Below are 72,089 nucleotides of genomic sequence, written 5' to 3'. Positions count from 1 at the left end.
ACTGCACAGCAAGGCCCTCCGGCTGACCCAGAGTTCACCGCTCACTGACCGCATCTCCTCACCCTGTCCCCCATCCCACTGCTTCCCCACTGGGCCGTGACCTGGCCCGGCTGACTCAGTGTGGTGAGAGTTCAGGCTCCATGCCTCCTGCTCCTCCCTTACAGTAAAGTCTGAGTCCTGAGCCTTGCTGAGTTGAGTCCTTAACTCTTACTCAGCAGTTGGCGGAGTGCTTGATATGTGGCCATGGAGGGCCAGCAGCTCGCGCAGGGCCTTCAGGGGCCAGAGCCACCTCTAGCCTCCCTGTTTCCTTCTGGCCCAAAGCTGGCACTCAGCAACAGTCAGCCAACGTCCCTTCTCCACATCGTCTCTGCTGCCTCAGAAACGTAGGGGCCAAAGAGCTAGTGCAATGGGTAGGGCACTTGCCTTATCCATGGCCAAGTGAGGCCCTAGCCCCGGCATACCCTATGGTCCCCTGGGCCCACCAGGAGTAATTCCTGAGTGTAGAGCCTTGGGTAACCCCTGGCGCCTCTGGGTGTGCCCCAACCCCAAAATAAGGGAAGATGCTGGGGGAATTGAGTCCCAGCCATACGCATAAGTAGAAATGGTCCCACCAGCTGTGGGAGGGGTCGTTAAAGGGTGCAGCATGAGCACACAATTCAAGGTTCCTTCTGCACGCGCGTCTTGACCTCCAGAGCACGGGGCAGTGGTGACCTGAGCAAGACCCCTCCTCTTGGTGATGTTTTCTTGGGTGCCCCAGGAGATGCGCTGGGCTTGAAGAGGGAGGGCTGGGCTCAGCCTTACAGAGAGCCCGTTCCTTGCCAGTGCCAAGGCTCCCTGCTGGCACCTCGTGGCCCCCCAGCTGGAACGTGCCGCTGCCAATTCCGTGCCCAAATGGGCGTGCGGGTGTGTGTATGTGTATACAGACACGCACTGAGGCTCTTCCCAACACAAATATATATTTAAGATTTACTGTTCTGGAAAACCCAGTGAATAATGTAAATGATGAAAGCCCGCGTCTGGCAGGAAATATTGTTCAGGCGGCCTCATTGAAATGCAGCCCCGCACGCGCGCTGGGTAATACACACTCCGTATGAATTATGGATTCTGGGCCTTATCTCTCACACGACACATGAATGTTTGATAAAGATTGTTTCCAATATTATATTTTGTCAAAATGCTCATCTAAAATTCAGGCCAAAATGCTTCCCAGTAATTATTCGCTGACTTCTCAGGGAGAAGTGAGGGGGGTGGGGTGCACCCCCAGCAGGGTGCTGAGTGCATGAGTGTGGCCACACTTGTGCGCGTGTGTGTGTGCACTTGGGAACATGTGTGCACACACATGCATGACCATGTGTACACGTGGTCTTTCGTACCCTGGACTTTTGTGCTAAGGGGGAACCTGACAGAGCGGCGCTGAGGGCCTTCACCCTCCTGCCCACCCACGGCACAGAGCAGTCGCGACAGGGTTCCCTCTGCCTGTGAGATTCTTTCAGACTCGGGTCTGGCTCCTTGGCCACATGGCTCGGGTCCAGCTCCCCAGCTTCCGCCACCCCCTCCAGCTCCTCCCTCGGGGCTTCTTCTCCGCCTACCTCAGACGGCAGATCCCCAGCGCCCAACCCACCAGCAACCCTCCCCGGCCGACTTCAGCATCCTCTTGGCTCCTTTGTCTTTTGCGCTTCTGTAATTCCAGCCACGGCTGTCGGTGCTCGGGAGTCAGGGGGCCAAGGATGGACGGAGCCCAGGCATTCAGAGAGGGGCTCCAACCCTTTAAGCTGCAGGCGCAGTCCCATCAGGACCCCTCTTCACACTCAGGGACCACCACAGTCAGGTGATGACATCATGCAAGTGCACGCATGCCCCACTCAAAGGCCAGCCCCACCTCCTCCAGGAAGTCCTCCCACCTGCACGCAGCCTCCATCCATGCCACTCTCCACTCATTCCTGCTTTTGCACCATCCACGAGTGTCCCATGTCCTGGCTCCTGGACAAACTCCGACCCCCATCCTCTGTCCAGTCTCCCTGCCCCCATGTGAAGGGGGCTGCTCTGCCCTCTGTGGTCTCAGGGCCACCCCCTCTGTCTCTCCACAGATGCCGGGAGGGGGACCCCCAGGGAAGCTTACTCACAGCGTGATTTTAGGAAGGGTGCTGACTAATTCTGCCACCAGGAGTGAGTCAGTAGGTGCTTGGTGACTCACAGCACAAAGGAAACGTAGGTTCTGGGGCCACTGGAGAATCCGGAAGCCAGACACGGGAAGAAGCTTCAACTTCTCAAAATGGGGGAAAACTCATTCACACCAGCACCTGTAGATCCCCCCCTCACCCCCAGGCAGCCACAGAAAGCCCAACTTCAGGTCCCTGAACCCACTGCCAGCCTCACTGTGCCCCAAACACCAATGCCTGTTTGTCCCCAAGCCCTGGAAAGCCTCCTGCCTCCCTGCCTCCTCCAAGCCCCTCTCCGCCCACAGCCGCAGCTGGCGCTCTACCCAGCCCCATCTCACCCGCTGAAACAGCCCTTCAGCTTGTTTGTTTAGGGGCTACACCCAGCTGCACTCGGGGTTCACTCTGGCAGAGCTCAGGAGACCGGAGGGGAGTTGGAGATCAAGTCCTGGTCTGCCACTCGAAAGGCCAGCATCTTGCCCACCACCCCATCTCTCTGGATCCCCCAAAATGGGTCCATTTCAGGCTAGAAACCAAACTTCCTTCTGTGGTCCAACATGAAGGAGGCATCTCCTTGAAAGCGAGCCATCAGCCTGGCGTGGGCACCCACGCAGGGAGAAGTCCTCAGGGGTCAGCGCGGCCAGCATGGAGCAGAGCTAAAGCCCAGCCGGACAGGCCGAGGAGCAGGCCTTGCCCTCTGTCCTCTCTGAAGCCCCAACTGTCCCCTGGCCCTTCATGCTCTCAGCTCCGTGTCTCCGCTCTGATGCCAGCTTTGCTGCCACCCCACACGGCTGGGCACAGGGAGTGAACGTGCACCGGCTCGGTGGATGGCCACAAACGGTGGCAGCCCCAGCACCCAGCGGAAAAGCCTCTTGCACAGGAGCCAACCAGGCTCCCCACGTGGCAGCCCGAGCAGGAGCCGGATCTGATGCATACTGCAGCCTCAGCGATGTGTGATGACAGCAGAGCCACCGCCCGCGGCACCGCTGCGCCCTCCGTCACACGGCTGATGGGCTCACACTCTGGGCCAGAGGATGCGGCAGGGAAAAGTCCTGTGAGAATCCCCAGGCAGGTTTGCCGTGCAGGCTGCGTCTCTCCAGCCTCCCGGTTTGGCTGCAAGGACGCGGCCTGCTGCCAGGCACATGCTGAGAGCGGGGCCCCGCAGAGGACTCCAGGGCCCAGCGTGCCAAGCTCCCCCTCTCTGGTGAGCGCATCAGAGGAACCGGGAGCAAGGACGGCGTGGGCTGGAGAGACTGGCCGGGCTGGGAGAAGCAGCTGCAAGTGGAGCCTCGCCAAGGAAGAGTCTAGAAGGGTGTTGGGCGAAGTGCTAAGTCCATCCGTAAGGACGGACGGGGCGGGGGCAGGAGAGGCAGCGTCTGCTTGGAAGGCCCAAGGGGCTGCGGGGTGTTGAGAACGTGCATTCCTGAGGTTCAGCGAGAGCAAATGAAAGGTTCCGGGACTGAGGTCGGGGACGGGGCTGTGACCCGAGGTTTCACCGTGGCAGGTGCCCAGAGTTCAGAGGTCACCATGAGCGAGGGTCAGGCCGAAGCCGAGGGGTCCTCCTCCTGACCCGCTGCTGTCCTAGCTCTGGGCAGCAGCTCCTGCCTTCTGACAGATTCCCTGAGGATCTGGCCCGACACTGTGCCTCCAGGACTCTAAGCTAGAGCAGAGACCTCGGGGCACAGAGCCAGGCCCCAGCTGTCAGGCCTGAGCACCAGCATCGAAGACAACGGCCCGTCCCGGACACTCAGGCGCTGGGCACTCGGCTCTGCTCAGCTCACCACGGCCGCGTCCAGCAGAAGCCCCAGATACACACAGCAGGCAAGACTGTCCTCACACAGACTCTCCCAGAGAACAGCGGCTGCAGCGCCCGGCCGGGCTCACGTCTAGAGGGTCACACGGAAACCAGGTTCCTGGGGCTTCAAGTTATGGGCTTCAGGGTGATTTCTTTCTTGGGCCACGCCCAGCAGTGCTCAAGGGGTTTTCCTGGCTCTGTGCTCAGGAATCACTCCTCTATGGGATGCCAGGAATCGAACCTGAGGAGGCTGCCAGTGTCCTGGCCACTGTACTTATTGTCCAGCCCTCGAGGCAATTTCTTATCTACAGTAAATGAGTGAATTATAACCTAATTGCACCGGCTGGACTGTGTTTGGCTGCAAGAAGAAAATACACTTTCAGAAAGGTGGAGGGCAGGGGGAGAAGAGACAGACAGAAGCTGCAGGGCCGGGTCAGGGAGTCGGGAACAGAGGTGGGGCTAAGGGATGGTGGAGCCAATTATCCAAGCTAGAGTCAACAGCACTGAAATCACGAGACCCAACAGTTGTTAAACCCAACTTTAACAACCGGACTTAGAAAGATGGCTGTCAGGAGGGCGGGCCTGAGGGGGTGGCGGGTGGCATGGGAGGGGACCCGGGAACACTGGCGAGGGAAGTTGGCCCTGGTGGTAGGATCGGTGCTGCAATGTTGGATGTCTACAACCCAACTATGAGTAACTTTGCAAATCACTGAGCTTTAATGAAGATAAAATAAAAGTTGAAAATAATAATAAATACAAAAAAAGAAAACCCATTTTCAGTTATTTCAAAAAATGAGATTTTCTTAGGCATGCATGTACACACACACACATACAGACAGACACACACACGTGAACAAGGGGAGAGGGGTACCACACAGTCAGTGCAAGAATCTCGACCTTCTCTCCGCCCACATCGGACACTTAAAGAGAGTGCAGCCACGTGGGCTTTCCCATTTCTCCGCGCCCGCACCCCCAGAATGACTGACGAAGAGGATGGAGCTGCTTGGGACACCGGCAGCCCACCAGCAACCTGCAGTATGTGACTTGAGAGTTTCCGCCAGGTCCCCCGTGCGGAAATCTCTCTCTCTCTCTCCTTCAACTTTTTCCCTGGACTTTAGACAGAAACCCAAAACCGCGCGGCCGCGGCACCTAATGTGATCTTAGTATCAGCAGTATGTAATGGTTCCTTCTTAATGGGTCGGACTTTTGTGGGTGATCCTAACAAGAATAGTAAGTATTTTGCTGAAATATTGAAGGCAATCAAAATGGTAGCCATCTCTCTAGACTGAACTAAGCTATATCCCCACGCTGGCTGAGAAGAAATATCCTTCTTTCTCGGGAAGAAACGTGGCGTGGTGTCAAACATAGTGTGATGTCCATTAAGCAAACAGACCTGGTGGCGTGGGAATGGGAAATAAGGGGAAAAATTAGGTACATGGACCAGCGGGACGCTGGTGGTATCTCGAGCCGGAGCCGATATCAGCGCAAGAGCTTTGGTTCCAGAAACTGCTTCCAGACACTCTACTAGACTATCAACTAAGCCAGAGCCCCACGCCGGCTGATGACGGGAAATAACCATCCTCTTCGGTTTTTTTTCCCTTTGTCAGACAGTGTGGCGATTACTAAACAGGCGTGAACTCGGTGGCGCGGGGCAAGGGGGAAAAAGAAAAGTTATGTAACAAACAGCAGGACTTAATATCTCTATATGCTTAGTAATGGAGAATTATCAAATGCCTCATTGGCAATAGGACTGTCTTTTTCTTTTTGGGGGGAAACCCCAGCAACGGTAGTGAGTTGTGTGTTGAAACATGGAATGTAATCGAGATAAGCGCAAATGAAGTGAAACTTATCACGTATAAGGGTGGGGACTAGGGAGGTGGGAGGGGGCGGCAGATAGACTGGGGGGGTTGGGGATGGAAGATGGGCACTGGTGAAGGGAGGGGTGTTTGAATATTGTATAACTGACATAATCCTGAGAACTTTGTAACCCTCCACTTGGTGATTCAATAAAAAAAAAAAATAAAAATAAAATAAATAAAGTAGGTAAAGGGAAAAAAAAAAAAAAGAATCTCGACCTTCTTCCTCAATACAATACAAGAGCTGGGCAGACCCAGTTCTGCTTGGATTCTAGTCAGGACGAGCCCTGTTAGCCCCTTTTCAATGGGAATCAAGGTTTCCCAGGACCATCACCAGAAGCCTGCAGCATAGGTGTGCTAGTTAGAACCTGGGTCATAACCACTCGCCGCCGCAAAAGAGGCACATCAGTGGGGAATGGGGTTCTCATGACTGACTTAGACCAGCTATGATCCATTTATAACGACATCCCAAACCAAATCAAGGTTCCATTAACCTGCAGAAATGGAGACCACATACTGACTAGGCAGGCAGCCAAGTCTGTTATCACTGAACTCTTCTTCTCTGATGACTTTATTGAGGGTTAATTAGCACTGTAGCACTGTCATCCCGTTGTTCATCAATTTGCTCAAGTGGGCACCAGTAACGTCTCCATTGTGAGACTTGTTGTCACTGTTTTTGGCATATCGAATACGCCATGGGTAGCTTGCCAGGCTCTACCGTTCGGGCGGCAAGCTACAGAGAGAGATGGAAGAATCAAACCTGGGTTGGCTGCGTGCAAGGCAAACACCCTACCCACTGTGCTATCTGATGGGCTGGAGCGATTGAGGGTCAGTTTGCATGTATTAAACTATATGCCACATTAATGTGTAGGATATGATATACTTTGACATAGATTCAACCTATGAACCCATCACCACAATCAAGATTGGGAGCATATCCATAACCCCAAAAGTTTCCTTATGTTCTTCTTAATTCTTCCCTCCAGCCCTCTCTCCTATCCCCAGGAAGCCAAAGATGAGCTTCCCACCACACACCTTCCATAAATGGACCTACCATTTGTCTATTTTCATCTGATTTCTTTCCCTTCACATATTTATTTGGAGATTCCTCCTTGGTCTGGGTATACCAATAGTCCATTCCTTTTGATGGTTAAGTCATATTTCTTTATATAAACAGACCACTCCTATTTCTCTATTTTCCTTCTGAAAAATATTTCTATTCTAAGATGTTACAAATAAAGTTGCTATAAGCATTTGTATATAACTATATGAACATATACTTTTTTGTTGAGGTTTCTAGAAGGATCTTTTCATCCTTTATTTTAATTGAAGTAACTGATTTATAATTTGGGTATATTATTTTACATATCTTCAAAATGTATGTTGTCAGCCATATCACTATGGCTTGCCTGACGTGGAGCCCCCCACGGTCTGCCAGGAGTGGTCTCTGAGTACTAAGTTGGGATTAAGCCCTCCCCCACCCATGTATGTCCCCAAACATGTCCACTATGCCAGTATTCCTCCATTCTGCCCTCCCCCGTCTTACTCCCCTCCTCCTCCTCCTCCCTTTGGTAATCCATTTTGGAGTCACAGTCCAAGAATTTGTTTTCTCTTGAGTTTGCTTATTCTTTGTTTTAGTCTTCTGTATAAATAGGAGATTGTACAGTTTGGTCTTTGTGTTTCTAGTCCCCTTCCATTCCGTTCATGTTCTCACAAAAGCCGAGGTCATTCTGTATAGCTGAGTATTAGTCCTTTGTATTTATATACAAAATATGTATCTGCTCACTCCTATCAGGCACTTTGGTTGTTCCCAAATCTTGACTATTGCACATAAGACTGCAGGAAATATTATATATCTTTGAATTAGCTTTTTTGTGTTCTTCAGATAGGTACCTAGGGATGAAATCACTGGATTATATGGCAGAACTACTTTCTATATTTCTAGACATCTCCATACTATACGGATAGGCTGAAGTAGTATACATTGCCACCAACAGTGAATAGGCTTCCTTTTACCCACATTTCTTTACTCTGCCAACAAATTTGTTGTTTGGGACTTTTTTCATATATACCATTCTCACTGGCATGAGCCAGTATATCATGCTCATGTTATATGTTTCCCTAATGATAAATGATAACGAACACTTTTTCCATGTGTTTGTTGGGTTATCTGAATATCTTCCTTGGTGACAAATCAGAGGAGATCTTGGTCCCATTTGTTGATGGGGCTGTTTATTTCTGGTTGAGTTGTATAAAATCTTTTTTGTTGTTGGGGGGATTTTGTTTGTTTTTTCTCTGCCACATGAAAGGCGAGTGTCTACTCCTGTATAAGATCTTTGTACACCTTGAATAGTAGCCTTTTGTTAGATATATAGTGTGCAAATATTTCCCCCACTCACCCAGCTGTCTTTTTGTTTTAATACTAGCAGTGCAGAGCTTTTTTTTGTTTGCTGTAATCCCATTTGTTTATTTATTTTTTGCTTGTTTTTCTTGCCACTAGAGTCAAATCCCTGAAGGTATCATAAAGCTAATATTGAAGGATACTTCCTAAGTTCTCTTCAATGCATTTTATGGCTTAGGGTCTAACATTCAAGCCCTTAATCTACTGTAAATTAACTTTTGTGAGATACCAATCAAGATATGTTCTTTCGCAGAGCTACCCACTTTTCCCAGCACCATGTATTAAACAGACTTCCCTTTTTCCAACTTATGCTCTTGGTTCCTTTGTCTTAAATTAACTATTCCCATTCTCCTTGAGGGTATATTCCTGGAATTTCCATCCTGAGTTCACTCTTCTGGGTGGTGTTTGTAGGCTAGTGCCTCACTGTTTTGATCACAGTTGCTCTGCAGTGTGATTTGAAGTCAGGCAGCGTAGTGTGCCATATCTTCATCCCCAGTAATCTCTGTTTCCAGTGTTGCTTTGGCTAGTCCAGCACTCCAGGGCTTGGCCATGTCCTTTACAGCCCAAGTGGGGCTCCAAAGCATGAGAGAAAAAGGGAAAATATTCATTCTGTGCAAGCCACGCTGACACACATGTGCTCATTAAGTCCTAGGAATAGGGTGTGATGGTCACTCCTTTCCCCCACCTGACAGTTGAGGGAGATTCTGAGCAAAACTCTGAGCAAGTCCTACTACAAGGTCCAAACAACTCCAAAACTGTTGTCCTTTCTCCTTTTCTGTTTGTGGCTTGTACCCATTCCATCTCCAGAGCTGACCTTCTGGAAGATGAAAAGCACAGATCCTTCAGTACAAGACATAATTGTGTTTAAAATCACCAGTCCTCCTCCTCTCCTGCAATCAGGCATCAAAACCAAACCAGGGTCGTGGTGAAGAATGACTTTACAAGGGGAATAACTCCTAGACCAACTCCCTGAGCAACAGAGAAGAAAGGTGAGCATAGGAGTGAAAGCAATTCCAAGTTGAAACACGACCCACAAATCTCCAGAGACCTGGAACAGCATAACATGTTCAAGGAAATTCAAATAATTCACTGACCAGAGCAATGGGGCATGTAAGATACTGAGAGGTGAAGCTTAAAGAGGTTGTCACGACTCACAGCATGGGGACCAGGGAAAGAGCCAATACAGTGAGCCTGGAGCCTAAAGGCCACAGGAAACCACTGAGGCAGCTAAGCCCAGGAGTGAGACTGACCGATGACCAACAACATTCCCCAGAGAGGAAATCATGGCTCTCCCCAGAAGTAGTCACTTCAGTGTCGAAGGGAACATGATAAAGTCCAGAACTGAGGTGAGGGCAGGAACTCTGGGAACAGCAGAATTTGGATCTGAACTGAAGAGAGTACAGGGAGGTCCCGGTATAAAAGCAGCTCAGAGAAGCCACTGCTTGTGTGGGTAAGGAGAGCCAAGAACATCGTCTGGGACAGGCAGTTTTGGGAGAATCGGAAGAAGAGAGATTTGCAAAGGACACTGGGAGGGAAGATGAGGCACCGCTGGGGAGGGGTCGGGAAGCAGGTGTCAGTGAGTTCCAGGAAGGTAGACCTACCACCACTAGCTTCTCACACGGAATTTGGGAACGGAATCACAGGCAAATTCCCCTCGCCTAGTCCCTGAAGAACATCACAGGCAGCCCCAACAGGAGCCACACGAAGGCCATGTGAAGACAAAAACTGCATTCACCAAAGAGTGAGTCCATAGTTTGGACTCAGGAAAGCACTCACTCCCAAGCAGACTCAGAAGATAGCATTATGGGAGCCAGAGAGCACAGAAAGTAGGGTTAGCCTTGCATGGGTCTGAGCCAGATCAATTTCCAACATGACATGTTCCCCCCAAGCTTCTCCGGTACAGCCTTTGAGGCCCCAGAGCACAGTTAGGTGTGGGTCTGTGGTCCCCAAAACCACCAGGCCCATGCAGTGCCTCACACTCAACTGTGCAGCCTGGTTGGCTGAGAATTGGTAGGAGTGGCCCCTGAGAACAATTGGGAGGAAGGAAGGAAGGAAGGAAGGAAGGAAGGAAGGAAGGAAGGAAGGAAGGAAGGAGGGAGGGAGGGAGGGAGGGAGGGAGGGAGGGAGGAAGGGAGAGAGAGAGGGAGGGGAGAGAGAGGGAGGGGAGAGAGAGGGAGGGGAGAGAGAGGGAGGGGAGAGAGAGGGAGGGGAGAGAGAGGGAGGGGAGAGAGAGGGAGGGGAGCGAGAGGGAGGAGAAGGAAGGCAGGCAAGCTACTACTCATCTCCTAGCTTGGGCACGTAAAATGCAGATGGGAGAAATTGGAGAATGTTTTTAAGATGTGGGAAAAGATGCAAAAAAGAAGAGAGGGTTTTTAAACCCAGGCCACAAGAAGGCTGCAGCATGGAGACATGGCCTAGAGACAAAGATAGCCACCTCTAAGTAAAGGGAGATGAAGAAGTGGACTCTGATGGGAAGTCCATTGGTATGGGTGCCACCAAAATTTAAGAAGTGAAATCTCTAAATCACTGGCTAAGTTAATCAAGACAAATAGTACAAAGACATATCTTTAGAAATGGGACCAGGAAAATTGCCACAGAGAGAGGAAATTAAAAGAATTATAACAAATTACTCAATTCAAAGCTTTGAAAATAAATAAATTTGAACTCACAAACAAAATGGGTGATTTTTCAGGAGACAGAAAGGGTGAAAAAGAACCCCAAAAAAGATAGGGCATCCAAACCATCCAATTACCAGAGCAGAAATTGAGAATGTTGTCAAAGAGTCACTCTTCATTAAAGCGTAAGACCGGACAGCCTCACAGTTTCAAGAAGCAGATAAGTTCTATGCTGCTTCTACTGCTTCAGAAAACAAGGAAGAGGGGAAGACTTTCAAATGAACCCAAGGAATTCCGTGTAATGGTGAAAATAAAGTCTAGGAGGGTGAAGCCCTTGTAGCTTAAACAAAAAAAAAGGTCTATATTTAAATGATATACAATGCAGGGACTGGAGTGATAGCACAGCGGAGAGGGCCCTTCTCTTATATACCTGAGTTCAATCCCCAGCACCCAACATGGTCCCCTGAGCACCACCAGGAGTGATCCCTGAGTGCAGAACCAGGAGTAAGCCCTGAGCATATCTGGGTGTGGCACAAAAACAAAGTTGATATACATGCAAAATCCTAATGAAAAATTAGCTTTAGAAAGACTACTTTAGCTCAGGGGTATGGTGCTCTAAGCAGGTCAACCTGTACCTGTGGGGCGAGTGCCTCAGCAGCCTGATGGTGCCTTCAGACTTCCAGATACGCCAGAATTGCTAGAATTGCTGCTGTGCCTTTGGCCAGATCCCAACAACTTAAGAAATTAAATGGTCAAAAGTTATATATGTGGGAGACACACCCACAAACCACCTCCAGCTCAGCTATATAAGCTCATTTTTTGGCCTTATTTCAGACACTCATAAATCTCAAAAGAGATCAAAAGACTCAGTTAGAGCCTGTAGCACATAGGAAGGCAGGAACCCATGACTGAGAGCTCCAGGCCTGCTTGGATGGAGACTGGGCCTCCTCCCCACAGGTCCCCAGTTTTCCAGTAGCTTGGCAGTCACACACACAAACTGCCCCCAGCACTATGTAGTCTCATCAACGGCCAAGACTCAGGGACTATAAACTAAAGCTCCCTGAAGAGAGCGCCACAGAATGCCCTGACCTGTCTTCACTGGGGCGCCCCAGAGGGGGGCAGGTGATAGTCCTCCCCGCCCCAAGGGACCCAGGTCCAGCAGCCAAAAAGCTCCACAACCCAACTGCTGCCACACTCAAGGTCACTCCCTACACGCTTGGGCCAGGCCTCATGCATGAATAAAGTCCTACGGAACCAGGTATTGCGGAACTTTGTGACCTTGGACTCTGGGCTCAACGGGACCAGGAGCAGAGATCCTCTGCCCACTTTCCCCAGTCTCCAGTGACCCAGGGGTCATGCCCATAAGCCACCTCCCACCTGCACCAGATAATCTTGCCATCGGCCACCATGCAGATCACACAGTTGCTTCTCCCGAAATAACATAAAGCCCCCATAACCATGCCACTGGACTCTGCGCCAGGCTGTTTCACACAGGACACGCCAGAGGGCGGCAGGTGAGAGCCTTCCCCACCCCAAGGAACCCAGTCCCGGGAGCCAAAAAACACCACAACCCAACCACCAACACGCTCAAGGCCATTCCCCACGCACTTGGGCTGAACCTTACATATGAGTAAATATATTCCTGGACCACGCAGCCACTTTTGCGGTTGCACAACACATCATAAAACACTCCCTACCCATTCTCCATGATTACCACACCACATTTGATGGGGTTCAGATCACTTGTATCACTTGTCATCCTGTTGTTCACCAATTTGTTCGAGCAGGCTCCAGTAACATCTTCATTCATCCATGTCAGGTGCTAGTGTAGCCCATTGGCATCTGCTCGCTCCAGGAACAGGAAGAGCCTCAAACTGTTCATTCAGGGTCTTGATGAAGAAGTCTGACTGTCTCGTAGGTGGGCGGCCATGTGGTCTTCTGACGTCCCTTGGAATCCAGTCGGTAGCAGCTCTAGTCCAGCGGTCATCTCTGAATCTCATTACATGTCCGGCCCATCTAATTTTTGACGCGTTGGCAAACGAGACAGCATCCCTGACTCTTGATCGTCAATGGAGGTTGGGACTTCAGATTCCTTCTCTCACTTGAGTGAAACATGATACTGCAAGCATAGCTCTTTCCATTTCTCTTTTTTTTTTTTTTTTTTGCTTTTTGGGTCATACCCGGCAATGCACAAGGGTCACTCCTGGCTCCGCACTCAGGAATCAGCCCCAGCGGTACTCAGGGGACCATATGGGATGCTGGGAATTGAACCTGGGTCGGCCGCGTGCAAGGCAAATGCTCTACCCACTGTGCTATCACTCTAGCCCTTGATTCCTCTTTGGGATACCCAAATAGCATTCTCATCCTGTTTTTGTAGGGCCCAGGTTTCTGAGGCATATGTTAGTGCAGGAAGAACGGTGGAGTCAAAAAGATGTGCCCGGAGCGGAGGTTCTTTGTCCTCTTAACTATTTCTTCGATGCTCTTGAAGGTGTCCCATGCTGCTCTCTTTTTCCTGCGCAGTTCAGGTGCCAGGTCATTTGTCACGTTGAGTTCTCGACCTAGGCACACATAACTGCTACATTTAGAGATGCTCATTCCGTTGAGGGCAAATGGAACATCAGGAACTAGTCCGTTACTCATGAACATTGTCTTGGTGAGATTCAGCTGCAGTCCGACCTTTCTACATGCACGGTAGAAGTCAGTCAGCATTCGTGCCACTTGGCTGATATTTGGTGTTATTAGAATAATGTCATCAGAGAAGCAGAGGTGGTGTAGTTGCCAACCATCTATCTTCACATTCCTTCCCATTCCAGTCGTCGCATGATGTTCTCGAGGGTGACACTGAAGAGTTTCAATGAAATGGTGTTGCCCTGTTGAACCCCTCTCTTTACATCAATGATCACTTCCTTGTAGAATGGTGAGATCCTGGTGGTGAATCCATAATACAGCTCATGGAGGATTCTGATGTACTGAGTTTGAATACCCTGTTTGGCTAGGGCTTCAATGACCGCTTCAGTCTCAACAGAAATAAAGGCCTTCTTTAAATCAATGAACATTAGACAGAGCAGCATCTTGAACTCTCGAAAAACCTCAATGAGCTTGGTCACCGTGTGGATATGGTTGATTGTACTGAATCCTTTTAGGAACCCAGCTTACTCGCAGGGTTGTCCTTTATCTAGGGTTCTGCCAATCCTATTCAGGATAACTCGAGTGAATAACTTGTAGATGACAGACAACAGGCAATCGGCCGATAGTTACTGATGTCGTGGATGTCTCCCATCTTAGTACAACAGAAGTCCTGCTAGTTTTCCACTGAGATGGAACCTTGCATTCAGACAGGTAGCATGTGAAGAGCTGAGCCAGTGTATTGACGAGTACTGGCGGCAGATTCTTCAGGTGTTTGGGTCTGACCTTGTCTGGACCGGGTGCTGTACTCATCTTTACCAACAAAATGGCGTGTCGTATTTCGGAAGGGAGAACGCTGAAAATGATATATCCATCCTGTGGAATTTGGTATGTGGGCAGGTGGATGTGGCTGTCAAAGAGATCTGAGTAGAAAACATGGATAACCTTTTCCATTGCCCTTCTGGAAGATGATCAGGATGTTGGAGGGCAGTCATCTTGGTCTTATAGTTGGCAAAGGACAGGCGGGTGTTGTGAATACTTTTCCCAGCTTCTGCTGCATTGGCCAACAATGCTGCTCTTCTCTCTTTGAGGTATTCCTTTATTGCTTCTCTGCACAGCTTTGTGAGCTTGGATGTTAACTTATGATTGCCTGAGGCTTGCGTCAGACCATGTTGGTGAATGAGCTCGAGAGTTTTCAAAGACAGGTGACTTTTTGTGGCTTTCTCTCTCTCTCTCTCTCTCTCTGCATTCCTCACACAATCATGGAGGTGCTGAACCAATCATTCGTATTCCTCATCAATGTTGTCAATGATGGCATCTTCCCATATTGCCGCAATAGTGCCAAAGAGCTCCCAGTTGGTGGTTGTTCTGGGAGTTCTCTTCTTAAACCTTGCAGCCCTTTCTCCCCTCTCCATGAAGTAGAATTTCACACGAAGGAGACGGTGGTCTGATCCCATTTGGAATTTTGGGACAACAGCGACATCGGTCAGGCAAAACCATTGATTGAATATGATGTGGTCAATTTCGTTGTGGAACTGTCCACTGGGAGACTCCCATGTTTAGATTCGGCCTTCTAGAACTGTGAGTTATCATGGACAGTCTTGGTCAACATGATGAACTCAGTCTCTCACCCTGTTCATTCCATTCTAGGCCGTGGGTCCCGATGTAGAGTTCTTCGGGTGATCTTCTAGGTCCTGTCTTGGCATTAAAATCACCGGCAATGATCTTGTAGAAGGTGTGGTCTTCTTTATAGAACTTCTCCAGCCCCTGTAAAACTTCTCAATTTCTTCTTCGTCGTAGTTGGATGTTGGTGCATAGACGATGAATATAGAAACTGCCGGCAACGAGCCACATATATTCAAACGTAAGCATCCGATTTGGGTTGTTAGGCATTTGAATAAATGGCCCATAGCCAAGTTTGTGTTGACAAGGACACCGATACCACTGACGCCTCTATTATCGCATGTTCCGAGGAACAGTTTATCTCCAGTATCCAAAACAGCATAATGTGTTCGATACCTTCTCATCTCGGTCAATCCAATGAATTCATACTTGATCCTTCTTGCTTACACCATCAGGTCCTCGATGGATGCTCCCAATGCCAGCCTACATGCATTAAAAGTGCAAACATTCATTTTAGTCCTTCTTCGTTTTGGCAGCCTAGTTCGGCCCTGAGATTTTATCAGCCTCTCCTTGTTTGTCCTTCTTAATGCTGCCATATTGGGGGCTATTCCAGGGTCAGGGGAATGAGACCCATTTTTGTTACTGTTTTTGGCATATTCAATATGCCACGGGTAGCTTGCCAGGCTCTGCCATGCAGGCGGGATACTCTCAGTAGCTTGCCAGGCTCTCTGAGAGGGATGGAGGCTTTTAGGGCGGCCTCTAATCGCCGTTATAGGTGTTCCGATGGTTCACACCATATTTGAACCCCATCAAATATGGTGCGGTAATGATGGAAAATGGGTAGGAAGTGTTTATGTGTCATGTGGCCGTGAAGAAGCTTCGAGGTCCGGAAAGCAACCTGGAGCATTCCGGCAGTGGAGGTCAGCCAATGAGGAATTTATCTGGCACCAGCAGGGTGGGTCTTATGGGCGTGACACCTGAGTGGGGTTCAGATAGTAGGCAACAAATCATAGAGGGAAATATATATATATATGCATATACACATATTTTCAGATATATATACCAAAGCTCACATCACCCAAACTTTAACAACATGGTAGTGATATCCTATAGAATGTCTTAATGGCTCCTGCCAAAATATAACAATTTTCACACTGTTTCCTATATAAACACTTTTTTATAAGCATGTTTAGCAGTTCTTCATAACAGACAATATGAAATATATTGTTTCAGTTGTGTTTTGAGACAGGAATTGGGGTTTGGGATGGAAACATCCCTAATTTGGTGGTGGGATGGTGTAATAGTGGTGGGACTGGTGTTTGAATATTGAGTGCAATCAAACATTGTGAACTAACTTATATCATGAATCACGAATCATGAAATCCCATTGATCGTCGAATTTCTCGAGCGGTCTCAGTAACCTCTCCACTCATTCTATCCCTGAGATTTTAGAAACCTTTCTCTACTTGACCTTCCCAACAATGCCACATTGGAAGCTCTTTCAGGGTCAGGGGAATGAGACCCAGCTTGTTACTGGCTTTCGCATATGAATACACCATGGGAAGGTTGCGAGGCTCTCTCATGTGGGCAGGAAACTCTTAGTAGCTTGCTAGTTTCTCCCAGAGGGAGAAGTAGGTTATAAGATATCTTCTGGGAGCTTGCTTTTAAGTCTCTGGATGTTGGCCATTGATAGGATTACACACACCTGGGTTCCTCTGCCAGTACCTTCATGCGTGAGGTTTGTCCGGACGTGTGGAGAGGGGCCTTGAGCCTCTAAAAAGTAATGTGGAGTTCATGCCCAATTCAATAAGCTTAATCAATGGCTGAATAAATAGCAGTGCTCCTACATTATAAAAAAAAATCTTTAGCATCCTATGACCATAGTAGGTTTATCCTAATCATGCAAGGATGGCTCTCTAAGTGGGAATTAGCTCACATAGTCCATAAAAAGAAAATCTCCATTAAAAACCATCCGACTTGGGGTCTGGGGTGATAGTACAGGAGGTCGGACACTTGCCTTGCACATGGTTGACCTGGGTTTTATCCCCAACATCCCATATGGTCTCCCAAAGCCTGTCAGCAATGATCCCTGTGCACAGAGCCAGGAGTAAGCCCTGAGCACTGTAGGGTGTGTCCCCAAAACAAAACAAAACCAAACAGAGGAGTGTGACTTCATCTATTAGGAAGAAAGCGGATAAAAATTCAACTTTGAGTCGAGGTGGTAGCAACTACTACCCCCCAATTGGTCAGCTTTCATTTTCAGCACTTGTTTGATACGGGTTTTTTGCTCACTAACTTGCTGTGACTTGTTTCCTGGTTTTTTGGGTTTTGTTCGGGATTCAAAAAAATCTTTATTGTAGAAATAAGCATATTATTTTTTTAAATATGGAGAGAAGATATTTTGGTGACTGAAAACATTGCCAGGTGTCAAATATAAATGTCAAAAGCCTTCTTGCTGTCCTGTCATTCATGTTATATTCATTTAATATTTGTGGTCACTATTGAAGGTTTCTCTCTTATTTGTGCAAACTCTAATTTCTACCAAGGTTCCATAAATTTTTTTTAGTGAGCACATCATTATAACTGTCTCAACTGTGATTAATTCACTTTTACCAGAAATATTTAAAAATTACAAATAAATTCAATCACCATGGGCTGGAGTGAAAGGAGAACCCTCTAAATAAATCGATCAATATGGGGTCCAGACAAAAAATAATTCAGCAGAAATGCCATTTTCACTAATGTTCATTGAGCACTATTCACAATAACCAGAATCTGGAAAAAATGTACTGGGTAAAGTAACTATGGTACATCTACACCGCAGAACACTACACAGCTATTAGGAAAATCAAAGTCACGAAATTTGCTTATCCATGGGTGGAGATGGAGAGTATCGTGCTGGGGAGCAGGACAGACATAAAGTGACTGCACTCAGGATATCTTTTAAAAAACATAATATGTTATAATATACTAAAAGACAGTAGATACAAGGGCCAGGAGCACTGGTCCACAGTAGGAAGCTTGCCACAAAGGGGAAGGGGAGGGCAGTTAGGACAGAGAAGGGACCACTATGATGGCAGTAATAGTTGGAAATGATCCCTCTGGACAAGAACTGGGTGCTGAAAGGAGGTAAAGTGATATGCATGATACCTTTCAGTACCTTTACTGCAAATCATTTGATGCCTGAAAAAAAAGGGAAATAAAAGAGAGGGGGAGAGAGAAAGAGAGGGGGGAGAGAAAGAGAGAGAGAGAGAGAGAGAGAGAGTCTTCCATAAAGGCGGGCTGTGGGGGGAGCCAAGGGGGTGGGCAGGAGGAAAACTAGGGACATTGGTGGTAGAATATGTGCATTGATGAAGGCATGGGTGTTGGAACATTGTATGACTAAAACGCAACCATGAACAACTTTGCAATTGTGTATCTCACAGTGATTTAATTGTTTTTGATTATATATGGGGGCCAGAGAGATAGCTCAATGGGTTGCATGCATGCTTTGTATATTAGCAGGTGGGTTCAATCTTCACCTCTGCATGGTCCCCCAGCACTGGACGGGGCTATCATCCCCAAGCACTAAGCTGAGTGTGACCCAAAAGACAAAAAGGGGTGGTAGAGGCAATATGAAACCTCTTGAACATAAAGTGAATAAATTGAAATGTAGATCCCTGACTCGGGCTAAGGCCAAACCTCGTGAGAGCAGGAGCCTCCAAGGAACGCCTCTGCTCAAAGGCTGCCTCGTGCCACGGAAGCCTCACCACGCCGCCCATTCGCCATAGGATTTGGCAGTTTTCGTCCTAAAGATAGATCTCTGCTCTGCCGCCTTGCTGACGCCAGCTGGGGCCTGTGACAGTTTGGCTGCTGGACCACAGGCAGGCAGGACAGACTGCCAATTCTGAGTGCTAGGGAAGGAATGAGTGTTTCTCTGCATCATCCTTGCATTTCCGGCATCACAGGGGGTGATGCCTTCATTTGCAAGCTGGACAAAAGGGATGAGAAAGACAAAGAGCAAAGCCCTGGCTTGGAGGTTCGCCCAGTCCAGCCCTGCCTGGGTGAGAATCCCTCCCCGGACCCAGACAGATGGTCAAGGGCACACAGCTGCCTTGAACAACGCTCTCGGAGCTTCTCTGCACCATTACGGTGGCCATCCATCCATCGTCTTCCAGCCCACCCAACATCATTACAAAACATGTTTTGACCTGCAGGCCTATGCAACTAAACTGGAGCCAGAATTAGGAAGGATAACACGGATGGAGAGTGTAAAAGTGATTTTTGATTGATGATCTGTCTGTATACTTTTAAAACACAGGAAGAAAAATCTTTTATTAAAAAAAACTGTTCAAATCAGGGGCTTGAGAGACAGTACAGTGGGTACGGCATTTGCCTTGCACACAGTCAAGCCTGGTTCGATTCCCAGCATCCCATGTGGTCTGAGCACCGCCAGCAGTAATTCCTGAGGGCAGAATCAGGAGTAACCCCTGAATGTTGCCAGGTGTGGCCCTAAAACAAAACAGAAAAGAGCCAAAAAACCTGTTCGAAACACTGAAAGGTTTTGGGACTGGAGTGATAGCACAGTGGGTACGGCGTTTGCCTTGCACACAGCCAACTGGATTCGATTCCCAGCATCCTGTATGGTCCCCCGAGCACTACCAGGAGTGATTTCTCAGTGCATGAGCCAGGAGTGACCCCTGTGTATCACCAGGTGTGACCCAAAAATTTTTCTTAAAAAACCACCTAAGGTTTTAAGTCTTGATATATATAGAAATAAATAGCTTAATGTCCCCAATTTTGTTTTGTGGAGGCCACACCCAGTGGTCCTCAGAGCTTGCTCCTGCTCTGTGCTCAGGATCATTTCTACAGGGCTAGGGGAGTGCCCATGATCAAACTGGCATCGGTCATGTACAAGGCAAGTTCCTTCCTCCCTGTCCTATCTCTCTGGCTGCATCCCAGTTTTCAGTAATAGTAAGAATACCTAGATTTATACTTAACCCAAAGTATGCTTAAGCTCTAGGGGGAAAACACAAACTACTAAAGGGCATCAAACACGTAATCAAGGGAGACGCGTGCTGTGCTCGGATGGGAAAGTCCTATGCAAAGATTCCTGTTCTCTCTGAGCCGCTGTCTATGTGAGCCAAAGTCGCAGGCAGCAGCCCCGCCTCTACCAGCTGAAGCCCCGGCAGGAGGCGCTGGTGAGGAAGGGCTCCAGGGGAAGCTGTGCCCTCCGCATCCCCTTGGCTGGACCAGGAGGCAGACACTAGGGTCCCAGGGGAGCTCCTGGGGTCACTGCCGCCTCTCCGCTGCTGCCTGCCTCTTCCTACGAGCAAACTTGCAGCAAGCTCCCAGGGCAGGAGTGATAGTGCAGTGGCTAGGGCACTTGCCTGGCATGCAGCCAACCCGGGTTTGATTCCTGGCACCCCATAGGGTCCCCTGAGCCTCAGCAGGAGTGACCCCTGAGCACAGAACTAGGAGAAAGCCCTGAGCCCTGCAGGGTGTGGCCCAAAAAAAACAGGAAAAAAAAAAAGAAGGAAAGAAACACGGGGGAAAATTCCTTCCCTCCATTTGACAGAGCAGCTTCCAGACTGCACTTCAAATCCAGACGCAGATACAGCACAGAAGGGTCCGAAGTCAGCCAAACGTATACCTGGAGGCAGCGTTTATTGACCATCTACTCTACGACCCAGGCAACCCACCTTGCAACCTCTTGAGTTTTTCCATATCAAAGCTGTTTTCACTTTATAAATCGGATGACCAAGGCACAGAGAAGTTTCTGTAACTCAAGCATAAAGAGAATGATATTTTAGCTCATAGGGAGAAAGAAAAATCACTCAGAAAGTAATTTGAGGCTGACTAGCTATCCAGAAAAATAGAGCAGTGGTCCCTGCCTTACACAAGCAGGGAATGAGAATTACACACCAAAATTAATAAAATAAAATAAAAAATAATATTGGGAGTTAAAGAGAGCCCCCAGAAGTGCTGGGGGCCTGGGATTATTCCTGGTGATAACTGGGTCCAAGACCCTTGAGGTCTCTAGGGTCACCCAGTGGTGCTAGTGGCAGAGCTTGAAGTGTGATGTGCAGGGGATCAGCCTAGGGGTCTCACACAAGAGGTCCTACTCTCCACATTTGAGCCATCGCCCCAGCCACTAAGAGAATATAGTAAAATGCTAGTCCAGTACACACTATCTAAGATAGACAAAGTTCAAATGCCATTGAAGTATCAATAGTACTGACTCCATTAACATTAAGCAGTTCATCTGAGCAAGGGAGGGGACAGCAACAGATTATAACCATTGCAACCCAGTTGCCAATTGACTAAAATATGTAAACAGTACTTACAAATCAATAAGAAAAGCAACAATCCCAAAATGCAAAGAAATGGCAGAAATGCTGATGAACATTTCATATGAATGAGCATTTCACAGCCATAGAAGATAAAACTGACCTTCAGTATACTTTAACTTTTGGAAGTAAGACAAGAATGACGGGCAATGTGTCTCCCATCCAGTGAGTAAAGACTGGCATATCAGTCGATGCATGTTGATGAAGAGGCCACGACAAAGTGGAGAGGCCCACTTAGTGCCTGTACTACAAACCATAACACCCAGAAGGAGAGAGAGAGTAAGAGGGAATGTGCCTGCCATAGAGGCAGTGGCGGGGGCGGGGGGGGGGGGGGCTGGCGGGAGGGACACTGGAGACATTGGTGATGGTGAATGGGCACAGGGGAGGGATGGGTCCTCAAACAGCATATGACCAAAACGTAATCATGCAAGTTTGTAAGTCTGGAACTGTATCTCACAGTGATTCATTAAAATAAAATAAAAAAATTGGAGGGGCCCTAGTGTTGAGGGCCTCCTAGGAGAAGATTTTTCCATAATACAAAGCTCTCATTCCGATTAACTCTGCCATTCCACTTGCAGAAACTGATCCTGCAGACATTCTGTGTGTAGATACAAATATTATGCAATAAGAGTTGTGGTAAGTTTATCACAGCACGACTCAGAAACAGCCTAATTTCCTGTCAGTAGGGATCGAGAGCTAAACTACTGATGGCAGGCGGTAACAGGAAGGAATGAGTTGGAGACCGGGCTTTCACAGAAGCCATTCCTATAAAATCAAGGCGTGGAACTGTCAACTGAACACTGTCCAGCAGGACTTTCTGTGCTGATAGAAGTGGCCCAGCGTGGAAAGCACCGGCCACGCGCAATAGGCAAATTGGACATTACTCTGAAGGATGTCCATCTCCATGGAAATAGTCACCAGAGACTCTGACACCAAACCCAACTAGTTCCAAAGGGCTCCGTCCCCTCAAACAAACACTCTGGCAGTTCCCAAGGGCGACTTGGGAAGCAGAAAACACTTTTGGTATCTTAGATGTTTAAGATTCTCCTTTTTACCAGGTGCAGGATACCTTCAGTAAGAAACTAACTCGTGGGGAAGGTTTTGAGGAGCATTGTTTTGGCCCCCTGAAATCAAGGCTGGTTTACTGTGAGCACAGGGCCAGGTGTTCTGGAGAGATCCAGTTGTTTGGATCAACAATTGAGGGCAAGGGAAGAGGCTGACCAGGCCCAGAGGAAGGAGTTCTGAGTTGTGGGGAAAATCCTACTACAGTGGGGGTCAGAAGTCATGTGGGATGGATGTCACATAGTCCATGATTTCTGCCAGTAGACCAAGAAGAGAAAGTAAGTAGAATCATTGGTTTGTTTTATCATTGGTTTAAAAGACACATCAATTGAAGAACTGAGTGGACCCAAGAGACAGTACGGCACAGCCTTGCACAGTCAACCCTAGTTCCATCCCTAGCATCACATATGGGCCCCGGAGCAGTAGCCAAGTCATTCCTGAGCACAGGGTCAGAGGTAGCCCTGAACATCACACCCAAACTAGAGAATAAGCAGTCGATGTTTATTCTGGAGAGAGAGCACAGTGGGGAGGGCATTTGCCTTGCATGTGGTTGACCCGGATTTGAGCCCCAGCATCCCATATGGTCCCCTGAGTGTGGAGCTAGGAGTAAGTCCTGAACACTTGAGCATTGCCAAGTGTGGCCCCCAAACAAACAGACAAACAAAAACCCTAAAAAGTAAACAGTGGAAATGATGAGTAGAATGTGGAATTAGTTTTTTGTTTTGTTTTTTTTTTAAATAAAGCGTTTGTCATGAGAAAATGGAAACATATACCCTGCTCATGGATAGGGAGAATCAATATTGTCAAAATGAGAATACTCCCCAAAGCATTATACAGATTCAACACAATCCCTATAAGTATACCCATGACATTCTTCAAAGAAATGGATCAAGCAATCCTAAAATTCATATGGAACAACAAACGCCCACGGATAGCTAAAACAATTCTTGGGAAAAAGATGATGGGAGGCATCACCCTCCCCAACCTCAAACTCTACTACAAAGCACTAACAATTAAAACAGCATGGTACTGGAACAAAGGCAGAGCCGTAGACCAATGGAACAGGGTGGAATATCCCTACACACAACCCCAAATGTATGATCATCTAATCTTTGATAAGGGAGCAAGAGATGTGAAGTGGAACAAGGAAAGTCTCTTCAACAAATGGTGCTGGAACAACTGGACAACCACATGCAAAAAAATGGGCTTAGACCTTGACCTGACACCATGCACAAAAGTCAGATCAAAATGGATTAAAGACCTCAACATTCGACCACAAACCATAAGGTACATTGAAGACAAGGTTGGCAAAACCCTCCACGATATTGAAGATAAAGGTATCTTCAAAGGTGACACGGAACTAAGCAATCTAGTAAAAACAGGGATCAACAAATGGGACTACATTAAACTAAAAAGCTTCTGCACCGCAAAAGATACAGTGACCAGAATCCAAAGACTATCCACAGAATGGGAAAGGATATTTACACAATACCCATCAGATAAGGGGTTGATATCAATGGTATATAAAGCATTGGTTGAACTCTACAAGAAGAAAACATCCAACCCCATCAAAAAATGGGGCAAAGAAATGAACAGAAACTTTACCAAGGAAGAAATATGAATGGCCAAAAGGCACATGAAAAAGTGCTCTACATCACTAATCATCAGAGAGATGCAGATCAAAACAACCAGGAGATACCACCTCACACCACAGAGACTAGCACACATCCAAAAGAACAAAAGCAACCGCTGTTGGAGAGGATGTGGGGAGATAGGGACCCTTCTACACTGCTGGTGGGAATGCCTACTGGTTCAGCCCTTCTGGAAAACAATATGGACGACTCTCAAAAAATTAGAGGTTGAGCTCCCATTTGACCCAGCAATACCACTGCTGGGAATATATCCCAGAGAGGCAAAAAAGTATAATCGAAACAACATCTGCACATGTATGTTCATCGCAGCACTATTTACAATAGCCAGAATCTGGAAAAAACCTGAATGCCCTAGAACGGATGACTGGTTGAGGAAACTTTGGTACATCTATACAATGGAATACTATGCAGCTGTCAGAAAAAAGGAGGTCATGAATTTTGTATTTAAGTGGATGGGCATGAAAAGTTTCATGCTGAGTGAAATGAGTCAGAAAGAGAGAGACAGACATAGAAAGATTGCACTCATCTAGGGTATATAGAATAACAGAGTGGGAGACTAACACCCAAGAATTGTAGAAATAAGTACTAGGAGGTTGACTCCATGGCTTGGAGGCTGGCCTCACATTCTGGGGAAAGGGCAACTCAGAGAAGGGATCACCAACTATAATGTAGTCGAAGGCCATGTGGGGGAAGGGAGTTGCGGGCTGAATGAGGGCTAGAGACTGAGCACAGTGGCCACTCAACACCTTTATTGCAAACCACAACAGCTAATTAGAGAGAGAGAACAGAAGGGAATGCCCTTCCACAGTGGCAGGGCGGGGTGGGGGGAGATGGGATCGGGGAGGGTGGGAGGGATGCTGGGTTTACTGGTGGTGGAGAATGGGCACTGGTGAAGGGATGGGTTCCCGAACTTTGTATGGGGGAAACATAAGCACAAAAGTGTATAAATCTGTAAATGTGCCCTCATGGTGATTCACGAATTAAAAATAAATTAATTAATTTTAAAAAAATAAAAATAAAAAAATAATAATAATAAATAAATAAATAAAGCGTCTGTGCAATTGGCCCATCAGACATGGGAACTGAGCAATGGAGACAAATTAGAGGTGATTTTTTGACACTTGGCATATTGGTGCTGCTGAGCCTATCACAGAGCTGTTTAAAGAAGGAGCGAATTTAGGAAGAGGGGATGGTATGACAGTACATAGCACAGTGCTTTACTTGCATGCAGCTGACCTGTATTCACCTGGCCCTCCACCTGGTCCCCTGAGCTTGCCAGGAGTGACCCCTGAGCACTACCTGATGTGACTCCACCCTTAGAAAAAGGGGCATATATTCAGTGTCGGTATGCTAATCCCAGAAGAAATTTCTAGAAGCCTCCAGACCAGATATTTAAACCTGTAGCTCAGCAGGGAGCACTGGTCTGAGAGTCCTTGAGAGAGCTACAAAGAGAACAGAAGTAGGAGACACGCCACTCTCCCCACTGACAGCCCTGAGAGTAGAGCTCAGGCCTGAGCAAAGGGCTGTGTGGAAGACCCTAGGGGCAGGGAGGGGGAGGGGCCGTCAGCAGGCAGGAGAAGAGGCTGTTCCAAGAAAGAGGAAGTGACTTGCAAGGTCAGAGGGCGGGGAGAGGCCAGGTGAGAGGAGGCCGAAGGGCCCACTACACTTGGCATTCAGGAGGTCACTCGGAGACCTTGGCCAGCACAACTCTAGGGAGGTCGTGGGGGGAAACACAGGGCTCCCGCAGGGTCACTGGTGTGAAAGCATGAAAGCAAAGGCAACAGCAGAGGAAATCTGGGCGGGGGAGGGGGCAGCGTCTCTTTATTGCTTTGTTGCTTGATGACGAGAGAGGGCAGAATGCACAGGGCGAGGTAACTCGGGTGACAAGTACAGGCAGGTCCTGGGGGAGGCAGCCGAGGTGGGCTTGGAGGCTGGTCTGGAGAGACAGGGGCCGAGGAAGGGGCCAGCGGCAGGACAACAGGGCGGCCTAGGGTTCCTCGGTGATGCCAGAGGCGTGGCCCTGGCTCTCAGGATGGGCACAGGGACCGAGCAGCAGAGCCACGAGTGTGTCGGGTCCGGGGATCAGGCACGGCCCCGTGCTTCCCGTGTGTTCACGGGAGGAGGAGCAGGACCAGCACTGGTGACGCAGAGCGTTTAGAGGTCCCTCCAAAGACGCTGTGTGTGCAGAGGCCCCTCCTGTGCTCCTCTGAGCAGCTCCCTCCACCCCCCTGAGCTCCTGGGCAGCACACCACACCGCGACGGGCTGGGCCCCGGAGATGCCTCCCTGGAGCTCAGCTCCATCACAGTGAGGAGTTGGGGGGAAGGGTGCAGGGGGTGGGGAGAGAAAAGTGGATGGTTCCATGAAATCTGGGGGAGATGGAAGTGAGGAAGAGGAGGAGGCAGTGCACAGAAATCTAGGAGCTGACACCACGCCCTGCCACCAGTCCGCTCTTGTCAAGATAGTCTGGGGAGCCACAAGCCCGTTCCTGGCTCTGAGGCTCTGTCTCTTTCTGATTGAGTGTCATGAGGACAGAGCTGGTCCCCACAGCGTGAGCTAGGAACCACCAGGCCCTTTAAGAAAACCCTCTGGTGGCTGCAGGTTGGCTTGGGACTGGATAAAGCAGATCAAGCTAGGAAACTAAGAGATCTGTCATCAGGAGCAAGGGGCAAGAGCCGGGAGAGATGGGAGCGTGAAGGCCAGGATGGGCCAAGAGGGGGGCTTCTGGGTGCGGGGGCCAGGACTTGGCTGGACTGGAACCAGGAGAGGGACCCAGAGCTGTCAGCTCAGGCATGGATGGCTGACTCAAGGGACTGGTAAGTCGATGGCAGGGTGGCCCACGAGGTGGTGGCTGGGTCAGGAGCACTTTCAGACACTGCTGTGATGCCCATGAGATCACCCAGAAGGGCCTCCCCAGAACCACCTCCTCCATTTGATTAGCAAAATGCCAGCTCGGCTCAGAGACCCCAGCCCTAGCCCCCTGGGAGGAACTGGGATGGGTGGGGGCAGTCTAAGTCTCCTGGCTCTGGGCTGGTGTTTGCTCTCCCAGACTGCTTTGTAGCTGGAAGTGCTGCTCTGAAGAGACCGGCCGGGAGATGCCCTGGAAACCAGCTCCTCCCTTTCTTGCCTTGGACATAGAATTGAAGCATGGGGCTGTGGCAGCAATTTCGTGCCAGGAAGAAACAAATAGGAGGGCCCACATAAGCATGCAGATGTTGGGACAGAAAGTACATGGCACTATCAGGAAGCCGATTGCCTCCAGACTTTCAGGTGAGCTAAGGAAATGAGAGAAGAGTGTCCAGTCTAGAACAGCCTGCCTCAGTGGGAAGAGGTGGGGGACATGAGGCCCATATGCAGAGTGATGTGAGCACAACAAGGACTGGACCCTGGGCCATTAGAGGCAGGGGCCAGAGAACTAGTGCAAGGCAGAAGCTGCGTGGCTTACTTTCAGGGCACTCTGACTTGATTCCCAGAACCACATGGTCCCCAACCATAGCTTGAAGCAAACCCTGAGCACAGAACTGGGAGTAACCACTTTCAGAAGGAGGTGGAGTTGGAAGAAGAAGCAGAGGATGGGGAGGAGAAAGAGAAGGATGAGGAGAAAGAGGAGCAGGAGGAGGAGAAGGAAAGAGGAAGAGGAGGGGGAGGAGGAGGAGGAGGAGAAGGAAAGAGGAAGAGGAGGGGGAGGAGGAGGAGGAAAAGAAGGAGGAGGAGGAGAAGGAGGAGGAAGAGGAGGAGGAGGAGGAGGAGGAGGAGGAGGAGGAGGAGGAAGAGGAGGAGGAGGAGGAGGAGGAGGAGGAGGAGGAGGAGGAGGAGGAGGAGGAGGAGGAGGAGAAGAAGAAGAAGAAGAAGAAGAAGAAGAAGAAGAAGAAGAAGAAGAAGAAGAAGAAGAAGAAGAAGAAGAAGAAGAAGAAGAAGAAGAAGAAGAAGAAGAAGAGGAGGAGGAGGAGGAGGAGGAGGAGGAGGAAGGGGGACTTTGAATATTTTAGATTTCTTCTGGAGATAATGAGGAAAAATCAGTATATGTCTTCAAAATCATATAGATCAATGTCGCTGATATCTACAAAACTGTGTCCTCTTCAGATGTCCCTGAGACACTTACTTTTCTGTATTTTCTCTAAAGAAAAAAAACTTAGAATAATTCTCATTACTGTAACAGCTCTCTTTAACTATCCAAGTGGGGCAGAGGGGCAGAGAGTGCAGTGGTTAGGGCTGCTTTAATCACGGCATCAGGTGGTCTCCGAGCATCCCTGGGTGCAGCATGTGGGTGACCTGGGTGTCCCCAGCACTGCATCGCATTCTTGAGCCCTGGCAGAGAGCCTTGGGCTGGTTGGTGGCTGTCGCCAGGGGTCTGAGCTCCTGTGCGCCTCATTTCTGATCAAATGAGGGGCTGGCGACACAGGTCAATGGGTAAGGTATTGGCCTCGCTCACGGCCAACCCAGGTTCCATCCCGGCACCACTTATGGTCCACCGAACCCTGCAGGAGTGACCCCTGAACCCACAGCCAGGAGTAAGCCCTGGCCATAGTTGGCTGCAGCCCCCCAAATGAACCAATAAGAAAAGTGACTTCATCCCAGCTTCCAGCCCACCCTGACCCCGGAAGTCACACCCTGGCGCCATCTTGCCACACTCAGCAGTGAAGAACCCGGGCCGGCGGGCACCACACACCAGAGAATGCTCCGGACCCCAGACCAGGTCGATAACACCAGGGTGCCCCAGACGGAGAAAGTGCAGAGTCCCCGCCTTCTCCAGATGGAATCCCGGCGACACTGAGCTTCTACTAACATGGCTCCAGCATGTGGGGACCAGGAATATTTCTCCAAATCTTTCCTGATATACGAAAAAAATGCTCAGGAACGGCTCCGCCACCCCTGAGCGCCATGATCCCGGAGGCACACAAGCCAATCTCGGACGGAACGCAGCTGCTGCTGGCAGAAATTCCTCTAGACTTAATTACTAGAATACCAGAATTCCAAAACCACACAGCTACTTTCTCAGCCATGCGACATCATATGCTCTTCGTTATCAGCAATAGAAAACATATGATCTAATGATGCCACTTCGACAGGTCTGATTGTTGGGGGGAAATTCCAAATAATAATAGTGGGTTTTCTGTTGAAAAACGAAATAATCAAAGTAAAGAGAGAGTAAAGTGAAAATCACTGCCACACAGGCAGGGTGAGGGATGGGTTGGGGGGTATACTGGGGCTCTTGGTGGTGGAACATGTGCACTGGTGAAGGGATGGGTGTTTGATCATTGTATGACTGAGACTTAAACCTGAAAGCTTTGTAACTGTTCTCACGGTGATTCAATAAAAAAAAATTTTTAATAAAATGTTAAATTAATAATTAAATAAAAATAAATACATAAAAAAGAAAGAAAAGTGACATCCATTTAGACCGCTCACAATGCTCAGATAAACAATAAAAGAAAACATTTTGAGTGTGTAAGGGCTGATATGCGAAAAAGAAGAAGCAGAAGAGGCTGCTGGGGTCAGGGCACCGGCACTCACTCTCCTGGGCCTCGGTTCTCCTGTCTGTAAAATGGGCAGCTGGGTCTGTAACTAGGGAAATGTGCCCCCTGCCTGAGAGGTCAGGCTGTAGGGCATGACCCACCCTGCTCTGGAGTCTCAGCACCCATCCTCCAAATGCCCCCATGACACAGCTCGGCCCTTGCGCTTCTCCAGGCGGGCGCTGAAAGTGCCGCTGAAGCTTCACTTCTGAGACACGAGTATCAGGCATGGAGGGTACAGCCATGACCACGGTCCTGAGCTGCTATGATCAGGCCTCAGGATCCGGGTCCAAACCCCTTCCTCTCTCCTCTGCCTTCGGTTGCTCTCGAGCCCAGTTCTGTGAGCTGATGGGGCTGGGGGTGGGGGGCTCCAGAGCAGCCAAGGATTCACTGCAGAAAGGGCACCAGCGCAGCAGGGTTAGGACAGTCTGGGTGGCTGTGTGAGTGCACATGTGGGTGCGTGTATGCACGTGTGTGTGCAAGTGCACGCATACATGTTTGTGTGCATGCATGTATGTGCGTGTATACATGTACATGCGTGTGCCTGTGTGTGTAATAGCATCTGTAATAGCTTCCCCGACCAGGGCACTGCTGGGAGCCAAAGAGGACAAAGAATAACTTGGTGGTTTGTGTGTCTGGTGTGAAGATCAATGGCTTCCAGGGCAAACCGGAGTGACGCGCTTATTAGCTTCTGCACGGTCCTGGCGGGCCATGGGCAGCCGGGACCTCATCTCAGGGTGATCCCATCCCTCACCTGCTGTTTCTCCCCCAGAGCTATGGGGTGCCCTTCCCCCGCCTCCTCCCCCATCGCAGGTTGTGTTACCCTCTGGCTGCGGCTCTGCGGGGGGGATTTACACAGCGGGGCTGGTCAGGGGCTGTGCTGGGAGGTCCCCTCTCCGTCCCGGTACCTGGTGGCTCCCAGAACTGCTCCATCCCCAACCTGGCACCCAGGCTGTGGCACTCAGGAGGGAGGAGAGATAAATAGGCACTGGCCAGCGCCATCCTCACACCCAGCCCTCATCAGCTCTGGTGGCCATGCCAGGCCTTGGCAAGACCAGGGAACTAGGGCTGGGCCGGGAGGCTCAGTGGCCTGCCCACTTTTAAGTGGTCTTGCTGGGGTTTGTGCCCAGACCTACGCTCACTCCGCCTGCTCTCCACATCCAGCCGCCAGAGCGATGCACGTGTTAGCCTCTGCAGGCCGACAGAGAGAGCCGTGTGAATGGTGGGGCGGGAATATCCGCAACACTGGGGGCTGCAGGGCCAGAGAGATGGGACAGCAGAGAGGGCGCTTGCCTTGCACGAGGCCAACCCGGGTTCAATCCACATAGGGATTGAACAATGTTCAATCCACAGCACCACATGGGGTCCCCCAAGTCCCACTAGGAGTGGTCCCTGGGTGCAGAGCCAGGAATCAGCCCTGAGCACTGCTGTGTGTGGCCTCAAAACAAAACAGCAACAATAACAAAAGTAAATCAATAAAGGCAAGAGAAGGGGCTAGAGCGACCGCACAGTGGGGAGGGCACTTGCCTTGCATGCAGCCAAACTCAGATTTAATCCCTGGTACCACATATGGTCCCCTGAGCCCTACCAGGAGTGATTCCTTAGCACAGAGCCAGGCACCCCAAAATCAAAACAACAATAACAAATAAGTGGCTGACACCGGGCAGGCAGACGTGCCTGCCACACAAGCTGGGGTGACTATCGCACTGCATGTGAGAGTTCACATCTGCAAGGAAGGGGCCCCCCGTGGAGAGCTGGCCGCACCCCGCCACTCCCACCAGAGCCAGGGGTTCAGAGAGGGCCTGGTGGGTGTTGTTTGGGCCAAAGAGCTATAGAGCATTGTGCACAGGGGCTGTCTGAGTTTGAGGGCCCCTCCATGGCACTGGCTGCCCCAGATGGCCCAGACCATGCCAGGCTGAGTGAGGCATACCAACCCCTGTTCCCTGGGCCAGGGACAGCTGCTCCTCCCAGACGGCCTTCACCGTGGTTTCTGGACTCTCCCAGCCGGCCCAGCTGCACCTCGGCAGGAGACTCTCCATCCCAGACCCTCCTTCCTGTCACCGTCTCTTGGAGCACTGGCCAGTTGTCCCTCCTTGGATCCACACAACCTGAGCTGCAGGAAACCCTTTCCTGGCTGGGTCTGGCTTCAACTGGAACTTAATTGGGAGTTGTTGTTGTTTTTAATATTTGTAATATGAGGACAACGGTGGAGGGGGAAAGTCTTGCCGTAAAGGCAGGCTTGGGGGGAGGGGGGGAGGGTGGAGGTGGAAGGTAAGCTGGGGTGGAGGGTAGTGGACACTGGCGAAGGGACTAGTGTGGGAACAACGTCCACCTGAAACTCGATCATAAATCTTTGTTACTTTGTAATTCATGGTGATTCAATTAAATCCCATTTGTTTGACAATCATCAGGCAGAGAGATGACCAGGCCTCAGAGGGGGCTTAGAGTTGCTCTATTGACTGCCCCTCATTTTCTCTCGGCATGCAAAGACCCCAGCCAGCTTTTGTCAAGGGCCATCGTGACCAGCGGCTGAGGGCCTTGCTGGCTCCCTCCGCTCTCCCCAGACAGCAGAGCTGGCTGCTCCCTGCCCCAGCCACCACCCCCAAGACCGAGCGCCAGACGGTGTCCCCAGACCTGAGCTCCTAGCTGCGCGCTGAGGGAGGGTCTGTGGGGGTGGACGCCAGCCGAGAGGGCATCAGTGACTCCTGGGACTCCGAGAGCCCCAAGAGCCAGGGCCGGGCCCCTGCTCACAGGCAATCTCCCTGGTGCCCACTCTGCCCTTCCTGCCGCAGGACACGAGGGGGAAGTGACTTAGTGATGAGTGGCTGGGCCAGGAGCAGCCCTGGAGCCCAGAGGGACCCGTGGGGTCTCGCTCGCTGTGGACTTGTGCTGTGCCAGGGCCAGCGCCGCAGTGAGGGGCAAGGACAGCCCAGTGGGAGAGGCCACGTCCACCACAGCGAGGCAGGCGACCTTCACTCAAGCCTCTGGGCCAGGTGCTCAGCTCCCTCCAGCACCCTCAGGCCCGTGCCTGCTGTGCGGGGCCCAGAGAGGAAGCCCTACGGCGTCCCGTCATCCCCCTGCAGGGAGCTCCGGGTCACGTGCCTAGAAGTCCCTTACAGCTGCTGGCTCCCCAGAGCTGCTCACAGATGCCCAAACGCCCCTTGCCCCCGCGGCTGACGGCCAGGAGCCAGCCAGGCTCCCGGTGACCAGCCCGCTCTCGGCGCTCCTCCCCAGCCGGGCCAGCGTCTGTGCTCCAGTCTCGGGGGCCGGCGTGGGACACCTCGTGTTTGCTCTCATAGCAGCCTTCGACCAAGAGCTCCCGATGTGCAGGCCGGGCGGGGAAGGGTGTGCCCCCCGCGAGCTAGAGAGGCTGACCCGGCAGTGGCCAGGCTACGGCCCACCCAGCCATGACCAGCACCAGGAGCCAGCTCTGAGCTTCTGGTGAGAAAATCACAAGCCCCCTCCCTATAAGCTAGCAGAGGCTGTCTCGGGAGTGGCCAGAGACAACTGGGCTGTCCCAGGAGCACCGGAGTGAGGAGGAAATGAAGGGACAGGGAATTTAAGCCTTCGATGGTAAGGTCCGTTCTCTGCTGAGGGCATGGTCTTCCTCACTGCACGGGGGCACCTTATACTGCAGTGCTATGCCCAGTATGGAAACTTCGGGGTGTGGAAACTGTTCCCATTTATCCACACATACTTTATGGGATCACTCAAAACTGCTACTCTCTGCCCACTCATTACTCAGGCCAATGAAGCAGGTGTTTATTCTCTCCATTTTATAGATGAGAAAAGTGAGGCTCCAAGCCATAACACTTGCCCTGCGTGTAGCCAACCTCAGTCTCTCTGGCCACTAAGTTCCACCCCACAATCAGACTAGTCCAACAGGACCTCTGACCTGTCCCCAGCCATGCCCACCCTATACTTACGCCTTCACTCACCCCTCAGCACACCAGCTGTCCACCGGGTGCTCGAGTCAGCCAGCCCCGCCTCAGTCCCAGCTTCTTCCAGCAACTTCCTGATCCAGGCGTGCTCTCCCTCTGGAATGTTCCACGGCTGCTTCTGGCTGGCCATCCAAGTCTCAGCTTCAAGCTGCTTCTCTACGAAGTCCCAGAAATCTCTGCCTCAGTAGCTTCCCTGTCGCTGCCGGCCAGTTTCTTGCTAGCTTTGGTCTCTCCTGTCCCGAAACAAACAGTTCTTGCTTGCTTGTATAATGTGGGGTCTACTCTCTGCTGGACTAAGGCAAGTGAGCTGAGGTCCATCATCCTGCATGCACAGCATCTTGACAGCTCCACAGGGTCCGAGTGAGTGAATGAATGAAGTATTGAATGAGTGAATGAGTAGGTGGATTGATGAATTATTGAATAAATGAATCAGTTAATGAGTGAAAGAATGGATAAGTGAGTGTTCAAATAAATGAGAGAGTGAATGAGTGAATGGATAGATGAATCAATGAATTATTGAATGTATGAATGAGTTGGTGAATGAATGAATGAATAAATAATTAAGTGAGTGAATAAGTGAGTGTATGAGTAAATGAAAGAGTGAGTGAGAGAATGAATGGATGGATGGATGGAGGAATTACTGAATGAATGAGTGAGGAAAGGAATGGATGGAGGGATGGAGGAATTACTGAATGAATGAGTGAGTGAATGAGTGAATGGATGAATAAGTAACTGTGTGACGGAATAAAAGTCAGTGATCCTTCCCGTCCTGATGAGGCCCTGAGTTGCCACCCACAAAGGGCTCCTGGCTCCTGAAAGGCCGTGATCCCAGAGGCACACAGACCAACCTCAGAGCCAAGTGGCTTTTGGCAGAAATGCATCTGGACTGAGCATTAAACTACTGTGCCTGTCACCCCGGGTGGGGAAGGTGTTTGTCCCTCCCGCCTTTTCTCCCTGGCGGCGTGATGGCCGCCACCTTTTCAGAGCCTATTGGACAGCCAGGTATGAGACTGCAGTGACGTGACACAAGGGCCTCACAGGATGGGGGGTGGAACCCGCCCTTCTTCCCACCCCGAGGAGGCCCCAAGTTGCCACCCACAAATGGTTCCAGACTTATTACTAAAATATCAGAAATCCAAAATTACACGGCGGCAATAGTGGCCGTGCAACATCATATGTTCTTCATAATCAGCAATAGAAAACAAATTATCTAGTGATGGCTTTTTGGCAGGTCTGATTGTTGGGGGAAATTCCAAATAATAACGGTGAGTCTCTTGTCGAAATACTGAATGTGATCAAAGTGGAGAGAGAGTAAAGTGGAAATCATCTGCCACACAGGCAGGGGGAGGGGTGGGAGGGGGGTATACTGGGTTTCCTGGTGGTGGAAAATGTGCACTGGTGAAGGGATGGGTGTTTGATCATTGTGTGACCGAGACTTAAACTGGAGCACTTTGTAACTGTTCTCATGGTGACTCAATAAATAAAAAATTAAAAATTAAAAATTTTTTAAAAGTCAGTGAGTAAGTCAGGATAGGTGGATGGATGGGTGGGTGGGTGGTGGGTGAAAGATGGATTGGTGGGTAGTAGCTGGACCGATGAGTGAAGGCCCTGCACTGCTCCCGTGCTGGCCTCCTCCACACCTGCTTGCCTTTTCTTTTTTTTTTTTCACCCGACTTTTAAAAAAAAATGTTTTAAAGAGCCATGATTTACCATGTTGCATTTTAGACTCACAACAATTCAGCACCAATCCCTCCATCAGCGGTCCTGATTCCGTCTCCCCCAACCCCGCTTCATCCCCACCTGTCAACTTCACAGGCACAAGGGTATGTCTGCTTGCACACCTGCTGGTCTTAATGAGACACAGAGCCTGTGTCCAGGGGTGAGTACTGTGCCCAGACCTCTCAGATCTGACGACCCAGGCGGACAAGGGTGTCCCGGGGCCTTGTGGCAAGAGGACGCAGTGCGGGGAAGTCCCGCTGTCCCGCCCACTGCTTTCGGCCAGGACGGCCAGAGACCCCAAGTGAGCACAGCAGCCTTCATGCTCCTGGCCACGTGCTCAGGAGGAGACGCACCAGGGCAGTGGCCCAAACTCCAACTGGGGAGTTGGCAGTTCTGAGGTCCCCGAGACTAAGAGCCGACTCAGCTAAGAGCCAGGGACCCCCTGAGACAGCACAACGAAGCCCAGGCCACAGGCCAGGCTTGACCTTGAGGCGCCAGGCCTGGCACAGGAAGGGCGTGCCAGAGCGCTCAGGGCCGAGACCAGGCCTGGGAGCTGAAAGAGGCCTGGGCAGGGTGAGCAGTGGCCTGGCGGTGAGCTGGGCCGGCCCAGGACAGATCCAGGTTGGAAGGAAGACAAACCAAGGCAGGAGTCGGAGCACAAGTCAGGTGCCCTGGGCAAACCCCACAGCAGCAGGGAAGGCGGGTGGAGGCTGCAGGTACCTGCCCCAGGAGCCCCACCTCCAGGGAGCACCTTGGGACCGCCTTACTCTGTCTCTGCAGAGGGAATCAAACCGTTCTGTTCTACCAGGGTGTTTCATTGACTGCTGGCAAAACAAGCTGTCCTGCTTCAAAGGGGAGGAAACACGCAGGCTTAGGGGCTGCTCCAACATCAAAGGGCCATTGAAGACCAGCATCCTGGCGAGCTAATTGCAGATGCGGCGGCAGCCGGAGTGCATTTCCAGGAGCATGGGGCTCCCACAGCCAGGAGCCGGCTGCAGACAAGATGTCTGCTGGGGCCGGGAGCCCCGCGTGAGGGCAGGGTCAGGACGGCCGTGAGGGAACACCCCCGCCTCCCGCCCCACGGCGGGGGCACAGCTGGCATCTGGGAACTAAGGTCTGCAGGCAGCAAGGGAGGACAGGGCCCGAAGCCAGCAGAAGCACCCAGCCCCACACCCCTGCCCCCAGATCAGACACCAGCCAAGGACCCTGGGGGCGGGCTGGAGTCCCTCAGTCTCATCTCTAACAGCTCGTGAGTCTCGCACCCGGTCGAGCCCAGGACCTGGGAGCAGCAGCCGCAGAGCCCTCACGGTTAGCCCTCGGAGAGGGTGCCTGCCCTCACCCTCCCCTCTGGGCCGGGTGTGGGGGAGGGGAAGGGGCCCACGGGTCAGCAAGACTCCCTCTCTGAAACAGCAACCAAACTTCCAGAACAAGAGGAAACTGGGGCCAGAACGTGACAGCCCCGGGTTCCCCTGAGTCAGGGGCCCCGCCAGAGCCCAGGGGCAAGCAGAGTCCCACCAGCCTGGGTCTCTGGACCCCCAGCACACAGACTCCCGGTGGCCCCCAGGAGGCCTCGGTGGCCATGAGTCTTGCTGGTCAGCAGGTAAGCAGCAGCCCCTCCTGCCCGAACCCCTGCGGAGGCCCCAGGAGGAGGGTGCTGTGGGCGTCCGAGGAAGTGGTGGTGTGGTGGTCCTGTGGCATCCCTGAGACAGTGAGGGGTACAGAGGCGGGCACGCCCAGGCCGTGGGCGAGCCTGGTCCCAGCACTGCGCAGGCATGAAGTGGAAGACTTGGGGGAGCGGCGGGGGGGGGGGGGGTGCGGTGGTGCGGCAGAACTGTGTCAGGTCAGGGAGGGAACGGAGAGGCCCAGGCCTGACTGTGGGCCTGCCGTACCTGCCCTGGCCCCCGGGGCCTGTCCGGCCCTGTCACCGCTGCCCCACACTTCTAAGGGACACACTTCCTTCCGTGACTCTCCATCACCCTCCTCTGCCCCCCATCACAAGCTCCCCGCGTCTGCAGTGCCGGGGGCAGGGTGAAGGAATGACTGGGCTGTGGCTCGATGGAGCCCCCGGGAAGCCGACCCCAGGCCCAGCCTGCTGGGACCTGATGCGGCCTGTTCTGGTCCCTGGTAGAGCCTGCTGTCTGCCTGACTCCCTCTCTCTCCCTCCCGCCCCCTCCACAAGATGCCGCCTCCCCTCCCTGGCAGCTACCGGGAGAAGGCTTTGCTGTCTCCATCTGGACAGCCCCGCAGAGTTTCGCTGATTCCCGGGTGCCCGCTCAGGTGCCCCCTCAGGGCTGAGGCCGTGGGCGGCGTGACTCTCCCTCCCTGGCAGCCTTCCTGGAGACAGCGGGCAGCGGGCTGCTGGCAGTGGGGAAGAGCAGGCCCATTTGCACCCAGGGTTGTACCATGAAAGCTGCCCCCTAAAGCTCAGGGTCTGGGGGCCTGGCTCTGTAGCCTCCAGCCCATCATCAGGGAAGGGGGAGGGTCTCTGACGTCCCCGTTCCCTCAGAGGTCCCCACCACCTGTGGCCCACCTGACCTCACTCCAGCCTGTTTCAGCATTGCACAGAGAGACAGAGAGAGAGACACAGCTCAAACGTGGTGACCCACCATCTACATTTGTATCACACAATTTTATTTGGCCTTGGCAATTTTTTTTTTAAATAGCGTTTATCTGTTTTGGTATGGAATGCTTGGAGAATCCCCCCTTGGGGAGGCTGCTCCCTCAGTCACCAGAAACCAGGCAGGGCCAGGACTGAGCCAAAGGCAGAATATGTGCTCTAGCCCCTGAGCTGTCTGCCCAGCTCTGAGCTGTGAGATCGCCTCCACAAACACAGATTTCAAGTACCTCCTGGGGAACAAAAAAGACAAGACTTTCTGAAGGCAGCAATAGGGAGAGGCAGGGCCCGCTCTGTCTTCACACAGGCCTGTGTTCTTTCTGTCTTGTTCAATTGTTTTTGTTTGGGGGGCACTGTAACACTGTCTCCCATTCAATTTACTCGAGCGGGCACCAGTAACGTCTCCATCGTGAGACTTGTTGTTACTTTTCTTGGCATATCGAATACACCACGGGTAGCTTGCCAGGCTCTGCTGTGCAGGCACGATACTCTCGGTAGCTTGCCAGGCTCTCTGAGAGGGGCAGAGGAATCGAACCTGGTCGGCTGCATGAAAGGCAAACACCCAACCCGCTGTGCTATCGCTCCAGCCCTTGTTTGGGGGACACGCCTGGTGATGCCCAGGGCTTACTCCTGGCTCTGCACTCAGGAGTCACTCCTGGTGGTGCTCAGGGGAACATATGGGATGCCGGGGATCACACCTGGGTCGGTCGCAGGCAAGGCCAATGTCCTGTGTGCTGGACCATCACACCAGCCCCCAGACGGCCTATATTCTGCAATCCACCAAAGACCCCACCGCCCCCCACTACCCCTCATTCCCTTCCTGCTTTGCTAATGACTAAACCCGGCCTGGGTCCTTTGATCATTTGTGCTGGTGACCTAGGGAATATCTTGGGAGACTCTTGCTCCAAGGCCGAGTCACACCTCCTCCCAGTCCTTGCAGAGGCTCTTCTGCCCCAGACCACACACCTCTGGGGTCGAGCGGCCCAGCCACTGCGCCTGGAAGCCAGCGAGTCCCTCACGTAAACACGGGCTGAGCAGGGGCAAAGCCAGACCCATGCCTGGGCACGGCGGTCTCCGAGCCTGCTGACCCAGCCGCCAGGCCGCCTGCTGTCCCTGAAGACAGGACTTGTCTGTCTGTGCTCTCCTGCCGGGAAGGCGCCAACACAGGCGCGGCTCCTGGCACGCATCCCCGTCCTGGGGTGAACGGCCCATTGTGTGATGCACCCGCTCGCAGAGGGCGCGTTTCCACCAGGAGAGTGAGACCGTCTGTGGCAGGAAAGGCTGTGGCCAGGACAGCCGCGGCAGACCCCGGCCCTGCCCCCACGGTGAGCAGCGGCAGGACCACGCTGTGCCCATCCTCGGGAAGAGGCCATGTCCAGCAGAGCGGCCACCAGGGGTGGGGACAAACCCTCTGACGCCTTCACTCCCTGCTTGCCCAACAAGGGGCCAGCAAACTGCCCAGAAACTCCGTCTCTGAAAAGCTTTAACCTAGTCCCAAACCTGAGCTGCCTGTAAGCTGCCGGCCCGCCCAGCTTCCCTCGTTCCTGCCCTACGGAATACGGAGAAGGAGCGTGCACCGCAGGGATCCCAGGAGGGGACCAGAAGCCAGAGGTGGCGCCTGCCCGGGCAGGTCTGCCCCAGGACAAGAGCACGCCTTGGCTACCCGGCCTCACTCTGGCACGAGGCTCTGCTCAGAGAAGCCCCCGCTGGCGGCTCCGGGGGCCGCTGGAGGCCACCCTCGCATGACATCTGGGTTCTAGAAAGCAGTGGCGTCCCAGCAGCGCTCTGCTCTCGTATGTTCCTGGCAGGCAGAGGAGTCCCCGGAACGCCCTGCCATCCCCCAGCTGGCCTCTCCGTGTCACCTGCTCCTGCCCCCCATCTGGTGCCCACACCCCCTGATTCTCTAACGTCCGGGGAGGGTGTCAGTGAAGTGAGTAGGGAGAGAGATGGAGGCCGGAGCTCACAGGCCAGAGAAAAGCAAGGCTTGGAGAAGAGGGCACGTCAATCCTCCTGCCCCGGGGAGCAAGACAGGGCCCAGGCTGACAGCAGTGAGCAGCGCCAGCCGGAGGGTCTCGGGCAGGGCAGGTTGTCAACCTTTGGGAAAGAGGACGCAGAGTTTGCTCTAAATTCCTCTTGAATGGGGCTGGAGCAATAGCACAGCGAGCAGGGTGTTTGCCTTGCATGCTGCCCACCTGGATTCGACTCCCAGCACCCCATATGGTCCCCTGAGCACCGCCAGGAGAAATTCCTGAGTGCAGAGCCGGGAGTAACCCCTGTGCATCACCGGGTGTGACCCAAAAAGGAAAAAATTAAAAATTAAAAAAATTAATTCCTCTTGAATGCCCAGATTTTCTCCCAAGTACCCACAAGACCAGGCAGGTAACTTTAGTGGGGGCAGAAGCTGGTTGGACCTGGAGGACTGGCAGCGTTTGCTGCACTGAGTCCTCCTTGGGTCTAAGGGTAGACAGTTCTGCAGAAGTCACTCACAGGGCCTACACCAGCACGTTCCAGACTGAGTAATAAGTAACATGACCTCATTTTTACCTTGTTTGTGACCCCCACAAAGGAAAAGCCATTAGCAGCCGCTCCCCTCTCCTCTGCCCCTTGCAGCCTGAGACCACCACTACTCAATCTCTGTCTCTGTAGGTTTGCCACGTTATGGAAGTGAGCTGTGCAGCAGTGCAGTGTCGCACTGTGTACGTTGCAATAGTACATGGAGACAGGCTTTCTCGAAACTGCTATGATGTCTGCAAGATTTAACCACGCAGTTGCGTGGATTAGAAAACGTCGTTCCTGGGGCGTGAGTGACAGTACAGCAGGCAGGGCACTTGCCTTGCTTGCCGCCCACCCGGGTCCCCTGATCCCCACCTGGAGTCATTCTGAGTACAGAGCTAGAAGTAAACCCTGTGGCTCTAAAACCAAAGCAAAAATAAAACCTTGGTCCTTTTTGTCACACACACAAAAGCCTACCATTTAGACAGATCAAATTCTGTCCACTCTGTCTCAGCTGACAGTGGTCCCACAGTGCTGTCCTTGGCAGTGAGGAACACCCCCACTGGACAACTGGAACCATGAATTTGTGGCACTTTCATCATTTTGCATCTGTGCCTAGAAGTAGAAGCACTGGACCATATTTTAAATCTGCATTTCATTTTGGGCTAATTGTCTAATTATTTGCCAAAGGGACTGCTCCATTTTACGTTCCCACCAGCAGTGGGGACTGAATAGCCCCCACATTTTCGCCACACATTATGATCTCTTGTTTTGATTCCAGCCATGCTGGTGGGTTTGCAGTGGTGTCTCATTATGAGTTGGACTTTGATATCCCTAATGGCTGAGGAGGTTGAACATCTTTCCATGCATTTATTGGCCCTTTGTAAATCTTTCTCAGAGAAATTTTCATTTAGATTCTTTGCCTATTTTGTTGAGTTCATTTGAGTATTGAGTTGTGTCTGTTCCAATCACCCTTATCAGAGAATCTTTATCAGCCCCTTATCAAACACCCAATCTGAAAAGAGCTTTCACATACTTTGAGTTTTGCCACTCTCCTTGGTGCAATCGTCGATTTTTGTGAAATCCAGTAAATCTCATGGGGAGGAGACTCATGATTTTGGTGCCATATCTAAGAAACAATGGCCAAATGCATGCTCAGAAAGCTTCTAGAATGTTCTGTTGCCTTTTCCTCCCTTCTGTTATGTCTTTGAATGCTGTGGTGACCAGGGGCCACGCACATACTCTGGGCCATGGTGCTGGGACACTTGGTTGTGGGTGCTAGCGGGAGAGGGCCAGTGCCGTGTGAGCACCCGTGCTCCCGGTGGACGGTCCTCCCTAGGTTCTTCTGGAGCATGTTCTGGTTGTAGCGGTCATTGGGAACCACATTTTCGTTGTGCTCATGCCCATGTGCTCTCAGGGGGTCAAACTCCCAGCCATGACGTTTGTCTTCTGTGGCTGTGGGGCTTGCACAGACCAGGCTGTGTGGAGCAGGAGTCACCGTGCGTGCCAGGAATCACAGACACGCCTGCTGCCAGGGGAGCTGGGGCGACAGGACAGCAGGGAGGGCGCTCGCCCTGCACACGGCCAAACACGCTCAGTCCCTGGCATCCCATGTAGTCTCCAGAGCACCACCAGGAGTAATTCCAGAGTACAGAGCCACGAGTGACACACATGCATGTAATTGCTTACAGGACAACACTCTGGATATGTGACCGCTCCAGGGTCAAACCTGTGGCCTCATGCACACTAGGCTCCTGCCTGAGCCTCCGAGCCAACTCCCTAGCCCAGGTCCTAAGTTTTATACCAAACTTTCTTCTAAGGAAATTGGCATCACTTCCTCTCTCACCTTTAGGCCTCCGGTCCCACTGGAATGAGTATTTGTGTGTGGTTCCAAGAGCCCAAATTCTCTCCTGGACCTGTCAGTATCCATTTATCCCACTGCCTTCTGTTAGAAAGTCAGGTCTGTTTTGTTTGGGAGGCCACACCCAATAGTGTTCAGGGCTTACTCCTTGCTCTGTGGCAGGCTTCAGGGACCATATCTGGTGACAGGGATTAAACCCAGGTTGGCTTCGTGCAAGGCCAACACCTCCCCACCATACTCTCTCTTCAGTTCAAAAAAGCCTACCCTCCCCCACTCTTCTGTCTTGGTGACTTGGCTGAGAGTGACATTCTTGACTAGGAGAGTCTATTTCTGACCTCTCAGCCCCTTCCTTGATCTGCGTGTCTCCCTTTGTGCTAAGACCATGTTCTTTCAGTACTTGAACTTCATAGTCACGTTTGAAATCCCAAAGTGTGTGTCCTCCAGCTCTCCCCCCGTCAAGACTCTTTTCTCTCCTGGGGTGGCGGGGTTGGGGGAGGACGGGGGGGAGGGGTGCCGCCTCTTGGCACAAATGAATTTAGCGTCAGCTCATCCATTCCTGAGTCCACTCGCTTCCTTTCACATGAGAATGCGACTGTTCCCCAGGTCTCTGATTTCTCAAAAGAAGCACCCCTAAATGTTATCTTTTTTTAAATAGACTGATTTTGAATTTAAAAGCCTAATTCAGGCCAAATCAAACAGCTCCTGCAGGCTAAAGCTCAGGACCTCTTGTTTGCAATCTCTGCTCATATCCAAAGTTCCCACTTTGGAGATACGGGGGAGGTCCCCATTATCCCTCAGACCCAGGACAGGTCCAGAGCTGGAACCCGGCCTCCTCTCCTCTTCTCCTCCCAAGCAACAGCCAGGGAAGTGCATGGACACCAGCACACTGGCCTGGTGACGTCCCCCTTCCAGGTCAAGATGGGAGGACCCCAAGATGGTTCCACTGGGTCTCAAATCGGAGGGTCTCAGCACTACCGGTGGCCCCCTGGCACTAAAACAATATCATGTGCTTCCTCTGCGTGTGGCTCAGAAAGCCACAGGCCTTGTTCCAGCATCAGGGTGCTAAGCAGAGGCATGCAGGGTCCTGCTGCCAGCTGCATCCCCCTGGCACTTCTGCGACCCTATTCAAGGAAGACAGAACAGGTCAAAGAAACACCCTGACTGTAGCCAGCAGTCTCCCAGACTCCTTAAGGGAGTCTGGAGCAGGTAGACCAAGGGGGCGGGTGTGGTGGTCTGAGAGCTTGGGATGTGGTGTGGGCATAAGTATGGGCACTGGGGCCCACCAGCTACCTCCCTGTATCTGCGATTAAGTGAGAACCTTGGGCTGGCATGCTCCTGAGACTGTGGATGGTGCCACAGCTTCACCCACGTCTTGGCGAACCCAACAAGCAACAAAACGATCACACAATTTTTCCATGGCTGTCTGTTTTTTCTTTCCATTTATTTAAGGACAGCAAGGCCAGCTCTAATTGGCAGAGTTCCAATTTTCTTCACTCTTCAAAGACTAGAATAAGAAAAGGGGGAGGGGCTGGAGCGATAGCACAGTGGGTAGAGATTTTATCTTGCAAGCGACCGACCCGGGTTCGATTCGCAGCATCCCATACAGTCCCCTGAGCACCGCCAGGAGTAATTCCTGAGTGCATAAGCCAGGAGTAATCCCTGTGCATCGCTGGGTGTGACCCAAAAGCAAAAAAAAAGAGGGGGTATGGGGAAAGGAAAAAAACAAAGAACAATACAGCACCAAGTGTCTCACTTTCTCCTTGCCTCGGGGCTTCTGAAGCCTTCAGCCTACCATTTGGCGATTTTCCTACCATAGGAATTTTTCTCTAAATCATCTTTGAGGTCAGGGGGCATTAACACTCAGAATCTTGAACAGGGAAGGCAAGAAGAGCCCCTGGACCCTGCTGTGTGCTGGCGCCCAGCTGTTCTCATGACTTCAGGGCTGAGGACACAAGGAATCCTGGATACTGGCCACACACTCCACTGCATGGCCAGCTAAGCTGCGTGCACGAGTCGGAGTGACTGGGAGCCTCTGCGCGCATGCGGCTGCTGTCTCCGTGTGCTGTGAAGCAGGACTGAGGCCTGGAAGGACCGCAGAGCAAGATGACACCTCTCACTGTGACCCTCATCCACGAACCTCACAGCCAATTTGCCAGCGTGCCTGGGGTAGCCAATGGCCTCAGGAAGTGGGCTGAATGGAAAGAATGGAAAACTCTTCAGGGTGTTTGAAGTAGACAATAAGGAGTGGCAGAAGCACTATTCAGAATAGTCAAGATCTGGGAACAGCCTAAGTGTCCAAGAGCAGATGAGCCGATACTGACACTATGGTACATACACACAATGGAATACTATGCAGCTATAAGAAGGCATGAAATCATGAAATTTGCTGCTACATAGATGGATGTGGAGAGTACCATGTTGGATGAAGTTATAACATTAGAGGGAGAAAGAGAGATACAGAACTACCTGTCTTATCTGCAGGATATAAGGAAATAACAAATGCCCTAAGTAATAGAAGCAAAAAACATGAGAACTTCCAGGAAGCTTGACAGTGGAGAGTGGGGTGGTAAAGAAAAGAAAAATAGGAAAGGAGTGAAAGTGGGGACATTGATGGAGGAAAGTGAACTCTGGTGTAGGGATTGCTGTTGGAACATTGTATGCCTGATACTCAGTCGTGAATAACTTTGTAAATCACGGCAACTCAGATAGATAGATAGATAGATAGATAGATAGATAGATAGATAGACAGACAGACAGACGGATGGATGGATGGACGAACGGACAGATGGATGGACAGACAGACAGATAGATAGATAGATAGACAGACAGACAGACAGACAGAAGATAGCAGGAGGGGAAGTTACAGAGTGGAATAAGCCGGGACCTTCCCTGTCTGAGGCTGCAGTTGGCTGCCCCCTCCCCAAACGAGCCCCTGGGAAGCAGAGCCTAGTGTCTGTCCCCAGGCTGGTAGACCCATCTCTGCAGGGGCACCAGGTCTAGGGGCGCCTCCCCAACATGGAAGGCAGCAGATGCAGGGGCGGGGAGAGAGAAATCAACCCCAAGAGTTCTCATAAGGTGCTGCCACACTCCAGGAATGAGGCCCCAGACTGTGGCCAGCACCATTTCCTCTGCAGTGACTGTGGGATCCCAGATGTCGGCCACACGTGGCTTCACCGTGGCCTAGACGCACGCTTCCCAGGGAGTGCTCCGGGTTCCACCCTTGACAGTGCCCTACTTACATCCAGGGCCGGGCTCGTAGTCTGTGCACAGACAAGCACGTGGGTAGGAAACAAGTGTCAACTGCTTTCAGCTGGGGCTGTCAACTGCGGTTCCAAGCCGGGCTTGCACAGCGTGCGAGGGACGGGGTGTCACCAGACGTGTGAGGAGGGAGACAGTGTCGGGGTACCCAGGCAAGGCCATCCCTTCGGGCACAAAGGACCCCAGGGCCCACTCCTCGGGCTGGGGACCCTCCAGTGGGGCAGAGAAGCAGCGGGCAGTCTCCTCACAGAGCCCCGTGCCCACGCCGACCTGGTCCGTGTAGTGTGACGGTGAAGCCCGAGCACAGCCCCTGCACCCCGGTCCGAGGAGATGCTTATTCCCTCCAGCCAGGGTGGTGCCGAGAGCTGTGCGTGGAAACCCTGGTCACGTCTACTGCTCGTCTCACCGACCCGGCTGTGACCTGCAGAGAACTGAAGTTTGTGGGGCTGGGAATCAGCCTCTCGGCCCAACAAAAGCATGTTTGCACTCAAGCATCTCAAGGGCCTCTTGTCTCCTCGTCATTCTCCGGAGGACGTGTCGCATGTCAAGTGATTCCATCTTTAGCCACGACTCAATGGGCCCGATGACATTATGTATGTAAATTTCCATCTGCGCATGGCGCAGCCCCACGCGGCTCTGCACGGTGGCCCCGCCCGCTCCAGCTCCAGGCACACCGCCTGACCCTGGGGGGAGAGGGGCCTCTCGGCCGGAGACAGAGCAAAAGCTGGCGTGCTGCATACTGTGCCCAGCTGGGGGAACCAGGATCGTCCAGGGACAAACTGGCTTCCACCATGGGCCCCTTGTCCTCTGGGAAGCACGTGCGGGGCCGCCAGCCTGTGACTATCTCCACAGCACCTGGTGGTGCTGAGCCAGGCCCGTGTCCCTGGAGGCCGCAGGGAGCAGAGACGGGACCTGCAGGATCCCCAGGTATGGGTCCCAGACCTGCCACGGGTCTCCAGGGGGACTCGGGGCTGGTCGCGTGGCTGGGAGCAGTCTCACTTCCCTTTGCTAGGAAACGAAGGTATGAAGGTGTCTTCCTGTGGGTAACTGTGTCCCGCTGTGTGACCTGCGGCTGTCCCCATTCACCTCCCCTGTCACCCCTGGTACTGACTGCTTTACCCCAGCTAAGTGTTAGAGTGAAGCCAACAGACTTCAGAGGGGCCCAGTGGGAAATGGCCTTAGTTTTCCTCCCTGGCAGGACTGGGTGGAGAGAGCAAGGGGAAATAAGGGAGACCCTGGAGTTGAGTGCAAAATGGATGCAAGCCCCCAAAATTCCAGTCATTCACATTAGTTGTATTGAATGCCATGTTTTCCAAAAATGGAAGTGGCTGCAAAAAGAAAGAAAGGAAGGAAGAAAGAAAGAAAGAAAGAAAGAAAGAAAGAAAGAAAGAAAGAAAGAAAGAAAGAAAGAAAGAAAGAAAGAAAGAAAGAAAGAAAGAAAGAAAGAAAGAAAGAAAGAAAGAAAGAAAGAAAGAAAGAAAGAGTGAGAAAGAAAATTCTCTGATACAGAAAATATTGAATTGTGAACCCACAGCAACGGATTGGTTCTTCCTTCAAACTGAAAGCCATCTCCAGATTGGTCCCACTCCTTTTCCTGTTATGAGGGTAATAAAGATATTTGGGCACTCAAAAAAAACAGAAAGAGCCTCATTTCACCAGTTAAAATGTCCACTACAGCAGGCCACACTCTCATCCCATTTCCCGCTGTCCATCAGCAGCTGGAACCCCCCCCCCGCCCCCCTCCACCCCCCGCTTCATCTCAACTCCGGCTAAGGGCCTCCTTAGCCCCTGGGTACCCGAGTCCTCTTGAGGCCACATTGCTCTTTAGGGCTTGCTGCCTTGGAGGAATTCCAGAGTGAGTCCCTCAAGCACAGTCCCCAGAGCACAGCCCCCAGAGCACAGCCCCCAGAAGAGCCCCTAGAACATGCCCCTGAAGCTTGCCTGCGCGCTTGCTGGCATGAGCATGTAGCTCATCCCTGAATCCCTTCCCTGTTCTCCTGCTACCTCAGACCCTTCAAGCTACAGCTGCTCCCCTTCAGAGTTTGTGGGCCTAGAGCCAACACTGGCACCATAGTTCCCAAATTCGGGGGGCTCAGCATGGTTAATTTTATATGTATACTTGGCTGGATAAAGAATGCACAGTAAGCTGGTCGAACATTATTTTGGGGCACGTCTGTAAGGAGTTTTCCAGAGAATTTGGTTCTTACCTCAGGAAATTGGGTGTAGAATGAAGGCAGGCATTGTCCAATCCCTGAGGGCCAGGGATGAAACAAAAAGCAAACAAAGGGTTGATCCCTCCCGAATTCAAACTCTCCCTCTCTCTCTGTCTCTCTCTGTCTCTCTGTCTCTCTGTCCCTCTCTGTCTCTCTGTCTCTCTCTGTCTCTCTCTCTCTCTCACACACACACACACACACACACACACACAAACACACACACACACACTCCCATACTTAGGATTCAAGTTATGATGCCACAGGCTTCCCTGTCCCTTCAGTCGCCAGCCAGCACACGACAGAACATCTCAGTGTTGGCAATCACCAGCCAAGCTCCTTTCCTGGCTCTCCATCTCTCCCTGTGTCTCTGTCTATGACCTGCCACTTCTCTGAAGAATTCTAACTGACATACCTCTGACAGACTCTCGCCAGGCAGGAGGCTGGGACAAACACCCCAGCACCCTCACACTTCCCAATGGGGGACCCGTCCCTTGGCCTCTGCCCTGTCCCTACTGTGGGTCAGAGTCTGGCTAAAGTCTCTGGCCCTGTTGCCTGGCAGTGTCCCAGCTGCTGGTCTAGAGCCCCCTGTGGAGTGGAGGCCACTCAGCATTGCTTGAGAGCTTCTCGGCCTGGCAGCCCAACCAGACCGAGATGCAGAGAGTGGTCTGGCACTGAGTCCTCTCCCCTTCAAGGACATGGGTGGCCATTTTCCTTCAGAGATGAGGCAGCTGAAGACCCAAAGCAAAGGCTCAACACTGGTCAGTGGTGGCTCTGAGACAGAACAGCCTTGCTCCCTACCTTGCCACTAACCAGGGTGGTCCTAAGGCGGCCATGAAAAATGGATGCTGACCAGTGGACAGTGTGTCACCATCTGCCCTGAGGGAAGGCGTGCCGGTGGCTGTTCGTGGGAAATGACAATCTGCATAAAGGACAGGCTCACATCACCTGCTTGGCAGACACACGTTGTGTGACCACTGCGTCCTAACCTCTGGCCATGTGGAGATCAGGTGACCAAAACTGGCCACGCACAGGGCATGATGGGAGTCATTATTGTCCATTGACTGAGCCAAGTTCTCAGGCTACCTCGACCTTCTGTCCCAGGGCAGAGGCACCCACGGAGTAACGCCAGCACCTGGGAAGTCACTGGCCACCAGGGGGGACACTTAGTATTTGGAATATGACTGAGGGGCTCTCTGTTCTTTCCCACCAACACAGACCCCTCATGGGTGAGACCCACTCACATAGCCTCTGGCTTTGGACCGTGCCTGGCCTGTGCCCTCAGCCCATGCCTCAGCCTTTCGGAGCCCTGAGCCTCCACTCCCCCGTGTGCGTGAGACCTTTGTGAGCCTGAGGGGGTGCAGGAGTGAGGCTCACTCCAAGGACCTGGTAGAGTCCAGGGGCAGAAAACATGATCTTCAAGGGTCTTGTCATCCTGAGGCTCTGGAATCCACAACTCCTGGGCACCTGCAAATTCAGAGGCTGGCACAACCGAGACTGCAGTGTGCCAGGGCACCAAAGGACACCTGGGCAAACCCCTCTCTCCCGCTGAGCCAATAACGGAAGGTCAGCTCCAAGGCCTACGCTCTCCTGGGGGCAGGACACCTCCCCCAAAATGATGCCACCTAGCCGAGCTCACATGCTGTCCCCCGCTGCTAGGAGGAACCTCGAAAACCTCAGGGAGGATCGGCCAGCAGGCAGGTGGGGAAAGGGTCTGCCAGCCAGGGTTCCCCACACTGGACGTGGGAAGCACTGACCATGCCCCTCTTTGTCCTGATGCAGGAGCCGTCCTCTCTCCGCCTCTCTGCCCAGCCCACTTCAGGGGCTCTTCCTGGCCCCTCCCTGCGAGAGTGCCCAGATCTCACAGCCCGTGGCCCTGCTCTGCACCCCCCTACCAGCGTAGACTCCCACCTCTGCGGTCCAAAACCTTCCCAGCAGAAAAAACTCCCTACTTCCCTCACCCCCTCCAGAACCACTTCCCTCCCCAGCAGAAGCCCCAGCCTTACTCACTTAACCCTTGGCATGAAATCCCACCTCAGGGCCAGAAGGGTGGTACAGTGGGCAAAGCACTCACTGTGCATGCGCCTGACCCCAGTTCAGTCCTCAAGCACTGCCAGGAGTGATGCCTGAGCACAGAACTAAAGTGAACCCTGGGCATGGGCCCTGGGGTGGCCCCCAAACAAACAAAATGCCCTCCTCAAAACCCAGGGCTCTGCATTGACACGGGGACTGCTGAGCACCCCCGTCTCGGCAGCCCACAGGCCCCGGGAGTGGCCTGGCACATGAGATGTGGCTGCCGGCTACCCATGGCAGCGACAAGCGAGTGGACAGACGCACAGACACGCAGCAGAGTGTGCCAGCACTGTGTGCTGTGTGCCTCACTCTCGTTCCTGAAGGAGCCGGGTGACCACCGGGCCCCTGCGATGCCAGGTGTTCCGGGGTGACAATGCTGCCCTAAGCAAGATGGAAATGAGGAGGAATCCGAGGCTGGGTAGGAAAGGCCCAGGGACACGAGGGGAACTGGCCGCGGCCACCTGCCTTGCCAGAAAGTCCCTGGCACAAGAATGAGACGTGGGTGGGAAGATGAGCTTGGACTGGTCTGGGAACTCAGAGGGGCCCATTGCAGGTCCCACAGGGCACAGCCAAGGGGCAGAGAGGGCACCCCGCTCCCCCACCTGCCCTCTCTCACCTCCAGATTTGCTTCCACGATAGGCCTTTGCCCACCAGCAGGCACTCGGGGGCGGGAAGTGGCATTTGGTGGCGCCCTGATCAGGGGCGAGGAGACTGCCGCTTCCCAAATTGGTTTTCCGACAGTAAATTATAATTGCCCTGAGTGCACTAGAAGGCGAGGACCGAGATTAATTGCGGCTCCGCGTCCTACGGCGCTGAACTTTAAGCACAGCGTGGCGTGCGGGTTGTTAATAAAGAGGAAGGTCTGCAAGGACTTTTCAGATGAGCAAATTAGAAAAAGAAAAACAATTTGAGTTGACTTCGGCATCTGCCCAAGGGGACCCTGCGGGCCAGAAAGGATGCACCCCAGCTTTCTGGGACGCCTGCAAGGGGGGGGGCGTGCTCAGGAGCATGAAGTCAGGCACTGGTGGTCTCCAGCCATCGGCCTGAGAATGGAGCTCAGAGCCCATAGCAGGCGGCCAGCACAGGACTCAAAGACCAGGTCGCAAACTCAGCTGGCAGCCGTGTCTCGGGGGTTAAGCCACAGATGGGCTCACAGGAAGGGATACAGCTGGGGGACACCGGCAGCATGGACCCTGGAGGGTGACCTCAGTTCAGCCCCAGACAGCCACTACTACTCCAGGTAGATGATGTTGGACCTTCAAGAGCACAACTGCCCCTTCCACCAAACTGCCCTCCTTGGACGGCTGGAGGCGTTTCGTTTCCAGTCTGCTCCATGGGAGCAAAGAAAGTAGATGATTGCTCTGCCCCTAAGACACAAAAATATTCATGCCAAGTTTTTATTTTGGGGGTCTTTGCAGCCACCTCCAGCAGTGCTTTGGGGCTTCCTCCTGGCTGTCCACTCAGGGATCACTCCCGGCGGGCTCAGAGGGCCCTGAGGGGTGTCGGGATCAAACTCGGGTCAGTTGTTTGTAAAGCAAGTTCCCTATATGCTCTACTACCTTTTCAACCCCAAAAAATATTTATTTGAAAGGATCTAAGACCCCTATGTTCATTGCTGTTAGTACAATAACCAAGATAGAGAAAATACCCAAATATCCAACTACAAATGAAGAGATCAAGAGATTTTGGTGTACATATGTATACATATATATAATACATATATACTATATATACCACAATACTATATAAATATACAATGGAATACAATGCAGCTCTAAGAAAGGAAAATTTGCAGCAACGTGGATGGAATTGGAGTATAGCATGCTGAGTGAAGTCAGAAGGAAGAATAGATAAAGAATGGTCCCTCTCACGTGTGGGGCTCAAAGATACACAACAGGTAATAACAAAGGGCCAAAGGCAACACGGGAGAACTAATTCACACAGTGGAGCTGGGGAGGGGGCAGGAGATTAAAAGGGGGTTGGTGTTGGGGGTCCCTGGGTGGGGGAACTGTGGTGATGGGCCTGCTATTGGAATTATAGCATGAAAAACTGTCCTTAACAATTTTGGAAATCACAGGACTTCAATCAAAACATTAAAATAGGGGCTGGAGTAATAGTACAGCGGGTAGGGCGTTTGCCTTGCACGCGGCCGACCCAGGTTTGATTCCCAGCATCCCATATGGTCCCCTGAGCACCGCCAGGAGTAATTCCTGAGTGTAGAGCCATTGCTGGGTGTGACCCAAAAAGCAAAAAATAAAAAAAAAAAACATTAAAATAAAATAAAAGCCAGAGATAAACCTTCTAAATAAATAAATGGACTTTTATTGACTGAAATGTGGCCCAGGGCCACCATTTTGAAAGCTCACAGGGTCTGTGTCATCCCTCAGGTGAAGACAGGTGGGCCGTCTGCTTGCCTGGCCTGGCTCCTGTCCCTAAAACTCTCAGGAGCCCAGGCCATGGCCATTACCCTGAGCTTTCCTTCCATCTCCCAGTCAATGTGGAGCCTTGGCAGGCAGAGACCATGCTCTGTGCACAGAGCGGCTGAGAAAGTTCAGCCTGACTCTTCCAGCCTGCATCCTCCTTTAACACATACTGCTCCTCTCTGCCTCCTCTCACGTCTGTCTTCCTAGCAAGTTTCACTCAAGAAGAACTACCTTCTTGTCTCACAGAAGGGAAGGAAAGAAGGAAGGAAGGAAGGAAGGAAGGGAGGGAGGAAGGAAGGAAGGAAGGAAGGAAGGAAGGAAGGAAGGAAGGAAGGAAGGAAGGAAGGAAGGAAGGAAGGAAGGAAGGAAGGGAGGGAGGGAGGGAGGGAGGGAGGGAGGAAGGAAGGAAGGAAGGAAGGAAGGAAGGAAGGAAGGGAGGGAGGGAGGGAGGGAGGGAGGGAGGGAGGGAGGGAGGGAGGGAGGGAGGGTGGGCTAGAGGGAAGGAAGGAGGGAGGGATGGTGGTAGGGAAGAAAGGAAGGAGAGTAAGAAAAAGATGGAAAGCGCCCCAGGAGGGGCTCCCGCACGGCCGGGCAGCTGGTGGCTGGCGTGCCTTGGGCCATCCTGCGGTTTCCTCTCTGCCTTCTCCTCCCGTCTTGCACGCATGACTCATCGTGTCATCCAGCCCAGGCCGCGCTTCCCGTTTCCCTGGCCGGGTTTCCAGATTCCGAAACCAAGAGCGGCTCAGAGGACAGTTAGAGGCCGAGGGCTGGCACAGGGGCTGCCGGCAGTGGGGGTCTGCCAGGTGTGAGGCAGCGTGTGGTGTGCGTGTCTGCCTGCACCCCTCTGCCCCTCTAGCACAGCCCCCACTCTGGGGGCCAGGCCTGGGTCACCTCGTGCAGCCCTTGTGCTTGCCGCTGAAAGCTCCCCCCAAATCCCGCTCCCCCAGAGAAGGCCTGAGACTTGACTGTATGAAACATGGAGTCAATTTTCTATTTTTTTGTTTGGATGGTTGGTTATTCCTCACCCTGCACTGAGGTATCACTCCTGGAGGTGTTCAGGGACCATATGGGATGTCAGGAATCCAACCCAGATCAGTGGCGTGCTAGGCAAGCGCCTACCCACTGTACCCAGCCCCTTATTTTTTAAAAAAATGTGCTTTGGCACCAGATTCCAGAGTTACCTCGTCTCTACTGCCATGTTCTTGGGAACGCCGACTCCACTAAGGCAGGGTGACAACCCACCAAACCCGGGCAGCTGCTCACTGAGACGGTGACATTTGTTATCTGTTATCTAGAGACAAGGCAGAGACTGGAGGGAACAATATATTCATTCTGGCTGGCTTCCTTTCCTTTATACCAGCTGGAAACTCAGAATGGGATGGCCCAATAGGAAAGGAGGCAGACAAGGAGAGAACTAATAGACTTGCTCACTAGGCCTTCCCCACCACCCTAGGCATGGTGTACAGGACCCAGCTTACAAACACGGAGACACGCACAGAAAGAACAGGTAGGTGTCATAACTTAATACTGCAGGAAAATTCTGGAACTTCAGGCATCATTGCATATAAATCTAAAACTATATTTAGTTTCTCTTAGCTTTTTTTAAGGAAATATAAACAAGATTCAAAGCCGGGGTAAAAAAAAAACACAGTTGTCAAAAATTCTTTGTCAGCCTTGTAAAAGACTGATTTTCCTGGGAGTTCAAGCCAACCCTTCTCCAGGATATTCTTCCTCAGTTCTTATAGCAACATGCGGTTTCTAACGGCATATATCCCCAAGTACAAACACAAGATTCTCTCCCCTTTTATATTAAAGGGCAGCTATTCCAGATGTTGTTCTGTTTGATTTTTACATTTTAAAATCGTTTTAGACTCACATAGAAGTTGCAGTAATAGTACAGAGAACTCTCAAATACCCCTCTGCCTATTTTCCCAAATGCCAACACCTTAAAAACTACAGTACACCTCTCCCCGCTCCTACGAGGCCCCGAGTTGCCGCCCACAAAGGGCTCCTGGCTCCTGAACAGCCGTGATCCCAGAGGCACACAGACCAACCTCAGAGCCAAGTGGCTTTTGGCAGAAATGTATCTGGACTGAGCATTAAACTACGGCGCCATGCCACCCCTGGTGGGGAAGGTGTTTGTCCCTCCCGCCTTTTCTCCCCAGCAGTGCAGTGGCCACCACCTTTGCAGAGCCTATTGGACAGCCAGGTATGAGACTGCAGTGACATGACACGTGGGGCCTCACGGGATGGGGGGGTGCAACCGGCCCCCCTTCCTGTCCTGACAAGGAGTTTCTGCCTACAAATGGTTCCTGGCTCCCAGAGGCACACAAACCAATCTTGGAACCCGGAGGCTTTTGACAGAAATCCCTCCAGACTTATTACTAAAATATCAGAAATCCAAAATGCATGGCTGCTCTGCAGCTGCATGACATCATATGCTCTTCATAATCAGCAAGAGAAAACAAATTAATGATGCTTTTTCAGCAGGTCTGATTGCTGGGGGAAATTCCAAATAATAATGGTGGGTTTTTTGTCAAAATGTTGAATGTGATCGAAGTGGAGAGAGAGCAAAGTGGAAATCATCTGCCACATAGGTAGAAGGGGGGTGGGAGGGGGGTATACTGGGATTCTTGGTGGTGGAACATGTGCACTGGTGAAGGGATGGGTGCTTGATCGTTGTATGACCGAGACTTAAACTGGAAAGCTTTGTAACTGTTCTCCTAGTGATTCAAAAAATAAAAATTTAAAAGAAATTTTAAAAACCGACAATACAACTAGCACACCAAAATGATGATTGTGTGCACAATAAATAAGCAAGCCTTTTCTCAGCTCTCACCAGATATGCTACACACACTAGCGTTTTAGGATCTGAGCAAATGCCTCTGTGAAGTTCTATCCTGGGTGCAGACTTGGTCGGCTGCCATCTTACTCAGGGTTCTGGCCCCTTCCATCTGCACAAACAACTCTGCCTGCTACTAGTTCACAGTCAGGCTCCTCCCCTTGGAACAGACAACCTCTGGGGTGTTCCCCATTGCTGCATCTTGCCACTTTGAGAATAATAAATAATGAACGGAATAACACCTGTATGGGACCTTTAAGACAGCTCTATCCCATTCTGCACGGGGCCCTCAAGATCCCTACAGCAAATTGCATGTCTCCGTAGTTGAGTCTCTCGAATTCTGATATATGAGTGCAGTCGTTCTTCTGGTCGCCTGTTGGCAGACCTCCGCTCTGTGGCCATTCCTTAGCTGATTTAGAGGGTTAAGAGCATTTGTGTCTAGCAGAAGTCTTCCTTGGGTGACTTCCCCAGGGTCGCAGTGGCCAGCGGTGCAGCTCCCGCCTGCATATCTGTGCCAAACGGGCTCTTCTCTTCTGCTCCCCCTTCCCCAAAGCCGGCTAGAACTTGCAGCTTGCATCCTCATTGGCTCCCACTGTCTACCTATTTCTAATTTAAGCTGCTGGTAAGTCTGTGGTGATATTTCTTTTCTTTTCTCTTCTCTTCTTTTCTTTTCTTTTCTTTCCTTTTCTTTTCTTTTCTTTTCTTTTCTTTTCTGCTTTTTGGGTCACACCCAGCAATGCACAGGGATTACTCCTGGCTCATGCACTCAGGAATCACTCCTGGCGGTGCTCCGGGGACCACATGGGATGCTGGGAATGTAACTCAGGTTGGCCACATGCAAGGCAAACGCCCTACCCGCTGTGCTATCGCTCCAGCCCCAAGTCTGTGGTGATATTTCACACTGCACCTTTTTTTGCCATTGTTAGCCACTTTTAAATCTTTTTGGAATTAAATCGTCAACACACCAAGGTTCTGGTACTGCTGGGTTTTACATATAGATAAATCATGGAAGCTTTATTTTTTTTTTAATTAAGATTGGTTTACCACTCTTTTTTCTTTTTTTTTTTTTTTACTTAAAATGTTTGGAGCAGGGGCTGGAGTGATAGCACAGCGGGTAGGGCGTTTGCCTTGCAAGCGGCCGACCCGGGTTTGAATCCCAGCATCCCATATGGTCCCCTGAGCACGGTCAGGGGTGGTGGTTCCTGAGTGCACAGCCAGGAGTAATCCCTGTGCATCACCAGGTGCGACCCAAAAAGCAAAAAAAAAAAAAAAAAAGTTTGGAGCTCTTTCTGTTTCAGAATAGAAATCAAATCTTTTTTATCAGTGGCATTATCCTCCCAAGTATGAATAAGCATCACAATTACTTCATTGACCCCATAGCCTTTCAGGCTGACCCTTGGGTATCTCCAGTCTCCATTGTCTCGGGTACTGAGCCCCAATTCTCACTGAGCCCCAATTTTCTGTCACCACAATTGAACAGCACATGAATAGGAAAAGGATTCTCCAGCTGCATCTGAACCTTTCCAGCCAAGGGTTCTGTTAGCGATTGCAAGCGAAAGAACCTGACTTAAAGCAACTTTAATTTTTAAATGGTGTATGTGTGCATGTGTGTATATGTGGTGTGTGCATGATGTGTGTGCATGTGTGGAATATATGCACATACGTAGTGTGTGCATGTGAGTATGGAGTACATTGGTGTGTACGCATATGTACATCTGTATGTGCTGTGTAATATATGGTGCATGTGTATGTGTGTATATTGGTGTACATATGTGTACAGGATATGTACATGTGTATGGTGTGTGCAATGTTTGTGTATATGATGTGTGCGTGTGAGTGTGGAGTGTACGAGGTGTGTGCAGGGGTGTGTTTATGCATTTGTGTACATGTTTGTAGCATTGTATGATGTGTGTATATGTGCAATATGTGGCATGTTTATGTATGTATGTGCATGTGTGTACTGTGTGAATATGTGTGCTGTGTGCTTATATGTATTGTGTGTGGCACGTATATATGTGCATTGTATGGTGTGTGCATGTGTATAGACGTGTTTTGTGTGCATATGTGCACTGTATGTGGTATGTGTATACCTGTGCAAGTGTGTGGTACATGCACACGCGGGGTGTGTGTGCCTGTGTGCATCTGTACTTGCATGTGTAATGTGGGGGGTATACATATGTATACATATGGGTATACATGTGTAAGGGCTGTGTACATGTGTGTGGTATGTGAGTGTATGTGGTGTAGGTCTGTAAGTGTGTAGTGTATGTGGTATGTGAATGTGTGTTCATTTGTATGCATGTGTGTAATATTGTGATGTGTGTATGTATACTGTGTATGGCATATGTAGGTTGGTGCATGTGTGTGGTATGTGCCTGTGGTGTGTGTGCATGTGTGCATCTATATCTGCGTGTGTGATGGAGCATATGTATGCATGTATTTAGGTATACATGGGTGAATGAGGTGTGTGCATGTATATGCATGTGAATGTGGAGTATATGAGTATTGTGTGTGTTTATGCATGCATATGTGATATATGTACATGTGTGTATGTGTGTTACAGAGTTTTTGCATGTGTGGTGTCAGCGTGTATATAGCGTATGTGGTGTGTGCTTGTGTGTGTCTGTGTGTGCATTTGTGTGCATGTGTGTAGCCCTGAATGGTGTGATGGTGCGTGGGTGCATCGTAGGTTGCTGTGCTAACAGCCAGGCTGCAGGAAGAGTGGAGGCAGAGACCCGAGCGGGATCTCGGATGGCGCCCACCGCCATCCGAGTGGCTCTCTCCGGAGGGGAGACCCGATTCAGCTCCTGAGACTCACGCCTGGCAGCCCCCGTGCCCTGGGAAACTGCCTCTCTTTGCCAGATCTGAATCAAAGGTGCAGAAAGGGCGCAGCCCAGCCAGAGGGCAGCTCTAGTGCAGCTCCGGCCTGTCGGGTGCACGAGGCCGTGTCTGAGCAGAGCGTCACTGCCAGTGAGCCACACACACAGAGACCCCGCCCCCCCAGCGACTGCAGCTGGGTTCATGCCGCATCTCCGGACACCAGCAGCCACCCTCCGCGCACACTGGCTGCTCCAGGCATGCGGCTGCTCTGAACGAGGCACATATCAATCAGTCGAGCATTCCGGTAAATTGCCTCTTCGTTCTTTGCATGCTGGGGGCGACCCAACATTTAAAATAATGCTGTTAAATTCCTCCCGGAAGCAGCTTTCTTCACCTACATGCTCACAGCAGGGTTTGCTTAAAGCAGGCCATACCTGTAGTCTCAGTTCCTGGGGGAAACCTTTGATTTTCCCGGCAACCCACTGAGCTGGGCAAGGATGTCAGGAGGCCAGCGGTTAATGGCTGTGAAAGCTTCCTGTGACCTGCCAGTGGCACCGAAATGCAGGACCTCACCATGACTATTATGATTATCCTTATTTCATCTCTTCTTTGAAGAGCTTTACGCTGTAATTTTGGGAGTGGAATTGGAGACACCTCTCTAACAGTTCAACCTCCCACTTCTCCAAGGCTCGGCTCTGGGTCTCAGAGCAGCATTTCCCACGGGCCTATTGCTTCAGTTGAACGCAACATAAAGAGATTCCCAGAGCCAGGGGCCTTCTTGGGTGGGAAGAAAGGAGGCTCCGAGCCGGGGGCTTCCTAGGCGACATTTATCCTGTGTCTGAGCTACTTTGTGCCAGAACATATCCTACTAACCCCAAATTTAGGGAGCTGGCTAAGCAGACCCCCGGGGGACCCCACCCCCAACCCCCTCTTTCCCTTCCTTGCAGAGTCCTCCTCCTCTCTCCCAATGACTTCCCCTCCCTTTCCAGTCCACCTCTCTCTGGTCACCATTCTCCCTGCTTCCTTCTGCAGCCTCCCACCCCTGCCCTGCCACCCCGTGCTCGGCGGGGCCACAGGAAAACTAATTCAGTCCTAAAGCCCCCGTCATAAACCGACCTCTCCAGAGGCTCAATCATTTTTATTGCTCTTCAGTGCACATCCTGCCACGGCTCTCTCTGTTTCTCATATTGGCCAGCCTGGAACTCACAGCGCTCTCCACGGATGGGTCTCGTTACAGAGCTGCCAACGGGGCTCTGCCTCTGCACTCTGTGCTTTTCCCCAGCTGATTATCTTGACCCCCACCATGACTTTTGGCAGACAACCCCCAAAAATGCAGCCAGAGTGGAATGCACATGGTAACTGGGACTCCCCTAAGACCTCGCTAGTCAAATCTTTGCATCTTCCCCACTCCCATTGGGCACATGCTTCTGGGAGCCCCAGAAACCATGGCGGAGATGATTCTCATCCCAAACCCCTCACCCAAAGGACAGCTAAGGGGTTCGACTCATTCCAGTGAAGACTGCAGACCAGACTTGAGAGGATTTGAGGTATGTCTGGTGCATAGTACTGTCAGTGAGTGCACAGCAGTGATTGAAAGGAAATGACTTACATTGAAGGGGTAATGTGTCATAATAAATAATAAACAGAGACTGAAGTCAGTGAAGTTGGTGGAATATACACAGGTGACAAGGTCCTTGAGAATATAGATGAAACTGCTGCGGGGGGCCCTGATCACATTCTTACCAGCTGAAGCATGCGTTGAGCTGAGAACCCCTGTGAATTTGACAAATGAAGCAAGGATTCTAATAGAGGCTGGTCTGTGTGCACTTCCCTCCAGTGCCTCGCCTTGGAATAGAATATCACAAAGAGAACAACATAGTGATGCAGTTACTATGGCTTGGATATGAACCAAGGCCTGGTCTAGCCTTAGGAAAGGCCCAGACACCACAGAGAAACTAATCTGCTGAAAAGCTTCAGGTACATGGGTCCTTGTGGCTGAAAACTCCAGGCCTTCTCAAAATTGGGAAACCCTGCTCAGAAAAATATTTGACTTCCCAGTTAGATATTCTGGGTTTTCTGGAGTGTGCGGTCACATTCACGGCCACACCATATCTCCAAATTCTACAACACTGACATCCCAGTGGTGGCATACCAGATTGGGTGGGACATAATGTAAAAGTCGACTCGTGTCAACTAACAAAAAACATTAACACAGAAGGCTTAATTTTCAACAGCACCTTAGTAAAACCTCATACAAAGACTTAATGTCCCCATTGTGAGTACAATAATTTTCACATAAGGAAATATTTTTGATCACTCCTTTGGCCATTTAATGCTAACAAACAATATAAAATTAATTGTTTTGGGCCTGCACTGGGGCAGGCTTGAGGGGTGGCTGGGAAATGGGGACAGTGGCAGAGGGAAGGTGTGAGGGTGATGAGATTGGTGTTGGAATACTGAATGTCTGTGACAAGTCATCATGAACTGTGCAAACCCAGTATTTAAATAAAGTGCTAAATAAAAAGTAAATTAAAGTCTCAGAGAGAAGCTTGGGAGGTCTGTTGTGTGGACAAAGAAGGAAATTAATGTAAGGATGATGGAATATATGAAAACTATGTTCAGCTGACTGGAATCTTTGCATTCAGAAGGATGTCATTTCTCCCCTTGACTTGATCAAAATAAACCTCACTTTTAAATCCATAGTCTTGTAAGTTACTACATATTCCAAGCTAAGCTCACAAATTATTCATCTATAGTTCCACCAATTCTGCTGATTGGCATCACAGCCTTTGGTTGAAAGAATACATCTAGTGGCAGAGGTCCTGTATAAATTTAATGCTTTAGATGCTGGAAACAACTAGAAACCATCTCCTGGAAACAACCCAGACATGCTTGAGATTCACTCACAGCTCTGCATTTAGGGTTCGAGGGACCATGTGGGGTGCCAGGGACTGAACCCAGGCCAGGAGTGTGAGAGGCAAGTGGCCTGCCCACTATACTATCCCTCCAGCCCCAGAAAATTATGTTTATTCTTTCTTAAGCCTATTCTCCTCCCCCTGTTCTCCCAACTACAAAACAACTGATACATTAAAAACACTTAAAACTTAAATTATTGTTTAATTAGAAATATAAATATGTTTTCATGAAAATGGGTCAAATTGCTAAAGCAAATCCTCCTCCCTATTTACAGTCAGGCACTGAATGCAGTTTCTAAGTTGGGCATAAAGAAGAGGAGAGGGGAGGGGAGGGGAGGGGAGGGGAGGGGAGGGGAGGGGAGGGGAGGGGAGGGGAGGGGAGGGGAGGGGAGGAGAGGAGAGGAGAGGAGAGGAGAGGAGAGGAGAGGAGAGGAGAGGAGAGGGGAGGGGAGGGGAGGGGAGGGGAGGGGAGGGGAGGGGAGGGGAGGGGAGGGGAGGAGAGGAGAGGAGAGGAGAGGAGAGGAGAGGAGAGGAGAGGAGAGGAGAGGAGAGGAGAGGAGAGGAGAGGAGAGGAGGGAAGGGGAGGGGAGAAGGAGGGGAAGGGGAGGGGAGGGAAGGACACGGGAGGGGAGGGGAGGAGATCTTTATCTTCCCGTCAAAATAAAGAAACCACCCCAAATTTGCTCGGACCATTGAAACAACTAAGGAAGAGGCAAAATGTATGAAACAACAGTTGCCAAGACATGGGACAGGCACAAAAACCAGTGCTCCGTACCTGAGAGAAGCAAGTGAGATGAGACGTATAATTACTGGCAGAGTTTCCAGGTGTCACCTCAAACAGGTGCCCATATGTGTCCCCAGGGGGCAGTACCCCACGCTGTCAAATAGTCTTCAAAAGGGTTCATTTGCAAGTAGGGGGACAAAATAAATTCAAGATTAAATACCCCTCTGCTTAGGCCTAACAAAGCTTAACGGCAAGACAAGGGATTACATTTTTAAGAAGCTTAGTTAAGCATCCTGAATAGGTCTTAATGATATAATTTGTCCATAGGCACATTGAAACAGTGACTATAATTGTGTTCCCTCTGTTCAAAAAGTTGGAAGAGTTCTGGAGACTGAGTAAATAAAAAAAATAAAGGGCCATAGAAATAGTGCGGGAGGTAAAGACTGGGCATTCTGGCCACGACCTTGTTCACCCCAATCCCACACAGTCCCTGGGCACTGTGAGGGGTCACTGTTGAGTAGCCCCTGAGTACTGGGTGTGGTCCCAAAACAAAAATCGAACAACAGCAAAAAGACCAAAATGAGCATACCTAGAAATGAAAACTACAGTCTCAGATGAAAAACATGCCAGATAAAATTAAAAACAGATACATAATAACAGAAAAATAAGATTCAAAAATGTTACTAAAGAAACAGATTCAAACCGATTGATCAACAATTATAAGAGACAGTTGCTATCTCTCACCACCTTTTCCCAGGACTCAGACTCTGGTATTCTGAGAACAGTTGCACAGTTAGTGAGTATGCTTAAAATCTTTTTCCTTAAAGTAATTCCAGTTGCCTTTCTGTGGCAGCTAAATATCACATGCTTGATGTCTCTTTGAAAATGAAATGTTATGAGTCGTTTTCTTGAATGTTGGTTTCTTATTTAGTAATTGGCTTATAACCCTAAAGCAAGTCTATCAATGTCATTACCTCATCAAGTTCTGAAAAAGCTGGTATGAAGAAGTTGTAACTAGATTCTGTGTATTTCAAAAGCATAACTAATTATACGATGACACGGAAAATAAAAGTATGTTTAAAAATCTTGAAAAAAAATGTTACTAAATATGCATAATATCTATATGCACAAGAAATCATATAAAATTAAACATTAAGAATAAAACCAAAAATGAAGTATGACTGCTGTGGAATGAATGTATATAATACAGTAGGTATGTAAATGTTGGTTAAAAAATAAGTAAGACTTTTTTTATTAATAAAAACTTTCCTAAATTTGTTTTTAAGAACTACAAACACATACACACACACACACACACATGCACACGCTCACACCCACACAAACCTTGACTACAAGAACCATGAATAAAGGTTCATCATGCCTCATTGTAATAGTTTTTCAAAATAAACCAATGAGAGTCAAAGAGACAACACAACATTCATAGTGCTGAAAGAGAAGAGCTGCCAGTCTCTAATTCTATACCCAGAAAAATTGCTCTTCCATCATAAAGATCAATAATGTCTTGCCAAAACGAAGGCTTCAGTCCAGAGCAATAGTACAGTGGGTAGGTATCTGCTTTGCATGCAACCAATCCAGTTCAACCTTCAGTGGCCCATGTAGTCCCTGAGCCCAGCCAGGAGTGATCCCTGAGCACTGAGCCGGGAGCAACCAGTGAACATCTCTGGGTGTGGCTCCAAAACCAAACAAAGACTTTCCAGATGAATAAAAAGTGAAATAGTTTATCACAAAATACTACAAGAGATGGGAAAGACAAAATGGAAGGGAAGTGATGGCCTGGAAAGGCCTGGAACCCCCACAAGGAGGGGAAGCCTTTGAAAGGACGACTGTCAGCATAGGCATGAACGATGTTTCCTTTTATTTTAATCTACTTTAAAGATTCAAGACTCACAAATGAATCTCGAGGAGAGCAGTGTGGCGCTGAGATGCCTCCCCACCCCGCACCAGGCTGATTTCACCAGGGCACCTTGGAGGGGGACAGGTATGTCCCTCCGCTTGCCCCAAATGAACCCAGGCAGCCACAACCCTCCAGAACCCAATCACCACCACGCTCACAGGTGACCTTCACAGGCTGGCCCCAGGCCCCCTACACGTGAGAATGAACCTGCTGAAAAACCCAGGTATCTGGGGCCAGTGACCAAAAATTCCAGGCTTCACAGAATCAGGAATGGGCAATCTCCCGGCCCCCCACCCCCACCCCATGGCCTCACCTTCCCAGTTCCTGGCAGTCACGCCCACTAACTGCGTTTGGGCACCATTTAAGCTCATTAATGACCCATGATCCAGAGACTCACAAATGAGTCTCGGAAGAGAGCAGCACACTGCAGAGGTGACTCCGAATCCCAATTTAAAAAAAATTAGAATTCCAAGAGCACGTGGCCACAAAAGTGTCCGTGCACCATCTCCTACTATTCATAACAAGCAATACAAAATAAATTGTTTAGCATCTGCCTGTGGGGCAGGCTGGAGTGGTGGTGGCAAGATTCAAAACAATGGTGGTGGGAAGGTGCAATGGTGGTGAGACTGGGTTGGAATATTGAATCTAATCAATTATCGTGGACAATTTTTGGAAAATAAAATTGAAAAATCAAAAAAAGATACTTATTCAAAAGAATCTCTTGTAGAACCAATAACATATAAAGAAGATTAAAATATAAAACTACCTCCCAGGCCTGGAGGGAAGGAAGGTCCTCGTGCCTTAAATTGAAATGGTCAAGCATCCAGCAAGGACAGACAGTGAGTCGCAAGTCAAAGGTGCAGTGCACAGACTCTGAGAACAAGACTAAATGCTTCAATAATTAGCTAAATACTTAAATAATTTGCTAACTAATGAAGTGATTGACTAAAAATAAATAAAGTCACATAGTGGAAAAGTCAGTGAAAGATAAAGCGATGATGGGGATGATGGGAAGTGAAGAAACTCTGCATGGCCATGTGTATACAGGCTCTCGGTGCTGACTGAGCTGTCGGTGTCAGAGTAGGTTCATATGTCAACATTTATCAAGCTGTCATTTGAAATATGTATAGTGGCATAACTGATATGATTATATAGTTGCATCAATTATAGCTCTGCAAACCTGTTTTGAAAAATAGTGACGCAATATAGAGGGTCGTAGTCAAAAACCAAATGAGAAGCATTATAGCAGCATCATAGAACGAACAAACAAATCGTTTGAAACAGCTAAGAGCAGAATAAACGACAGTAACAGATTAATTCCTGTTATCAGGTATGAATTGAGAATGTGCTGCCACTTGTAGACTCAAAGGACCTCATTCACATGCCCTGGACCATTAGGTGGGGACCCAGGCACTCTGCAGCCCACCCGCTTTGAGGCCTTAGGTAAGCAATATCACTCGTTGAGATTATCACAGTGCATGAGAGGAAAAACACACAAAAAAATTAAAAGATATGTAAATGGATTTGGAGGACAACGTTGGCATTAGTTTACGATAGCTAGTGCATTCATAGTAGAAAGCTTACTAAAATAGATAAAATTACAGAAATATAAAACCCCTGGGAAGAGAAATAATGATATTTGCTGAATAAAATGCAACACTGAAGGGCGGGTCTTCAGGCAGGAAGCAGCAGGCGTGAGAGGGAAAAATCAACCTCCAGACACCTCGTTGTGGTGGTGGGCTTGAGGGAGAGGAAGGAAGTTTCCAAGACGGCAGATGGAGGGACCTATGGCTGCATTCTCCTGCTCACAGCGAAACATGGATCATTTGACACAGAAATGCAGCTGAAACCCCACGAACAGAGCTTCCTGCCATGAGGCAGATGAGGAGGGGGGGAACTGGGGACAGACACCTCCCCTGAGAGACCCCGCCACAGGCTGCTGCAAGGGAAGAGGGCTCTGAAGCAGGAGATGGGGGCAGGTTTGCACCAACACCCAGGACCCCAAGAGCCCAGTCCCATAATACAGGTCTAGAACTTGTATCACTTGTCACTTGTCATCCCGTTGATCTTCGATTTGATCCAGCGGGTGTCAGTAACGTCTCCATTCATCCCTGTCAGGTGCTAGTGTAGCCCAATGGTATCTGCTCGCTCCAGGAATATGAAGAGCCTCAAACCATTTGTTCAGGGTTTTGACGAAGAAGTCTGACCATCTCGTGGGTGGGTGGCCACACAGTCTTTTGATGTCCCATGGAATCCAGTCCATAACAGCTCTAGTCCAGCAGTCATCTCTAAATCACATTACATGTCCGGCCCATCTGATTTTCGATACCTTGGAAAATAAGACAGCGTCCCTGATTCTTGATCGTCAATGGAGGTAGGAACTCCGGATCCCATCACTCACTTGAGTGAAACATGATACTCCAAGCATAGCTCTTTCGATTCCTCTTTGGGATACCCAATTCTCATCCTGTTTTCATAGGGCCCAGGTCTCTGAGTGCAGGAAGAACAGTGTAGTCAAAAAGATGTGCCGGGAGCCGGAGGTTCTTCATCCTCTTAACCACTTCTTTGGCACTCTAGAAGGCATTCCACACTGCTCTCTTCCTCCTGAACAGTTCTGGTGCAAAGTCGTTCCTCATGTTGAGTTCTCAACCCAGGTACATATAGCTGCTGCATCCAGAGATGTTCGTTCCATTGAGAGCAAATGGAACTTCAGTGACTAGTTCGTTTTTCATGAACGTTATTTTGATGAGATTCAGCTACAGTCTGACCTTTCCATACTCTCCGTCAAAGTTGGCCAGCATTTATGCCGCTTGGCTAATGTTTGGTGCTATGAGAACGATGTCATCAGCGAAGCAGAGGTGGTATAGTTGCCGACCGTCTATCTTCACTTCCATTCCTTCCCATTCCAGTCATCACATGGGGTTCTTGAAGGTGGCACTGAAGAGTTTTGGTGAAATGGTACCACCCTGCTGAACCCCTCTCTTTACATCAATGATCACTTCCTTGTAGAATGGTGAGATCCTGGTGGTGAATCCATAATACAGCTCATGGAGGACCTTGATGCGCTGAGTTTGAATGCCCTGTTTGGCTGGGGCTTCAATGACCGCTTCAGTCTCAACAGAATCAAAGGCTTTCTTTAAATCGATGAACATTAGACAGAGCGGCATCTTGAACTCTCGCAAAACTTCAATGAGTTTGGTCACTGTGTGGATATGGTCGATTGTGCTGAATCCTTTTTGGAACCCGGCTTGCTCGCATGGTTGTCCTTTGTCTAGTGTTCTGCCTATTCTATTCAGGATGACTCGAGTGAACAACTTGTAGACAACAGTCAACAGGCAGATTGAGTGATAGTTGCCTATGTCATGGATGTCTCCCTTCTTGTACAACAGAAAGGTCCTGCTGGTTTTCCATTAGGATGGAACCCTGCATTCAGACAGGTAGTGTATGAAGAGCTGAGCCAGTGTATTGACAAGTACTGACCGCAGACTCCTCAGGTGTTCAGGTCTCACCTTGCCTGGACCGGGTGCTGTATGCGTCTTTACCAACAAAATGGTGTGTCGGATTTCAGAAGGGAGGACATTGGGAACAACATATCATTCCTGTGGAATTTGGTATGTGGACAGGTGGACATGGCTGTCGAAGTAATTCGAGTAGAAGTCGTGAATAATCCCCTCCTTTGCCCTTCTGGAATATGTGATAGATCCATCAGGATGTTGGAGGGCAGTCATCTTGGACTTGTGTTGGTGAAGGACAGGCGAGCATTGCGAATACTTTTCCCGGCTTCTGCTGCATCAGCCAATACTGCTGCTCTTCTCTCTTTGAGGTCTTTCTTTATAACTTCTCTGCACAGCTTTGCAAGCTCGGACATTAGCTTGTGGTTTCCTAAGGCTCATGCCAAATCACATTGGCAAATGAGCTTGAGAGTTTCCAAAGACAGGCATCTGTTTGTGGCTTTCCCACTCTCAGCATTCCTCGCATAGTCATGAAGGTGCTGAACCAGTCGATTGTATTCCTCATCAATGTTATCAATGATGGCATCTTCCCACGTTGCTGCAATAGTGCCAAAGAGCTCCCGTTGATGGTTGGAGTTGGAGTTCTCTTCTTAAACTTAAACGTTGCAAGTCCTTCCTCCCAGCTCCATGAAGTAGAATTTTGCACGAAGGAGACGATGGTTCAATCCCATTTGGAATTTTGGGACAACAGTGACTTCAGTCAGGCAAAGCCTTTGATTGAATATGCTGTGGTCAATTTCATTGTGGAACTGTTCACTGTGAGACTTACGTGTCCAATGTTTAGATTCGGCCTTCTGGAACTGTGAGTTACCATGAATGGTCTTGGTTGACATGATGAACTCAGACAGTCTCTCACCCTGTTCATGCCATTCTAGGCCATGGGACACAATGTGGAGTTCTTTGAGTGACCTTCTCGGTCCTATTTTGGCATTAAAATCACCAACAATGATCTGTAGAAAGTGTGGTTTTCTTTATAGAACTTCTCCAGCTCCATGTAGAACTTCTCAATTTCTTCTTCGTCATAGTTGGATGTTGGTGCATAGATGATGAAGATAGAAACTGCCAGCAGTGAGCCACATCTATTCAAGCATAATCGTCTGATTCAGTTTGTTAGTCATTCGAATGAATCAGTGCTCATGGCCAACGTCGTGTTGACAAGGACACCAATGCACCAACACCTCTATTGTCACATGTTCCGAAGAACAATTCTTCTCCAGTATCGAAAGTGGTGTGATGTGTTCGATGCCTTCTCATCTCGGTCAATCCAATGACTTCGTACTTGATCTTCCTTGCTTACACCATCAGATCCTCGATGGGTGCTTCTGATGCCAGCATACGTGCATTGAAAGCACTGACAGTAATTTTAGTCCTTCTTTGTTTTGACAGTCTAGTTCATCCCTGAGATTTTATCAGCCTCTCCTTGCTCATCCTTCTTAATGCTGCCGTACTGGGGGCTCTTTCGGTGTCAGGCGGATGAGGCCCAGTGCTGTTACCATTTTTGGCATATCAAATACACCACAGGTAGCTTGCCAAGCTCTGCCGTGTGGGTGGGTTACTCTCAGTAGCTTGCCAGGCTCTCTGAGAGGGATGGAGGCTTTTAGGGCAGCCTCTAATGGCCCTTACAGGTGTTCCCATGGTTCAAACCATATTTGAACCCCATCAAATATGGTGCAGAAATTATGGAAAATGGATATTAAGTGTCTTATGGTGTGTCTGGAAAGTGGCCTGGAGCGTGGCAGTGGCTGGGTAGTGGAGGTAGTGAAGGTCAGCCGATGAGGTATATATCTGGCATGTGTAGGGTAAGTCATATGGGTTTGATCCCTGGGGTGCCGGAGATTGGAGGAGGCAGACAGAGGATCTTGTTTCTGGGTCTCATTGAGCCTGGAGTCCAAGGTCACAAAGTTCTGCTTTACCTGGTTCTGTGGGGCTTCACTCATGCGTGAGTTTCGGCCCAAGTGTCCGGAAAGTGGCCTGGAGCATGGCAGTGGCTGGGTAGTGGAGGTAGTGGAGGTCAGTCAATGAGGTATTTATCTGGCACGGGTAGGTCTAGAACGAGAGGCAGGAAACGAAACTCCGGGCTGGAGTCAGAGTTCCAAACAGGTGCCATCTTGGCAGCTTCTCCTGGCCTGACTGGTGGGCACCATGTCGGGTCCTAGTCGCCGTCGTAACAAAGTGGCCATGGGGGCCCGACCTGGTGCTGTCCCCCAGGAAACTCACTGGTTATCTCCTTAGTGACATCTCCTGAGATGAGCTTCATCCCCCGGAGCCAAGCAGACAAGCAGACCCAGGCCCAGGCCCATCCGTCTGCGAGCACATGAGAAGCTCCCGGGAGTTGGACACGCTCTGCAGCACCACACGTGGGTCAGGCAGGGCCCAGGGCTGCTCCCCTCCTGCCCCTGACCAAGGCCAGCCTCCTCCTGTGCCACACCCACACCCACATGACAAACCTTAGCCACCCTGAGCCCCTGGTTCCCACTCAGACCCTCCAGTCCTGGTGTGCATTCAGAGGTAATCTTGAGCTCCACATTGCCACACACATCCCAGCTCTGTCCACCTCTGACCACAGGTATCCTCAAGTTCTCCCGTGTTCAAGCCGCTCGCTTCCCCAGTCCACCTGATCTGATGCATAGACATCAGGCATCAGCAATCTGGAACACACAGCGACAGCCCACACCCAACCCACACCATTAGAATAACCCCGATTTGCCTATGCTTGGCAGATAAGTGAGTTTTTAAGGCTCTCCCTTCACTCCCCACTTCCATAAGTCACCTGCATCACTCGGGCAGAGAGCCAGGCGCCAGGTGGCCCGCAGCACCAGCTGCCCCTGAGTGCAGGCTCCCGGTCCTCGTGCACATCTGCTCAGGAGGAAGCTGCTCCTGGGCACTGTGAGCCTGAGTCCCCAGTTGCTCCTCAGTTCTGCTTCACTGAAAATCTACTCGCCTCTGCAGAGCCAGCACCTCAAACGAGGGTTGCCAGCCAGACTGGGGACAGGAACTGCCACAGGCCGCCATGATGGCTAAGTCTGGCATCTCCCAGGCCCACACACACAGCGAACACAGACAATGCCTCGGATTTGAGGTCATTTCTGACAAGTCCTGTTTGAATGTGAGTCTTTCACACTGGCTCCTTTATCACACGCATCATGAAGAAACGAAGGAATCCACCGGCCCTGCTGGATAGAGACAAAAGTCTAGGAAGAAGCTCTATGATATCAGTTTTCTGAATTCCCTGGTGAAGACTTCAAAGCAACAATGCTGATACTCATCAGAATGGGAAAAAATATATAGAAAAGAACTACAAGGGCCTAAAAACTATGAAAAAATCTCTAAGCAAAAAAAAATAATAATAAATCACTGAGTATATCAACACTTCCATGATGCATGTGGTATGGCAACACCATGCCCCTAAAACATAAACATTTGCATACTTGTAAGTCAATGTTACCTCAATTAAAAAATGATGTATAATGAACAACCTTGTAAACCACACTGAAATAAAGTGGAAAAAATATAAGAATGAGAATTCTTATAGTTCATATATGGAAAACGCCAGAATTTTCAATGACAGATAAATGGATAAAGCAGTTGAGATATCTGTACACAATGGAATATTACAGAGCTGGAAAAAAGATGGAACCATGCAGTTTTTTGCAACTGTACAGATCTTGAGAATATCATGTTGAGTGACATATAAGTCACAGGGAGAAGGACAAATGTAGACTCATTTGTGTGTGTGGAATAGAGACACAGAACAAGGAACTAGACAGTGTCAAATGGTGACAAACCTTGGCCCTAGATTACAAAGTTCAGAGCACCAAGCAGAAGAGGAGGACATGAGGGAGGAAGAGGTGACATGAAGACAGAGTGGAGGGTCTTGTGGCAGTGAGGGTCAGAACCATAAAGGTTAACACTAATATTACCTAAACTACAGTTTTTTTAATTCTTTAGGTGTCAAGGTAGAAAACTAAATATCATTTCCTTGAAGTTGAGTGATCTCAGAATCTCAGGAAATAATATGCAATTCTAGGAAACAATGGAGAAATATACTCAAAATTCTGATAGAAGGAAAATATAAACCAAGATTAGTACTTGTAGCCAACATATTATTCAAGAATAAAGGCCACAGAAAGATATTTCCAACCAGGAAAGGACTAAACAAATTATAGTACTCCTGATTTCTATTTTTTTTTTTTTGCTTTTTGGGTCACACCCAGCGATGCACAGGGGTTACTCCTGGCTTGTGCATTCAAGAGTTACTCCTGGTGGTGCTCAGGGGACCGTATGGGATGCTGGGAATCGAACCCGGGTTGGCCACATGCAAGGCAAATGCCCTACCCACTGTGCTATCACTCCAGCTCGTACTCCTGATTTCTTATGGGAAAACTTTCTGATGAAGAAATTTAGCTCATAGTGATAAAAATTCAGAGGTAGATTCTATTCATATTAATTAATACTTCCCCAATATCTTCTCTTTTCCTCCTCTTTGATCATAAAAATCCCAGCATTTCCTTAGGCACATGTGGCCATCTATAAGACTACATTCCTACATTTGCAGCTAGTTATGGTCAAGTCATAAAGTTTTTATATATTCAGAGATGAGGTGTGCAATTTCCAGGAAGTCTAATTAAAGAGGAAAGAGGATCTCCATCTTCAGCCTTCACCACTGCGGCCTGGAAGACAGTCATGATGGATGGGGTTCTAGCAGCCGTCTTACACCGTGAGGGTAAGGCTCAGGATGACAGTCAGAGGAGCTCGGCTTCCTGCAACATTGTCCACCTGACAAGCCTCGGGCTTGTGGCTGCCGGCTTTGTTTATGTGGCTAGCAGCAAATACTGACTTTGCCTACGCCATCATTTTTTGTTGTTGTTTTTATTGTTGTCAAATGCAGTAGAAGCAAATCCAAATGAATGCACCAGTCAGCTAACAGGGCAAAACAACGAGCAAAGGTTATGGGTGAAAGTCCTGGTTCTAATTGCACGCATGAAACTCAATTAGGAATAACTTTGTAACTTTGTTATTCACAGTGATTCAATAAAAAAAAATTAAAAATAAATACACCAAAAATTTTAAACATTTTTTAAAGTACTGGTTTTCTACAGTGTTCAATTCTTTCTGAGACTTAGAAACAATCATAATTATGCCTA

General features: G+C 50.3%; 1 pseudogene; it reads right to left on the bottom strand.

Moving 5' to 3' along the window:
- Positions 1-13,328: 13,328 nt before the first annotated feature.
- On the bottom strand, positions 13,329-66,600 carry LOC129403597 (uncharacterized; annotated as a pseudogene).
- Positions 66,601-72,089: the final 5,489 nt, after the last annotated feature.

The sequence above is a fragment of the Sorex araneus genome, chromosome 3 (assembly GCF_027595985.1).
Source record: "Sorex araneus isolate mSorAra2 chromosome 3, mSorAra2.pri, whole genome shotgun sequence".
NCBI classification, from domain to species: Eukaryota; Metazoa; Chordata; class Mammalia; order Eulipotyphla; family Soricidae; genus Sorex; species Sorex araneus.
Note: the sequence above shows the minus strand (reverse complement) of the source record. Positions and strands in the feature narration are given on the sequence as shown.